The sequence below is a fragment of the Papaver somniferum genome, unplaced genomic scaffold (genome assembly GCF_003573695.1).
Source record: "Papaver somniferum cultivar HN1 unplaced genomic scaffold, ASM357369v1 unplaced-scaffold_24, whole genome shotgun sequence".
Taxonomy (NCBI): domain Eukaryota; kingdom Viridiplantae; phylum Streptophyta; class Magnoliopsida; order Ranunculales; family Papaveraceae; genus Papaver; species Papaver somniferum.
Window position 1 is genome coordinate 714,131 of NW_020634374.1, and position 72,089 is coordinate 786,219.

Consider the following 72,089-nt stretch of genomic DNA (forward strand, 5'->3'; position numbering starts at 1 on the left):
TATACTTGTACATCAGTGCTAAAAATCATACATAATTCATACACTTGTCTACAACTTTGTACACCCTTAAAATTTCTCAATAAAAGTTCCATTTTTCAGAGAAGAAGGAGTGGAGGATGGAACAAGCCGCGGAGTTGAGTGTGAAACTGACAAAGTAGTTGAGTCTGAAGCTGCGAATAAGCCGAGGTATGAAGAAAATGATCTCAGCTTACATTTTTTTTTCCAGTATGTGTATACAAATATGTACACCTTTATGATTTCTTCTGTATTTATGTACATACTTGTACACCAGTATACATATTTGTACACCCTTAAAAATTCTTTAAAAATTCTTTTGTCATAGACAAATAAAATCCCTGAAGATCAAGAAGACCAGGTGCACCTTGACGGCTAGAATGTGATGGATACAACTCAAACTACTGAATTTGATGAAGCTACGATAATCGCAGTTTAAGTCATATCTCAGCTGAATCCTGAAAGCATGTTGGTGGTTGAAGAAAATGTGCTTTTACTCACACAGGGACATGATCCAGATGTAAGACCTTATATGACAAACGAAAAAATGAATGATATTCTAGATAACTTGTCTGAAACTGTGTTCGTCAAGCTTGAAAAAGGTTGTTACAAAACGGCACCACCTGAAGTGAAGGAAAGGATGACAACCTTGATCTGCAACGATTTCTCGAGCTTTTCATTATTGAGCCAAGAGGATCCTAAAGAAGATTCATCGCAAAAATCATTATCCACTGAAGATGTACGAGAAAGGATCGTTGCTGAAGCGGTGCAGTTCATCCAAGAGAATCTAAGTGTGTTTTTCAGCAGTTAAGAAAGTAAAAGTGTGAAAAGACCCCAACAAAGACAAGAGCAGGGAAAATGAAGGAAGCAGAAATGTTGAGGACAAAAGCGGCTGGAAAGTTGTCTAAGACACCACCACAAAAGAGAGTTGCAAGGAAAAAGCTAAATCCTGATTTCATAGAGGGTAAAAACAGACTAGGTAGGATGAAATCCGATCAAAAAGGAAAGTGACAGGTACACAAAGTAGGCTATCCTGCACCACTAAAGAGAAAGGCAAATGAGTATCATCTTCCTGCACCGTTGCCAGATATTCGTCAATCCCTACTATACCACGACATGGAAAAGGACAAGACAAAAAAAAAAGGATACAAAAGTTCTTTGACTATGTAAACGTAGGGTAAGTTCACAAAATACTACCTTGCACTCTCCTCATGATTGAATCTTTTAAAAAGTTATGTGCACCACTATGTACACCATGTTAACATTTCCTTCATGATTCTGCAGCAATGCAACTTGGGAAGTATCGTGGCTAGAAAAACCGGGAGTGAGGGAAGATATTCTGATTATGGGATGTTCAACAAAGATCTGGATCAAAAGTCACTGCAGTTCACATCTATCAACGTAGAAGAGCAATTGTCAGAGATAGTTTTCGACATCCAGATGTTCAAAAATACTTGAGATGTGAAATAATGGGTCCTACTGTATGTGTAAGTTTCTCAAGCAAATCAAAATTTCATATATAATTAAGATTACTTGGATACTTTAATGTTGCGTAAATAGTTGTACACCTAAATGACATGGCATGTTCTATGTGTTTGTTTAAGTTGGATTTGTTAAATCTCTTTAGGTGTGTACATAGTTGTGCACCAATATGCTATATATGATTGATATATGGTTTGTTAAGTGTTGGCATGGATGGTTGGTTGTTAGATTTAATTAGGTGTGTATATAGTTGTACACCTATATCATATGTCATGGATATACGATCTGTTTTCAGGCCTAAATGTTTTATTTGTTAGTTTTCAGTAGGACTATACATTCTTGTACACCAGTGTGTGATATCTCATGCATAACTGGTCTTATTTGGGTGTACCCAATTCATTTTACTTTCCAACAAATTATTGATTACAGTATTATGTGAAGCATAATATCACCAGCATGGTACAAGAGCTTGTGGTTGATTTCATAAGGGACCTTCCTGAGAATCTAGAAGTTCAAGTAATCCCAATGAATCATTCTACAGAGAGTTTAAAGTAGGAAGGCACTGGTCGCTGTTGAAATTTGACTTTGAAGCTCTTGAATGGAAGTAATATAACTCCTTGCACTCAGATAATGAGAAGACATATTAAGCTGAAGCACAATAAATGGCAGAAACAGTGCAATTGGAACTGAACAAGAAGAGAGTGTTAGGGTTATGCACCTATAAAACATCACGAAATAAACGTCATTCCATGCCCAATACAAGGAATCATCCCGGACTGCCTCATATACATTTGTTACTTTATGTAACGAAGTCTCAAGAAAACAAAAGTTATAGAAATAGATGAGCAGAAGGCCGAAGACATTTGTCAGCAAATGAGATCAAAATGGTGGTCAGAATGCTGAAAAAATCGGAGGTTATGAAAATGTGTGAGATATAGAAAATGATGATCTATACAAGGAGTGGCGTGAGAGTAGAAGAATGCAACCATTCAAGAGGAAGAGGTCTTTTTAATCTTCATACAAGATCACTTTCTGAATTGCTTCAAAAACATTTTTAATGTTCGGACAAATTTTTAAATTTCAGTTTAACTTTCAGTTTAAAACTTATCACTACTATAAATACTTTGAATTAATCTTTTTATTAGTTTCAATATTGATGCTTGAATGTAGACTTGTGTCAGACTTGCAGGGTATATCACAGGTTAGGAAAAAATATTAAAAAAATGGGACATTATTGTGCACATGTACTGACAGAGTAGAAAATATTAAGGTATACATGATTGAGCACATGCAATGAAAATGAGTAGAAATTAAAAGGTGTATCAACATGTTATTAAAGTAGTGTTAGAAAAGCCATATGTACATAATGGTACACATGTAGATACATAAAGAGAAATAAGATACTATCATTGTAAGCAAAGGTGAAGGTGTACATAATGGTACACGTGTACTGGCAAATTTTCTAATTATCCCGGCCTGCATAATTGACAAAGACATTACCAAAAGTAATTATACAGACTTGAAAAGGCATCACCAAAAAATAAAAACCAAAAACATAGAATCTTTCTAAACAAAATAACGTGGTATCGTCCATTGTACAAGAAGGTGTACATAATGATACACATGTAATGACATGTAAGCACACTAAAGTGTACAAGAAAGTGTACATAATGGTACACTTTTCCTGACACTAACTATCGAGGCATACATAATCGAAAAGACATTACCAAAAGTAAGAACCAAAAACAAAGAATCTTTTGAACAAAACTAACATAGTAAATAATAATTAACAAAGGGGGCAAGTAGCTCTGTTGTGATGAACAAGAGTGAAGCACTTTGTGCACATCATAACCCTCTTTTGCTTCTCCCAAGCACTCCTGATACGCTGTGTTCTTCGTCTACCAAGTGGAGGAACATGAATTGGAACAATAACCCTATCACTAGGATCATAAGCCCCCGTCTTGTCAAAATTGAGGATGGGGAATATGATCTCCTAGTATGCTAAGATGAACCATTAGGTGGTGAAATATGGCTCAACAAATGAATAGATGTCCTCCCTTGTAGCTTGAATGGCAACACAAGCATGTGCACAAGGAAAACCATTAACTCACCACCTGTGATACGTACAAGTTTTCTGCAAAAGATCTACACAATGAGACCTGGGAGAATGGACTTTATACAATCTTTCCCAGACTCATTAACCGACCAAGTATGACCAATGTTGATGTTTTCCTTCAGTAAAGCCTCGTATATGGGAGTGAGCCTGGTGTTGAAAGTTTCTAGACCTTCTACCATTCTCTTAGCATTCTTCTTCATAATATTCAAACTAACATAATAAAAACACAAAACATAAATCAAAAAATGATCTAGAAAGAAGACAGATAAACATGTGTACGACAATGTACACATTAAGGAAATCCATATGTACCACAATGTACACATAGTTGTAGAATCACAAATAAAACATGTGTACAAAAATGTACACATTAAGCAAATCCATTGTTTGAGGGCGAAAACGGTTTCTGCTGATTTTGGTAATTTCGGGTGTGTGGGTGAGAAACGAGTTTAAATCCTAAACAATGTACTGCAAGGGAGTACTTTAGATTCGAGAGATCAATCTGTACAAATCCGGCCTGAACCAAGAAATGGTCGTTCCAGACTTGCTTCGGTCACAAAGTGAAGGAGAAGGGTTAGTTTTGGGGAGGGATGCGAAGAGAGTGTTGAGACCAGAATAGTTGATTCTGGAAGAGTAGTTGTTTCACGACTTCTATCAGAAAGTGGTAAGCTAACAGATGGAAAGCTAGAAAATGTTTCTGAGTGTTGTATGCTCCTGACCTGAACCTTTTGTTCGGTGGAAATAAGTAATGCCTATTTATACAAGTCGAAGTGAAACGTACTCTGGTCTCATTAAGATATGGAAAACGGGTGAGTAAATGGGAGGAGGTGGTAACCGGTAACGCCTGTAATTGATGTTCCATAAAATAAAACGTTTCACCATTACTCCCTGTATTTACTAACCTCCTCATCCTTATGACACTTTCTTATAACGGGCGTAGTGTACGCCGCATGATGTAAACCGCCAAACCAATACCCAATGCGCATCCCCCAGTTTGTGACATACGTTGATGTCTCGAGTGTTTTCATGAAAAACATGTAGCACGTTGTTTTTGTCTGGAAAGTTGAGCTTGGGAGACTTGCCGGCTCGGTGGTGACCTTCGACGATCGAGATTTTGTATCTTAAGAGGAAAGGTAGCCGTTGATTATTTCAACCCTTCGTTTGGTAGCCAGCGACATGAAAGCATGATCAATATGGCTTTAATATGTCCTAGTTTAGGAGCGGCCAAAAGTTAGGGTTTTGCCTTTGTTTAGGCGCGACCGAACTAGGGCCAAAGGTTGCCATGCGTTAAATGGTAACCTTGGATGGCTAAGATCTGCACCTTAGATGAAAGAGTGGCTGTTGATTGTTGCAGGCCTTCGTTTTGGTAGCCGCATAGGGAAGGACGGAATGGTATGTCGCGACAAGGTGGTTGGCATGCCATTGGCGCGGTTTGGCATGGCCAAAACTAGGGTTTTGGGCCAAAGGTTACCATGCGTTGTTTGGCGACCTAGGACGGCTAGGATTTGCATCTAGGATTGAAGGGCGGTCGTTGATCGTCGCACGCCTTCGTTTTGGTAGCCACATAGGGAAGGCCGGTATGGTATGGCGCGGCAAGGTGGTTGGCATGCCATTGGCACATGTGGCATGGTCGTCATGCCTTGGCGCGGTTTAGGCGTGGCCAAAACTAGGGTTTCGGCGTTGGGCCAAAGGTTACCATGCGTTGGTTGGTGACCTTGGACGGCTAAGATTTGCATCTAAGATGGAAGGGTGGCCGTTGATCGTCGCACGCCTTCGTTTTGGTAGCCGCATAGGGAAGGCCGGCATGGTATGGCGCGGCAAGGTGGTTGGCATGCCATTGGCACATGTGGCATGGCATGCCTTGGCGTGGCCAAAACTAGGATTTTGGGCCAAAGGTTACCATGCGTTGTTTGGCGACCTTGGACGACTAGGATTCACATCTAGGATTGAAGGGTGGTTGTTGATCGTCGCAGGCCTTCGTTTTGGTAGCCGCATAAGGAAGGCCGGCATGGTGGGGCCAAGGCAAATGGCGCAGACGGCTTGGCATAATGGGGCCAAGGGTTTGGCACGGACGGCTTGGCATGGTGGGGCCAAGGCAAGGTGCGGTTGGCTTGGCATGGTAGTGCCAAAGGTTTGGCATGCCATTGACACATGGTGCGGATAGCATGGTTGGGGCCAAGGCAAGGTGCAGTTGGCTTGGCATGGTGGGGCCAAGGGTTTGGCATGCCATTGGCGCATGGTGCGGCTAGCATGGTTGGCATGCCTTGGCGTGGTAGACGTGGATGGTATGGTTTTCTATTGGCACAGTGGTGCAGCTGGCATGTTTGGCATGCCTTGGCGCGGAGATGTGGCTGACATGGATTGTCATTGGCACGGTGGTGCGGCTGGCATGGTCGGCATGCCTTGGCGCGAAGATGTGGATGGCATGGCATGCCATTGGCACAGTGGTACGGCTGGCATGGTTGGCATGCCTTGGCGCGGAGACGTGGCTGGCATGGAATGCCATTGGCACAGTGGTGCGGCTGGTATGGTTATCATGCCTTGGCGCGGAGATGTGGATGACATGGCATGCCATTGGCACAGTGGTGCGGATGGCATGTTGGCATGCCTTGGCGCGAAGACGTGGCTGGCATGGCATGCCATTGGCACAGTGGTGCGGCTGGCATGGCATGCCATTGGCAAAGTGGTGCGGCTGACATGGTTGGCATGCCTTGGCGCGGTAGCATGAGAATTAGGGTTTGGCATAGATGATGTCAGTCAATGTTAAGGGTTCTGTCGTGGAACATGACCCATGTAAAAAAAAGTACCCCAGTAATTCTTACGTAGGCATGCTGATCGATTCAATAAATGTGCTAATGGTCATGGTGACGTCATGTTAAATATGCGGTTTTACGATTTTAACCCTAAGCCAAAAACCACCATCAACATTAAGTCCCCTGCTTAGCTCGGAACAAGAGCTTTATTGCGAGGTAAGCATAAGATGATGACGGGGAAGGACAAAATCGAAATGATAAGGCGTGGAAAGACGGTCAAGAAGGTCCGACTAACCTTTTTCGAGAGGTAGGGAGAGTTCATGGTCCTCGTGTTTGGCGGTCTTGCATAGATCCTATTTGCGGTGCAGACTGTGAAGTGGTGAGATGAAAATCGTCGGCTTAGTCTGGCCGTGCCTCATCTCGTCTGAGTTAGGGAATACTGAGATGCTGGCTTGGCGAGTTCTTGGTGTTGGTGCAGCTTGGAAGGGGAGCCGCAGGGATTGCGTTGGCTTGGACTTGGTACGACGCGAGTTTGGGAATGGACTTAGTCGATGGCTGTGCATGGACGTTGGTTGGGCGTGCACGTTGGCTCGACGTGGACGTTGGCTCGGTGCTGGCGTAGTGCGGACTCTTGGCACGGTGCTAACTCGACATGGCATGGTATGGCGCGGACTGTTAGGGCACCGTGAGGCAAGGCATGACGTGAATTATTGGGCATCGGTTCGGCTTGGAATGAAGCCGTTAGTGTTGGATTGGCTTGGAATGGAGTTGCATGCGTTGTACTCGCTAGGAATGGAGCCGCAAGCATAGACTTGGCGCGGGCGCTGGCTTGGTGTGGCATGTCCGTTGGCATCATGTGGTTCGCCATTGCAGGCCTGATTTCCTCTTTTCGTTCGTGGCTAAAACGGGAAATCCCTTCCTTAATCAAATTCCAAAAGTGTCACACCTATGAAGGCTTTGATCTCCTTTTTACATTGTATCTTTGTTCTCACGTCCTTGGGCCAGCATCAGAGTGGTAAAGCGAGTAAGCATATTCCAGGTACGTACTACAACACTTCTCTTTCGATCTCTTCTCTCTTTTTTTTGTATCGTGGAAAACCCTATCCATAGGTGTACCTTTCATGAACTTGTAGAAATATTGTTCTTCTGTGTTAGTGTAAACCCTAGCCGTAGGCGTACCTTCCATAAATTTGTAGAAATATCTTAGAGTGAACACGCGATAATGTTAGCCACCTCAATTATTATGCCAAGTAGGTATGCACGGGCAGGTGACTGACACCAATTCCTGTCCAGCGAAAACCTAGTTTTTATGGTTTCCTCCTTTCCTAAGTGTGGCCATGTGCATTGTCTCAACGGTGGGGAAGCGCCTTCTTAGACGAGTGCGTAATTTCTGCTACAAGGTACGGCTTTGGTAAGAGGCGAGTTTTTCGTGGCGACGTAGGGTTTGCTGGCCTCTATTTCTTCGCTAGGGCATGTTATGACTTGCGATTTAAAAACAAAGTTGGTTCACGCCTGAAATGGATTCTTCATTGCCGACAAAATAGCTTTCGTGCCCCTTGTAGTAACTTCTCTTCGTTTTGTTTTTTCAGTGTAGTCACTTCGATAGCGAAAGAAGCGTAGGAAATTTTGTTAGGATGTCACCTGAGGAAAGCCCTGCCGTACCAAAGGACGTTGGAAACTCCAAGCCAAACGTGGATGATGAATTCTTCACGATATTTTCTACCAGGAAAAATCATCCCAAGCATGTGCCGATTCTTCTGACCGGTCTAGAAGTGAAGGAGAGGCTTGGTCGGTTCCGCCAGGGGACGTAATACGGTTTTTCCTTCAGAGGAAAGAGTATTCCGCTTCTCCCGTTGACTTTAAAACCCCCGTGAGTCCATTGCGTTCCTTTGACAAGTAGATGCAACTCATGATAAGCCAAGACTGTGTAAGAGCTAGCTTGACCAAGGCACAAATCATTGATGCTGTCGCGGCTTCTACAACACTCCAAATTAGGAAAGATATCCCGGGTTTGGTTGCTTTCATCTCCAGATGGTGTCCAGATACCCATACGTCCATATGCAGGTGCGGTGAAATGACTATCTCCTTATAAAGTGTGGCTGTTCTGCTGAATCTTCCCATAACAGGAAACCTCAATATCAAGTTTTCAGAAGATGAAGAAGGATCGCGTGCCGCTCTGGTTGCAAAGTCGAAAGGGTTCGTTCCGAAAGAAAACGAGACAAGGTGTTTCTACAGCTGGTGGGTATCTCAATGGTTTCCTGATGAGTTGGAACCGGATCAAAAGAATAGTATGCTTCATGTCGCTGCATTTTTGGCTCTTTGGTTATCCAGAGATATTTTCTATGATGGCTCTGGTAAGAAGGAGATAAGGCCAGAACTTATCAAATGTGCCATAAAATTAGCGAAAGGCGTCGTTCTCCCTATTGGCGGCTTGTTTCTCGGTTCTCAGTACACACACTCGGACCATCTGGTTGAGGACATGCGCGCTTCAAATGGTTACATGAAAGTGGACTCGTATGTTCATGCCGCTTTCCTCCAGGCATGGTTATGGGAGCATTTCGAGAGATACGCTTCTAAACCGTTGGCCTCACTTCCCGAGTCTTGTGGTGGTTCGAGGATACTTCGCTGGTCGAATAATAGGCGCCAAAAAGCCGGTTCAAACTTGGTTGATTTCCTTGATAATTCGTACGCGGTCAACTTTCGTTCGTGGGCTCCGGTGCATGACTCCATAGTTCAGTTTAACACTTTTTCTCTTGCTCCGAACATGTCTTTGCTCTCTGAAGAAAAGAATATGAGTGCCGGAGAGGTTGTATTCATGCGAAGTTGTACGTCTGGTTATGTACCGTCTTTCTTTCGAGGATCGTGTCAGGCAGTCTCTCAGAATATTGATCGAGCAGCTCGGCATATGGGTTTCGACCAAGGGGTCCCTCTTGTTCGTCAACCGGTAGCTCCAGAGGACTCGTTACGAGCCGTTCTTGGTGCTAGTGTTCTCATGCCGGGTAAAAGTCTCCCCTTCCTGTTTTCGGAAAGAAATCCTTCGACTACCTTTAAGTATAACGCATTCTGGCAGAGTGAGTTCCTTGTCATCCAGAAATTTGTGAAAGCTGAAGTGGAGAATACCCGTGGTAAGCCTACTCCTGCAATTTTGGCGAAGCATCCGTTGCTGAGGGATCCTTCTTTAACTAAACGCAAGTCGCCCAGTCCGGGTACGAACAACCCCCAAGCGAGGAAGCGGCGATCAAAGAATCGTGCATGTGGCTTTCGGTCGATTTCGGCAGATTCGGCGGCCCTCGTGACTTTCAATTCTCCCAACATCCAGGTAGCATCACCTTCTCGCTGGCTTAACTGAATTGTGTAAATCTATATTTCATTCCTGAACATCCGTCTTGGCGCTTTGTTCAGGGTCTCAGTAGTGTGAACGCCTTCGCCAAACTTGCAAGTAGTCAGAAAATAACATTTCTCGAGACGAAGGGCGGTGATGCTGAACCTATCCATGGTGAAGGGGAATCCGAGAAGGAAAAAAGTTCGGAGTCCAGTGGAGGCGAGAATAGTTCTTCCGACAACAGTGCTGAATCTTCTTTTAGTCGGTCTGAAAGCGAATCAGTGAGTTTCCTACACGTTTTCCTTCTTCCCTCTCTCTCTTCGTTTTGGAAAATATCTAATCCGTGATATCATAGGGGGAAGCCGTTTCTGAAGATGGTCCCGAGACAGAGACTTGCGGAGATACGGCTTTGTCTTCAGTCGTGGCAGCTGCACCTGGTGACCTTGAAACAGAGGTTGATCGAGATGAAAGTGTTGTCGCGACTCAGACAATGGAGAGTACTTCAGTGTCCGTTGGCGCAATTGTAGTTAGGAATCCCTTGCTGGTTGCTGATTCAGTTCCGGGTGCTACCTTTGCTCCTCCATTCCTGGTATCTTATCCAGATCATGTGCTGGTCGGTGGCTTCAGCGTGCCATCCAAATACGAGACGTTATATACCAAGATATGTGAAAGGTATGGACACATCGCCACAACCAAAAGGGTCAGTAGTCGGTTTGCGCTGGTCAAGCGTGTGGAGGAAGCTTTATCTTCGATCGACGACATATGCAAGGTGACTGGCCATACCATTTCTGAGGACATGGTCGCAAGCTGGAAGTTACGTCTTGATGTGTGCGTAGACCATGGGTTCAATGTTCCCTGGTTTGTTGAAGGTTTCTCTGAGATCGAAAAGTTGCAGGCTACAGCGGTTGAAGGTCCTTCAGTGGATGAGGTCGCACAACAGGAGGCGGAGATCAAGAGGTTGTCCAGGGAGCTGAAGCTGAAACGGGCGGATCTGGAAAGTACGAATGAGGCTTTCTCCAAGAAAGAAGGTCTTTGTTGAATGATTTTCCTTAGCATTTTATTTTTTCTGAACCTCCTTTCCTTAGTTTTTTTTTTTGAAAGGCAAAAAAACGCCTAGTTTATGGTTCGGCTTTTTCTGGTTTTTGGATTGATAGACAAGTGTTACCTATGAGGGTTTTGGATTATTACTCGGGATGAACTGTTTTAGGATGATGCCGTTTTTGGTTATGATTGTAACCGACACAAATATCCCAAGGAAGATATGGAACCGTGAACGTTGCATGTCGGTATATGACATGGGATGAAACATAACATGGCTATCGGTTTTATCATTCCGTGAAAACTTGAAATAGTAAACCATGTATTTTGTCTAACCAAGACTTACTCGGTTTTTTGGATCTGCTAACGAAAAATGAGTCAGGTGCAAGCCCGAGTTTTGTGGGAAGCACCGCGATTGTGGAAAGTCCCTAGTCATCCCTGAATCACTTGATAATCGAGTCGTTGATCCCTGGGCAGATCCTTTGCTTTTAACCTCTGGGAAGTCCCCAGTCGCCCCTTGCGGTGTCATGACTGGTAATCGGGTCGTCTGGTAACTGAGTCGTCGATCCCTGAGCGGATCGTATCGGTCCGTCTGGTAGCTGAGTCGTCGATCCCTGAGCGGATCGTTTGCCGCTACCGTCCTGACGTCTGGGTCGAAGTATGAGATCGATGATTGAAAATTGACATTATAACCGAAAGATCAATCTCCCACTGTGGTCGCCAATTGTGTGAGGGTGAAAACGGTTTCTGCTGATTTTGGTAATTTCAGGTGTGTGGGTGAGAAACGAGTTTAAACCCTAAATAATGTACTGCAAGGGAGTACTTTAGATTCGAGAGATCAATCTGTACAAATCCGGTCTAAACCAATAAATGGCCGTTCCAGACTTGCTTCGGTCACAAAGTGAAGGAGAAGGGTTGGTTTATGAAGGGAAGCGAAGAGAGTGTTGAGACCAGAATAGTTGATTCTGGAAGAGTAGTTGTTTCACGACTTGTATCAGAAAGTGGGAAGCCAACAGATGGAAAGCTAGAAATTTTTTTTTGAGTGTTGTATGCTCCTGACCTGAACCTGTTGTTCGGTGGAAATAGGTAATGCCTATTTATACAAGTCGAAGTGAAACATACTCTGGTCTCATTAAGAAATGGAAAATGGGTGAGTAAATGGGAGGAGGTGGTAACCGGTAACGCCTGGAATTGATGTTCCATAAAATAAAGCGTTTCAACATTACTCCCTGTATTTACTAACCGCCTCATCCTTATGACACTTTCTTATAAAGGGTGTAGTGTACGCCGCACGCTGTAAACCGCAAACCAATACCCAATGAGCATCCCCCCGTTTGTGACATGCATTGATGTCTCGAGTGTTTTCATGGAAAACTTGTAGCACGTTGTTGTTGTCTGGTAAGCTGAGCTTGGGAGACTTGCTGGCTCAGTGGTGACCTTCGACGGTCGAGATTTTGTATCTTAAGAGGAAAGGTAGCCGTTGATTATTGCGACCCTTCGTTTGGTAGCCAGTAACATGAAAGCATGATCAGTATGGCTTTAATATGGCCTAGTTTAGGCGCGGCCAAAAGTTAGGGTTTTGGCTTTGTTTAGGCGCGACAAAACTAGGGCCACAGGTTGCCATGCGTTAGCTGGTAACCTTGGAAGGCTAAGATCTACACCTTAGATGAAAGAATGGTCGTTGATTGGTGCATGCCTTCGTTTTGGTAGCCGCATAAAGAAGGCCGGAATGGTATGGCGTGGCAAGGTGGTTTGGCATGCCATTGGCACATGTGGCATGGCATGTCTTGGCGTGGTTTGGCGTGGCCAAAACTAGTCTATGGGACAAAGGTTACCATGCGTTGTTTGGCGACCTTGGACGGCTAGGATTTGCATCTAGGATTGAAGGGTGTCCGTCGATCGTCACACGCCTTCGTTTTGGTATCCGCACAGGAAAGGTCAGCATGGTATGACGCGGCAAGGTGGTTGGCATGCCATTGGCACATGTAGCATGGCCGGCATGCCTTGGCGCGGTTTAGGCGTGGCCAAAACTAGGGTTTTGGCGTTGGGCCAAAGGTTACCATGCGTTGGTTGGCGACCTTGGACGGCTAAGATTTGCATCTAATATGGAAGGGTGGTCGTTGATCGTCTCACGCCTTCGTTTTGGTAGACGCATATGGAAGGCCGCCATGGTATGGTGCGACAAGGTGGTTGGCATGCCATTGGCACATGTGGCATGGCATGCCTTGGCGTCACCAAAACTAGGGTTTTGGGCCAAAGGTTACCATGCGTTGTTTGGCGACCTTGGACGGCTAGGATTCGCATCTAGGATTGAAGGGTGGCCGTTGATCGTCGCAGACTTCGTTTTGGTAGCCGCATAGGGAAGGCCGACATGGTGGGGCCAAGGCAAATGTCGCGAACGGCTTGGTATAGTGGGGCCAAGGGTTTGGCATGGACGACTTGGCATGGTGGGGCCAAGGAAAGGTGTTGAATGCCTTGGAATTCAGTGAGAATGTGGGTGCAATGAGATGGGTAATTGACAGGGAAAGGAAGAAGCTGGTGGCTGTTTGGAAGGCTTAGAAGTGAATGAGACGGGCAGTTTGTGAAGGGTGCAGTTTCCGGACTCCGTTGCAGTTGCCTGGATTGGGCCTGGCAATCACAGCTCGGTCCTAGTTGAAGTGAGTAGGAGATCCCACAAATAACCAGCGAAAGGAGAAGAAAAGATAGGCCGTAATCAGGGAAGAAACTAGGGTTCAAGCATTTCTACTAGCTTTTCAATTGTTTAGCTTAATCATTTACTTTATCATTTCTATGCCTTTTAAGAAAGCTATGTCTAGCTAAACTCTACATAAGGGTGAAGGATGAACTTGTAGGTTATTTTACTTATGTTCTCAAACAATGGTTTCAAAAATAAAAGCTTAACATAATGTTTGTGTTTCTTAAAATTGGGCTGATTGTTTAATGAGTTTTTAAGGTCTTATGCCATGTATATTTCATGGTTGACTTCTAAAACAATAATCCATTTATAAGCTTGGTGATATATGATTTATGATTATCCTATGACTATCCATGCCTTGTATAATTAGTACTTAGGGTTTCTACTTTTTAGGTTGAGAACAAACATATTCTTTGATAATTCTTCGATAAATCTTGAACATCACATCTTCCATGTACTAGCCAGGATTGCTATTATACATGAGTTAAATGAGACCTTTGTTGTAGAACATAAGAAACATTAGCCTACAACAGATTCCCGTAACCTTGACACGTTTATATCCTTGATAACAACCTTCAATAATTCGCTTTAGTTCATTTGTTTGTTTATTTTGTTCGTATAAAAATTCGGAATTCTTCATATTGAAACATCTTTGACTTGAAAGTAGTGAGTATCGATTAGAATTGTGTTTGACACTTCTCGTTGGAACGATCCCTATTTTCCGCTATCCTCGTATAGTGCACCGTATACTTGCGGTTAATAAAAGTTGGTTCTCCGACCCATCAAGTTTTTGGCGTCGATGCCGGGGAGTGGTTGCAATACTCTCTTATTGATATCATCAATTTTCTAGTCATAGTTTCTGTACATAGTGTATTTTTGTTTTTATTTTCCTTTATTTCCTTTTAAGCATTTTTTCTGATTTTGTTTAGGTACCTTAGTGAGCTTGAAAAAAAAAACGCAGTTGGAATCTCTCAAAAACCGGCAGAAAAGTAAGTACTTGAGAAGCACGCTGAATTTCTACAAGGTGAGTCATACAAACTTCTGCATCTTGTTTGCATATGCAAGATCTACTAAGTGGTTAGGATAAATAACAATTTGATCGTCTTGTTAGTGTTAACCTTTTACACATGACGGAAACATATGATGAGGGTACGAACCCTCCGCTTAAAAGTTTGAGAGACTATATGTTCCCGATTAGATTCTCTCAACTTTCTTGTATTGTTTTGACTGCCACCACGACAACTTTTGAGATTAGAGCAAGCATTATTCAAGCACTTCCTAATTTCTATGGTAAGAAGAATGAAAATCCTTACTACCACATTAGAGGTTTTGAAGAATTGTGTGGTACAATGAAATTCAAGGATTTAGCTGATGAGTATCTCAAACTTAGGTTGTTCCCCTTTTCCTTGAAGGATAAGGCAAAGTCATGGTTAAATGTATTAGCTCCTTCATCAATTAGTACTTGGTATGGCATGATTAATCTATTCTTGTATAGATTCTTTCCTAGGAATAAAACTATTGCCATTCGTCAAAAGTTGAATAGTTTTTCCCAACAAGAAGGAGAATCTCTTTATGATTATTTAGAGAGGTTCCATGATCTCTTGCTACAATGTCCACACCATGGATTTGATACTCCTAGGCTCACATTGATTCTATATGAGGGATTAGATTTCAAAACACTGACTATGGTAGAATCATTTTGTGGTGGTAATTTTCCTGGTAAGACTGCCGAAGAAGGTTATAAATTTTTGCATGAAATGGCCGAAAAAACACAAGAATGGGAGGCTAGAGAACCCATAAGATCAATTACTAGTAGCACAGGGGTTCACAGACTTGACAGTGAATTGGACTTTGGGGTCAAGTTTGCTGATATGTTACGAAGAGTTGAGTCGTTAGAAAGAAATGCTGAAATTAAGCATGTTGAATCTATTACGCATACATCTTCTATTACTAATGATTTTTCTGACCAAATTTTTTCTAGTTTGGAAGAAAGTATGAAATTGTTTATGCAGGCTACTCAAAGATTTATGGCGAACTTAGAGCAACAACTAGATCATATAACTAGCCAGTTGAATAAGCGAGACAAGGATCAGTTCCCGAGTCAAATACAGCTCAACCCCAAGGGTTCTGTTGAGGTAAGAACATCTGGTGCTAAGCCTACTCATCTCTACCCTAAGAAGTGGATAGTTTGTGGATAACCATGTTCGTGATGCTGAGGAGAATGTGCAAGATAGGAACCTTCCTACTATTACACAGGTTACTCCTGCAACACAAAAAGAAACCGGTGAAACCGAAAAAGGTAATTCTGAAATCTCTTATGTTCCTCGCGCTCATTTTCCTCAAGCATTGCTACCTCGTAAGAAAGGAGCTAGTCCTAATGACATCTTAGAAGTGTTTAAACAAGTTAACGTCAACATTCCTCTCTTAGATGCCATTAAACAAATTCCTTCTTATGATAAGTTCCTAAGAGATATGTGCATTGCGAAACGAAAATTGAATGTGCATATGAAAGATTTCCTTACTGAACATGTGAGCTCGATTATTACACAGAAAACTCTACCCAAATTCAAAGATCCAGGTTGTCCTACGATTGCTTGCACTATAGGTGAACATAGGATTGAACATGCATTGTTAGATTTAGGGGCCAGTGTGAATCTCTTGCCATATTCTGTGTATGTGAAATTAGAACTTGGTGATTTGAAACCCACTAATGTCACTCTCCAATTGGCTGATAGGTCAATTAAAATTTCTTGGGGAGTGGTAGAGGATATTCTTATACAGGTTGAAATTTTTGTTTATCCCGTTGATTTTATTGTTTTAGATACTCAACCTGATTCCAATCCTAGTGGGCAAATTCCTGTCATCTTAGGTAGACTTTTTTTGGCTACCTCGAATGCGGTTATCAACTGTCGCAATGGAATCATGGATCTTACTTTTGGAAATATGAAAACGGAGATAAATGTGTTTAGCCTTTCAAATTCGTCTGCAATTTCTGAAACGTGTGAACATGTATGCATGGTTAATGGTGCGAATGATTATACTCACATTTATAATGAGAATCTCGAAAGCATGTCTGAAAACTTTGCAGGTTATAAGGAGTTAACAAAAACTGAATCATTAGATATATTCTTATCTTATTTTACCAAGCCTGATGAACTAGTTTTTCATGGTACTAGTAGTAGTTATCAAGATGCTGATCCTGGTCAGTTAATTCACAATAAGAAATTAGAACCAAGAATTGTTTGCTTAGCTCCTTTTGCCAAGTCATGCGGTCTTGTGCTTATTGACATTGGTAATGCATTGCTCCCTCCTAATCTTAAAACCAATTGGGAGTCTCCACTGGGAAAATTGGTAAACATTATGAACTTATTGTTTATGGGAGTGGGTTATTTATGGATTCACATATCTTTTTGGGTGTTTATAGTGTTTGCAGGTTCTTATTTGCAGCTAACCTTATATGTTGGGTTGATCCCCAACTTTTCAGACTTTATATATATGCTTGGCAGGTTGCTGTGTATTATCTCCACTTCGTTGAGGTTACCTGCTGCGCGCAAGCAGGGAACAAATATCATTCGCTTCGTAGGAGTCAACTCATCAGTTTTGTTCCCTTGTACTCTATCTTCTATTTTGTTTGCCTCTTGCACATCACGTTTTAGAATATCCCACCTTAACTTTACGTTGGATGCCTCAATTACGTTGAGGATAATATAATGTTTAAGTGCGGGGGAATGGTCAAGTATATATAGATTTGTGGTAGGAATTCACTTTCGCTAGAATTTTTTTTTTTTAAAAAATGTCTTGCATGAAATGACCAGCTGTGGAGCGGGTCTATTTTTGTTTTCTTATCATATTATTACCAGCTGTGGAACGGGTCTGTTAAAAAAAAGTGGTTTATCCGAGCCTATTGCATTACATGACCAGCTGTGGAGCGGGTCTCTAAAAAAAACATGATGACCAGCAGTGGAGCGGGTCTAATTTCTATTTTGCTCGGAACTAGCAAAATATAAGTGTGGGGGAATCTGATAAGCACGCGTGTGCGACACTTTTATACTCACATTTATACTAGCTAAGTCTCGATATCTCGCTAATAACTATATTTTAGAGCTTTTACAGGAATTACAAGTGAAATCCGATCACCGGACCGAAAAATGACCAAAGTGGATGGCCCGATATCTTTATATATCAGCACCACTCAATTCACTCATGGCACTAAATGGAGTTGGAGCTTAACGGGAGCATGTGGGCTGGCAAGCCAACAACTTATGGCCGCACCACTTAAGCGATCAGATAGCCAGGAGGTTGAGCAAAGAAATCATCTCTTTGCCAAGCGTGTGAGATGCACAAGAGAGTAAATGGGTGACGTGGCCAGTTGTTATACCACATTTCTCTTTGTGTTCATCGAAACAGCATCAATTGTTCTGTGTAAAAAAAAATTATTTCTCATAGCTGCTGCTAATTCATCTTCAATGGCGAGAGATCGAGACAACAGGGAGACGGAAGATGAGAAAAATCAACATAAAGGAACTCAGCAGCAGCAGTATTGGGTATAAATGGATCTTCTCGACTGAGAAACAAAAGAAGCAACAAGAAGCAATGGATTTGAGGACTTCTAAAACATCAATTGAAATTAGGTCATCATATGGATCAATTTCGGTGGTCAATTGGGTGCCGGTTTAGTTAGTTTTAAGGAAACAGTGATATTTTGGGTGATTGCTGAAGACGCATGTTTCAGTCATGATTTCAAGCATCCAGTGTTAAACTGAGACGGAAATGGAGATGGGTTCCAGGGGTGTTAGGGGTTTACGTTAAACGGAATCAGAACTTGAAGGTGCTGTTCGATTCAATATCTGTACTCAAGATGGATGAGATTATAAATGGCGAATGAAATGAAGGGTGATACAGTGGATCTGTAATGGAAAGAATTGGTAGATTTGGGTAGAATCTGATGCGGAGAAACAAATGGGTTTGATGTTCCATAACAGCAACATGGAATTGAAGATTGAAATCAGTACATTTACAACAATGAATTTTTGGGAGTTTTAACTATCGATTGAAATGGGGTATGTGTTATGTGGCAGTGTTGGATGGATTGAGATTTTTGGAAAATTGGTAGTCTGGTCGAGTTCTAGTGATGACGGTGAAGGCTGGTTTGCACTATGAACTGTTGGTATCCAAAGGAGGAAGAGTGATCAGCAGGGGAAGGAAAGTGGCCAAGTTCAATGATGTATTGAGGTCGAATTTTGGGGCAATCCGTGGATGGCATTAGGGTCTTCTATCAACCCAGATACAATATTGATTGCAGACAAGTTGCATACAAGGTTGGGTATTGCACAACAACTTAATTACTGCATTGATTCATGGTTGTGGCTGTATGGAGCTCGGTTCGAAGCTGATTGACTGAGAAATTGGATGGAAGTGAAGAAGAAAGGTGTTGAATGCCTTGGAATTCAGTGAGAATGTGGGTGCAATGAGATGAGTAATTGACAGGGCAAGGAAGAAGTTGGTGGCTGTTTGGAAGGCTTATAAGTGGATGAGACGGGCAGTTTGTGAAGGGTGCAGTTGCCGGACTCAGTTGCAGTTGCCTGGATTGGGCCTGGCAATCACATCTCGGTCCTATTGAAGTGAGCAGCAGAGCCTACAAATAACCAGCGAAAGGAGAAGAAAAGATAGGCCGTAATCAAGGAAGAAACTAGGGTTTGAGCATTTCCACTCGCTTTTCAATTGTTTAGCTTAATCATTTACTTTATCATTTCTATGGCTTTTAAGAAAGCTATGTCTAGCTTAACTCTACATACGGGTGAATGACGAACTTGTAGGTTATTTTACTTATGTTCTCAAACAATGGTTTCAAAAATAAAAGCTTAACATAATGTTTGTGTTTCTCAAAATTGGGCTGATTGTTTTATGAGTTTTTCATGTCTTATGCCATGTATATTTCATAGTTGAGTTCTAAAACAATAATCCATTTATAACCTTGGTGATATATGATTTATGATTATCCTATGACTATCCATGCCTTGTATGATTAGTACTTAGGGTTTCTACTTTCTAGGTTGAGAACAAACATGATCTTTGATAATTCTTCGATAAATTTTGAACGTCACATCTTCCATGTACTAGCCAGGCTTGCTATTATACATGAGTTAAATGAGACCTTTGTGGTAGAACATAAATAACATTAGCCTACAACAGATTCCCGTAATCTTGACACGTTTATATCCTTGATAACAACCTTCAATAATTCGCTTTAGTTCATTTGTTTGTTTATTTTGTTCGTATAAAAATTCGGAATTCTTCATATTCAAACATATTTGACTTGAGAGTAGTGAGTATCGATTAGAATCGTGTTTGACACTCCTCGTTGGAACCATTCCTATTTGCCACTATCCTCGTATAGTGCACCGTATACTTGCGGTTAATAAAAGTTGGTTCTCCGACCCATCAAGTTTTTGGCGCCGCTGCCGGGGAGTGGTTGCAATACTCTCTTATTGATATCATCAATTTTCTAGTCATAGTTTATGTACATAGTGTATTTTTGTTTTTATTTTCCTTTAGTTCCTTTTAAGCAGTTTTTCTGATTTTGTTTAGGTACCTTTGTGAGCTTGAAAAAAAAACGCAGCTGGAATCTCTCAAAAACCGGTAGAAAAGTAAGTACTTGAGAAGCACGATGAATTTCTACAAGGTGAGTCATACAAACTTCTGCATCTTGTTTTCATATGCCAGATCTACTAAGTGGTTAGGATAGAGAACAATTTGATCGTCTTGTTAGTGTTAAGCCTTTACACATGACGGAAACAGATGATGAGGGTACGAACCCTCCGCCTAAAAGTTTGAGAGACTATATGTTCCCGATTAGAGTCTCTCAACTTTCTTGTATTGTTTTGACTGCCACCACGGCAACTTTTGAGATTAGAGCAAGCACTATTCAAGCACTTCCTAATTTCTATGGTAAGGAGAATGAAAATCCTTACTACCGATTTTGAAGAATTGTGTGGTACAATGAAATTCAAGGATTTAGCTGATGAGTATCTCAAACTTAGGTTGTTCCCCTTTTCCTTGAAGGATAAGGCAAAGTCATGGTTAAATGCATTAGCTCCTTCATCAGTTAGTACTTGGTATGGCATGATTAATCTATTCTTGTATAAATTCTTTCCTAGGCATAAAACTATTGCCATTCGTCAAAAGTTGAATAGTTTTTCACAACAAGAAGGAGAATCTCTTTATGATTATTTAGAGAGGTTCCATGATCTCTTGCTACAATGTCCACACCATGGATTTCATACTCCTAGGCTCACATTGAATCTATATGAGGGATTAGATTTCAAAACACTGAGTATGGTAGAATCATTTTGTGGTGGTAATTTTCCTGGTAAGACTGCCGAAGAAGGTTATAAATTTTTGCATGAAATGGCCGAAAAAACACAAGAATGGGAGGCTAAAGAACCCATAAGATGAATTACTAGTAGCACATGGGTTCACAGACTTGACAGTGAATTGCACTTTGGGGACAAGTTTGCTGATATGTTACGAAGAGTTGAGTCGTTAGAAAGAAATGCTGAAATTAAGCATGTTGAGTCTATTACGCATACATCTTCTATTACTAATGATTTTTCTGACCAATTTTTTTCTAGTTTGGAAGAAAGTATGAAATTGTTTATGCAGGCTACTCAAAGATTTATGGCGAACTTAGAGCAACAACTAGATCATATAACAGGCCAGTTGAATGAGCGAAACAAGGATCAGTTCCCGAGTCAAATACAGCTCAAACCCAAGGGTTCTGTTGAGGTAAGCACATATGGTGCTAAGCCTACTCATCTCTACCCTAAGAAGTGGACAGGTTGTGGATAACCATGTTCGTGATGCTGAGGAGAATGTGCAAGATAGGAACCTGCCTACTATTACACAGGTTACTCCTGCAACACAAAAAGAAACCGATGAAACCGAAAAAGGTAATTCTGAAATCTCTTATGTTTCTCGCGCTCATTTTCCTCAAGCATTGCTACCTCGTAAGAAAGGAGCTAGTCCTAATGACATCTTAGAAGTGTTTAAACAAGTTAACGTCAACATTTCACTCTTAGATGCCATTAAACAAATTCCTTCTTATGCTAAATTCCTAAGAGATATGTGCACTGTGAAACGAAAATTGAATGTACATAAGAAAGCTTTCCTTACTGAATAGGTGAGCTCGATTATTACACAGAAAACTCCACCCAAATTCAAAGATCCAGGTTGTCCTACGATTGCTTGCACTATAGGTGAACATAGGATTGAACATGCATTGTTAGATTTAGGGGCCAGTGTGAATCTCTTGCCATATTCTGTGTATGTGCAATTAGAACTTGGTGATTTGAAACCCACTAATGTCACTCTCTAATTGGATGATAGGTCAATTAAAATTCCTAGGGGAGTGGTAGAGGATATTCTTATACAGGTTGAAAGTTTTGTTTATTCCGTTGATTTTATTGTTTTAGATACTCAACCTGATTCTATCCTAGTGGGCAAATTTCTGTCATCTTAGGTAGACCTTTTTTGGCTACCTCGAATGCGGTTATCAACTGTCGCAATGGAATCATGGAGCTTACTTTTGGAAATATGAAAACGGAGATAAATGTGTTTAGCCTTTCAAATTCGTCTGCAATTTCTGAAACATGTGAACATGTATGCATGGTTATTGGTGTGAATGATTATACTCACAGTTATAATGAGAATCTCGAAAGCATGTCTGAAAACTTTGCAGGTTGTAAGGAGTTAACAAAAACTGAATCATCAGATATTTGCTCATCTTATTTTACCAAGCCTGATGAACTAGTTTTTCATGGTACTAGTGGTAGTTATCAAGATGCTGATCCTGGTGAGTTAATTCACAATAAGAAATTAGAACCAAGAATTGTTTGCTTAGCTCCTTTTGCCAAGTCCTGCGGTCTTGCGCTTATTGACATTGGTAATGCATTGCTCCTTCCTAATATAAAACCCAATTGGGAGTCTCCACTGGGAATCAAAATTGGTAAACTTTCTGAACTTATTGTTTATGGGAGTGGGTTATTTATGGATTCACATATCTTTTTGGGTGTTTATAGTGTTTGCAGGTTCTTATTTGCAGCTAACCTTATATGTTGGGTTGATCCCCAACTTTTCAGACTTTATATATATGCTTGGCAGGTTGTTGTTTATTATCTTCACTTCAGTTGAGGTTACTTGTTGTGCGCAAGCAGGGAACAAATATCATTCGCTTCGTAGGAGTCAACTCATCAGTTTTGTTCCCTTGTACTCTATCTTCTATTTTGTTTGCCTCTTGCACATCACGTTTTAGAATATCCCACCTTAACTTTACGTTGGATGCCTCAATTACGTTGAGGATAATATAATGTTTAAGTGCGGGGGAATGGTCAAGTATATATAGATTTGTGGTAGGAATTCACTTTCGCTAGAATTTTTTTTTTTTAAAAAATGTCTTGCATGAAATGACCAGCTGTGGAGCGGGTCTATTTTTGTTTTCTTATCATATTATTACCAGCTGTGGAACGGGTCTGTTAAAAAAAAGTGGTTTATCCGAGCCTATTGCATTACATGACCAGCTGTGGAGCGGGTCTCTAAAAAAAACATGATGACCAGCAGTGGAGCGGGTCTAATTTCTATTTTGCTCGGAACTAGCAAAATATAAGTGTGGGGGAATCTGATAAGCACGCGTGTGCGACACTTTTATACTCACATTTATACTAGCTAAGTCTCGATATCTCGCTAATAACTATATTTTAGAGCTTTTACAGGAATTACAAGTGAAATCCGATCACCGGACCGAAAAATGACCAAAGTGGATGGCCCGATATCTTTATATATCAGCACCACTCAATTCACTCATGGCACTAAATGGAGTTGGAGCTTAACGGGAGCATGTGGGCTGGCAAGCCAACAACTTATGGCCGCACCACTTAAGCGATCAGATAGCCAGGAGGTTGAGCAAAGAAATCATCTCTTTGCCAAGCGTGTGAGATGCACAAGAGAGTAAATGGGTGACGTGGCCAGTTGTTATACCACATTTCTCTTTGTGTTCATCGAAACAGCATCAATTGTTCTGTGTAAAAAAAAATTATTTCTCATAGCTGCTGCTAATTCATCTTCAATGGCGAGAGATCGAGACAACAGGGAGACGGAAGATGAGAAAAATCAACATAAAGGAACTCAGCAGCAGCAGTATTGGGTATAAATGGATCTTCTCGACTGAGAAACAAAAGAAGCAACAAGAAGCAATGGATTTGAGGACTTCTAAAACATCAATTGAAATTAGGTCATCATATGGATCAATTTCGGTGGTCAATTGGGTGCCGGTTTAGTTAGTTTTAAGGAAACAGTGATATTTTGGGTGATTGCTGAAGACGCATGTTTCAGTCATGATTTCAAGCATCCAGTGTTAAACTGAGACGGAAATGGAGATGGGTTCCAGGGGTGTTAGGGGTTTACGTTAAACGGAATCAGAACTTGAAGGTGCTGTTCGATTCAATATCTGTACTCAAGATGGATGAGATTATAAATGGCGAATGAAATGAAGGGTGATACAGTGGATCTGTAATGGAAAGAATTGGTAGATTTGGGTAGAATCTGATGCGGAGAAACAAATGGGTTTGATGTTCCATAACAGCAACATGGAATTGAAGATTGAAATCAGTACATTTACAACAATGAATTTTTGGGAGTTTTAACTATCGATTGAAATGGGGTATGTGTTATGTGGCAGTGTTGGATGGATTGAGATTTTTGGAAAATTGGTAGTCTGGTCGAGTTCTAGTGATGACGGTGAAGGCTGGTTTGCACTATGAACTGTTGGTATCCAAAGGAGGAAGAGTGATCAGCAGGGGAAGGAAAGTGGCCAAGTTCAATGATGTATTGAGGTCGAATTTTGGGGCAATCCGTGGATGGCATTAGGGTCTTCTATCAACCCAGATACAATATTGATTGCAGACAAGTTGCATACAAGGTTGGGTATTGCACAACAACTTAATTACTGCATTGATTCATGGTTGTGGCTGTATGGAGCTCGGTTCGAAGCTGATTGACTGAGAAATTGGATGGAAGTGAAGAAGAAAGGTGTTGAATGCCTTGGAATTCAGTGAGAATGTGGGTGCAATGAGATGAGTAATTGACAGGGCAAGGAAGAAGTTGGTGGCTGTTTGGAAGGCTTATAAGTGGATGAGACGGGCAGTTTGTGAAGGGTGCAGTTGCCGGACTCAGTTGCAGTTGCCTGGATTGGGCCTGGCAATCACATCTCGGTCCTATTGAAGTGAGCAGCAGAGCCTACAAATAACCAGCGAAAGGAGAAGAAAAGATAGGCCGTAATCAAGGAAGAAACTAGGGTTTGAGCATTTCCACTCGCTTTTCAATTGTTTAGCTTAATCATTTACTTTATCATTTCTATGGCTTTTAAGAAAGCTATGTCTAGCTTAACTCTACATACGGGTGAATGACGAACTTGTAGGTTATTTTACTTATGTTCTCAAACAATGGTTTCAAAAATAAAAGCTTAACATAATGTTTGTGTTTCTCAAAATTGGGCTGATTGTTTTATGAGTTTTTCATGTCTTATGCCATGTATATTTCATAGTTGAGTTCTAAAACAATAATCCATTTATAACCTTGGTGATATATGATTTATGATTATCCTATGACTATCCATGCCTTGTATGATTAGTACTTAGGGTTTCTACTTTCTAGGTTGAGAACAAACATGATCTTTGATAATTCTTCGATAAATTTTGAACGTCACATCTTCCATGTACTAGCCAGGCTTGCTATTATACATGAGTTAAATGAGACCTTTGTGGTAGAACATAAATAACATTAGCCTACAACAGATTCCCGTAATCTTGACACGTTTATATCCTTGATAACAACCTTCAATAATTCGCTTTAGTTCATTTGTTTGTTTATTTTGTTCGTATAAAAATTCGGAATTCTTCATATTCAAACATATTTGACTTGAGAGTAGTGAGTATCGATTAGAATCGTGTTTGACACTCCTCGTTGGAACCATTCCTATTTGCCACTATCCTCGTATAGTGCACCGTATACTTGCGGTTAATAAAAGTTGGTTCTCCGACCCATCAAGTTTTTGGCGCCGCTGCCGGGGAGTGGTTGCAATACTCTCTTATTGATATCATCAATTTTCTAGTCATAGTTTATGTACATAGTGTATTTTTGTTTTTATTTTCCTTTAGTTCCTTTTAAGCAGTTTTTCTGATTTTGTTTAGGTACCTTTGTGAGCTTGAAAAAAAAACGCAGCTGGAATCTCTCAAAAACCGGTAGAAAAGTAAGTACTTGAGAAGCACGATGAATTTCTACAAGGTGAGTCATACAAACTTCTGCATCTTGTTTTCATATGCCAGATCTACTAAGTGGTTAGGATAGAGAACAATTTGATCGTCTTGTTAGTGTTAAGCCTTTACACATGACGGAAACAGATGATGAGGGTACGAACCCTCCGCCTAAAAGTTTGAGAGACTATATGTTCCCGATTAGAGTCTCTCAACTTTCTTGTATTGTTTTGACTGCCACCACGGCAACTTTTGAGATTAGAGCAAGCACTATTCAAGCACTTCCTAATTTCTATGGTAAGGAGAATGAAAATCCTTACTACCGATTTTGAAGAATTGTGTGGTACAATGAAATTCAAGGATTTAGCTGATGAGTATCTCAAACTTAGGTTGTTCCCCTTTTCCTTGAAGGATAAGGCAAAGTCATGGTTAAATGCATTAGCTCCTTCATCAGTTAGTACTTGGTATGGCATGATTAATCTATTCTTGTATAAATTCTTTCCTAGGCATAAAACTATTGCCATTCGTCAAAAGTTGAATAGTTTTTCACAACAAGAAGGAGAATCTCTTTATGATTATTTAGAGAGGTTCCATGATCTCTTGCTACAATGTCCACACCATGGATTTCATACTCCTAGGCTCACATTGAATCTATATGAGGGATTAGATTTCAAAACACTGAGTATGGTAGAATCATTTTGTGGTGGTAATTTTCCTGGTAAGACTGCCGAAGAAGGTTATAAATTTTTGCATGAAATGGCCGAAAAAACACAAGAATGGGAGGCTAAAGAACCCATAAGATGAATTACTAGTAGCACATGGGTTCACAGACTTGACAGTGAATTGCACTTTGGGGACAAGTTTGCTGATATGTTACGAAGAGTTGAGTCGTTAGAAAGAAATGCTGAAATTAAGCATGTTGAGTCTATTACGCATACATCTTCTATTACTAATGATTTTTCTGACCAATTTTTTTCTAGTTTGGAAGAAAGTATGAAATTGTTTATGCAGGCTACTCAAAGATTTATGGCGAACTTAGAGCAACAACTAGATCATATAACAGGCCAGTTGAATGAGCGAAACAAGGATCAGTTCCCGAGTCAAATACAGCTCAAACCCAAGGGTTCTGTTGAGGTAAGCACATATGGTGCTAAGCCTACTCATCTCTACCCTAAGAAGTGGACAGGTTGTGGATAACCATGTTCGTGATGCTGAGGAGAATGTGCAAGATAGGAACCTGCCTACTATTACACAGGTTACTCCTGCAACACAAAAAGAAACCGATGAAACCGAAAAAGGTAATTCTGAAATCTCTTATGTTTCTCGCGCTCATTTTCCTCAAGCATTGCTACCTCGTAAGAAAGGAGCTAGTCCTAATGACATCTTAGAAGTGTTTAAACAAGTTAACGTCAACATTTCACTCTTAGATGCCATTAAACAAATTCCTTCTTATGCTAAATTCCTAAGAGATATGTGCACTGTGAAACGAAAATTGAATGTACATAAGAAAGCTTTCCTTACTGAATAGGTGAGCTCGATTATTACACAGAAAACTCCACCCAAATTCAAAGATCCAGGTTGTCCTACGATTGCTTGCACTATAGGTGAACATAGGATTGAACATGCATTGTTAGATTTAGGGGCCAGTGTGAATCTCTTGCCATATTCTGTGTATGTGCAATTAGAACTTGGTGATTTGAAACCCACTAATGTCACTCTCTAATTGGATGATAGGTCAATTAAAATTCCTAGGGGAGTGGTAGAGGATATTCTTATACAGGTTGAAAGTTTTGTTTATTCCGTTGATTTTATTGTTTTAGATACTCAACCTGATTCTATCCTAGTGGGCAAATTTCTGTCATCTTAGGTAGACCTTTTTTGGCTACCTCGAATGCGGTTATCAACTGTCGCAATGGAATCATGGAGCTTACTTTTGGAAATATGAAAACGGAGATAAATGTGTTTAGCCTTTCAAATTCGTCTGCAATTTCTGAAACATGTGAACATGTATGCATGGTTATTGGTGTGAATGATTATACTCACAGTTATAATGAGAATCTCGAAAGCATGTCTGAAAACTTTGCAGGTTGTAAGGAGTTAACAAAAACTGAATCATCAGATATTTGCTCATCTTATTTTACCAAGCCTGATGAACTAGTTTTTCATGGTACTAGTGGTAGTTATCAAGATGCTGATCCTGGTGAGTTAATTCACAATAAGAAATTAGAACCAAGAATTGTTTGCTTAGCTCCTTTTGCCAAGTCCTGCGGTCTTGCGCTTATTGACATTGGTAATGCATTGCTCCTTCCTAATATAAAACCCAATTGGGAGTCTCCACTGGGAATCAAAATTGGTAAACTTTCTGAACTTATTGTTTATGGGAGTGGGTTATTTATGGATTCACATATCTTTTTGGGTGTTTATAGTGTTTGCAGGTTCTTATTTGCAGCTAACCTTATATGTTGGGTTGATCCCCAACTTTTCAGACTTTATATATATGCTTGGCAGGTTGTTGTTTATTATCTTCACTTCAGTTGAGGTTACTTGTTGTGCGCAAGCAGGGAACAAATATCATTCGCTTCGTAGGAGTCAACTCATCAGTTTTGTTCCCTTGTACTCTATCTTCTATTTTGTTTGCCTCTTGCACATCACGTTTTAGAATATCCCACCTTAACTTTACGTTGGATGCCTCAATTACGTTGAGGATAATATAATGTTTAAGTGCGGGGGAATGGTCAAGTATATATAGATTTGTGGTAGGAATTCACTTTCGCTAGAATTTTTTTTTTTTAAAAAATGTCTTGCATGAAATGACCAGCTGTGGAGCGGGTCTATTTTTGTTTTCTTATCATATTATTACCAGCTGTGGAACGGGTCTGTTAAAAAAAAGTGGTTTATCCGAGCCTATTGCATTACATGACCAGCTGTGGAGCGGGTCTCTAAAAAAAACATGATGACCAGCAGTGGAGCGGGTCTAATTTCTATTTTGCTCGGAACTAGCAAAATATAAGTGTGGGGGAATCTGATAAGCACGCGTGTGCGACACTTTTATACTCACATTTATACTAGCTAAGTCTCGATATCTCGCTAATAACTATATTTTAGAGCTTTTACAGGAATTACAAGTGAAATCCGATCACCGGACCGAAAAATGACCAAAGTGGATGGCCCGATATCTTTATATATCAGCACCACTCAATTCACTCATGGCACTAAATGGAGTTGGAGCTTAACGGGAGCATGTGGGCTGGCAAGCCAACAACTTATGGCCGCACCACTTAAGCGATCAGATAGCCAGGAGGTTGAGCAAAGAAATCATCTCTTTGCCAAGCGTGTGAGATGCACAAGAGAGTAAATGGGTGACGTGGCCAGTTGTTATACCACATTTCTCTTTGTGTTCATCGAAACAGCATCAATTGTTCTGTGTAAAAAAAAATTATTTCTCATAGCTGCTGCTAATTCATCTTCAATGGCGAGAGATCGAGACAACAGGGAGACGGAAGATGAGAAAAATCAACATAAAGGAACTCAGCAGCAGCAGTATTGGGTATAAATGGATCTTCTCGACTGAGAAACAAAAGAAGCAACAAGAAGCAATGGATTTGAGGACTTCTAAAACATCAATTGAAATTAGGTCATCATATGGATCAATTTCGGTGGTCAATTGGGTGCCGGTTTAGTTAGTTTTAAGGAAACAGTGATATTTTGGGTGATTGCTGAAGACGCATGTTTCAGTCATGATTTCAAGCATCCAGTGTTAAACTGAGACGGAAATGGAGATGGGTTCCAGGGGTGTTAGGGGTTTACGTTAAACGGAATCAGAACTTGAAGGTGCTGTTCGATTCAATATCTGTACTCAAGATGGATGAGATTATAAATGGCGAATGAAATGAAGGGTGATACAGTGGATCTGTAATGGAAAGAATTGGTAGATTTGGGTAGAATCTGATGCGGAGAAACAAATGGGTTTGATGTTCCATAACAGCAACATGGAATTGAAGATTGAAATCAGTACATTTACAACAATGAATTTTTGGGAGTTTTAACTATCGATTGAAATGGGGTATGTGTTATGTGGCAGTGTTGGATGGATTGAGATTTTTGGAAAATTGGTAGTCTGGTCGAGTTCTAGTGATGACGGTGAAGGCTGGTTTGCACTATGAACTGTTGGTATCCAAAGGAGGAAGAGTGATCAGCAGGGGAAGGAAAGTGGCCAAGTTCAATGATGTATTGAGGTCGAATTTTGGGGCAATCCGTGGATGGCATTAGGGTCTTCTATCAACCCAGATACAATATTGATTGCAGACAAGTTGCATACAAGGTTGGGTATTGCACAACAACTTAATTACTGCATTGATTCATGGTTGTGGCTGTATGGAGCTCGGTTCGAAGCTGATTGACTGAGAAATTGGATGGAAGTGAAGAAGAAAGGTGTTGAATGCCTTGGAATTCAGTGAGAATGTGGGTGCAATGAGATGAGTAATTGACAGGGCAAGGAAGAAGTTGGTGGCTGTTTGGAAGGCTTATAAGTGGATGAGACGGGCAGTTTGTGAAGGGTGCAGTTGCCGGACTCAGTTGCAGTTGCCTGGATTGGGCCTGGCAATCACATCTCGGTCCTATTGAAGTGAGCAGCAGAGCCTACAAATAACCAGCGAAAGGAGAAGAAAAGATAGGCCGTAATCAAGGAAGAAACTAGGGTTTGAGCATTTCCACTCGCTTTTCAATTGTTTAGCTTAATCATTTACTTTATCATTTCTATGGCTTTTAAGAAAGCTATGTCTAGCTAACTCTACATACGGGTGAATGACGAACTTGTAGGTTATTTTACTTATGTTCTCAAACAATGGTTTCAAAAATAAAAGCTTAACATAATGTTTGTGTTTCTCAAAATTGGGCTGATTGTTTTATGAGTTTTCATGTCTTATGCCATGTATATTTCATAGTTGAGTTCTAAAACAATAATCCATTTATAACCTTGGTGATATATGATTTATGATTATCCTATGACTATCCATGCCTTGTATGATTAGTACTTAGGGTTTCTACTTTCTAGGTTGAGAACAAACATGATCTTTGATATTCTTCGATAAATTTTGAACGTCACATCTTCCATGTACTAGCCAGGCTTGCTATTATACATGAGTTAAATGACCTTTGTGGTAGAACATAAATAACATTAGCCTACAACAGATTCCCGTAATCTTGACACGTTTATATCCTTGATAACAACCTTCAATAATTCGCTTTAGTTCATTTGTTTGTTTATTTTGTTCGTAAAAATTCGGAATTCTTCATATTCAAACATATTGACTTGAGAGTAGTGAGTATCGATTAGAATCGTGTTTGACACTCCTTGGAACCATCCTATTTGCCACTATCCTCGTATAGTGCACCGTATACTTGCGGTTAATAAAAGTTGGTTCTCCGACCCATCAAGTTTTTGGCGCCGCTGCCGGGGAGTGGTTGCAATACTCTCTTATTGATATCATCAATTTTCTAGTCATAGTTTATGTACATAGTGTATTTTGTTTTTATTTTCCTTTAGTTCCTTTTAAGCAGTTTTTCTGATTTTGTTTAGGTACCTTGTGAGCTTGAAAAAAAAAACGCAGCTGGAATCTCTCAAAAACCGGTAGAAAAGTAAGTACTTGAGAAGCACGATGAATTTCTACAAGGTGAGTCATACAAACTTCTGCATCTTGTTTTCATATGCCAGATCTACTAAGTGGTTAGGATAGAGAACAATTTGATCGTCTTGTTAGTGTTAACCCTTTACACATGACGGAAACAGATGATGAGGGTACGAACCCTCCGCCTAAAAGTTTGAGAGACTATATGTTCCCGATTAGAGTCTCTCAACTTTCTTGTTGTTTTGCCTGCCACCACGGCAACTTTTGAGATTAGAGCAAGCACTATTCAAGCACTTCCTAATTTCTATGGTAAGGAGAATGAAAATCCTTACTACCGATTTTGAAGAATTGTGTGGTACAATGAAATTCAAGGATTTAGCTGATGAGTATCTCAAACTTAGGTTGTTCCCCTTTTCCTTGAAGGATAAGGCAAAGTCATGGTTAAATGCATTATCCTCCATCATCAGTTAGTACTTGGATGGCATGATTAATCTATTCTTGTATAAATTCTTTCCTAGGCATAAAACTATTGCCATTCGTCAAAAGTTGAATAGTTTTTCACAACAAGAAGGAGAATCTCTTTATGATTATTTAGAGGGTTCCATGATCTCTTGCTACAATGTCCACACCATGGATTTCATACTCCTAGGCTCACATTGAATTATATGAGGGATTAGATTTCAAAACACTGACTATGGTAGAATCATTTTGTGGTGGTAATTTTCCTGGTAAGACTGCCGAAGAAGGTTATAAATTTTTGCATGAAATGGCGAAAAAACAAAGAATGGGAGGCTAAAGAACCATAAGATAAATACTAGTAGCACATGGGTTCACAGACTTGACAGTGAATTGACTTTGGGGACAAGTTTGCTGATATGTTACGAAGAGTTGAGTCGTTAGAAAGAAATGCTGAAATTAAGCATGTTGAGTCTATTACGCATACATCTTCTATTACTAATGATTTTTCTGACCAATTTTTCTAGTTTGGAAGAAAGTATGAAAATTATGTTTATGCAGGCTACTCAAAGATTTATGGCGAACTTAGAGCAACAACTAGATCATATACAGCAGTTGAATGAGCGAACAAGGATCAGTTCCCGAGTCAAATACAGCTCAACCCCAAGGGTTCTGTTGAGGTAACACATATGGTGCTAAGCCTACTCATCATGACGGGTTGTGGATAACCATGTTCGTGATGCTGAGGAGAATGTGCAAGATAGGAACCTGCCTACTATTACACAGGTTACTCCTGCAACACAAAAAGAAACCGATGAAACCGAAAAAGGTAATTCTGAAATCTCTTATGTTTCCTCGCGCTCTTTTCCTCAAGCATTGCTACCTCGTAGAAAGGAGCTAGTCCTAATGACATCTTAGAAGTGTTTAAACAAGTTAACGTCAACATTCCACTCTTAATGCCATTAAACAAATTCCTTCTTATGCTAATTCCTAAGAGATATGTGCACTGTGAAACGAAAATTGAATGTACATAAGAAAGCTTTCCTTACTGAATAGGTGAGCTCGATTATTACACAGAAAACTCCACCCAAATTCAAAGATCCAGGTTGTCCTACGATTGCTTGCACTATAGGTGAACATAGGATTGAACATGCATTGTTAGATTTAGGGGCCAGTGTGAATCTCTTGCCATATTCTGTGTATGTGCAATTAGAACATGGTGATTTGAAACCCACTAATGTCACTCTCAATTGGATGATAGGTCAATTAAAATTCCTAGGGGAGTGGTAGAGGATTCTTATACAGGTTGAAAGTTTTGTTTTTCCGTTGATTTTATTGTTTTAGATACTCAACCTGATTCTAATCCTAGTGGGAAATTCTGTCATCTTAGGTAGACCTTTTTTGGCTACCTCGAATGCGGTTATCAACTGTCGCAATGGAATCATGGAGCTTACTTTTGGAAATATGAAAACGGAGATAAATGTGTTTAGCCTTTCAAATTCGTCTGCAATTTCTGAAACATGTGAACATGTATGCATGGTTATTGGTGTGAATGATTATACTCACAGTTATAATGAGAATCTCGAAAGCATGTCTGAAAACTTTGCAGGTTGTAAGGAGTTAACAAAAACTGAATCATCAGATATTTGCTCATCTTATTTTACCAAGCCTGATGAACTAGTTTTTCATGGTACTAGTAGTAGTTATCAAGATGCTGATCCTGGTGAGTTAATTCACAATAAGAAATTAGAACCAAGAATTGTTTGCTTAGATCCTTTTGCCAAGTCCTGCGGTCTTGTGCTTATTGACATTGGTAATGCATTGCTCCTCCTAATCTAAAACCCAATTGGGAGTCTCCACTGGGAATCAAAATTGGTAAACATTCTGAACTTATTGTTTATGGGAGTGGGTTATTTATGGATTCACATATCTTTTTGGGTGTTTATAGTGTTTGCAGGTTCTTATTTGCAGCTAACCTTATATGTTGGGTTGATCCCCAACTTTTCAGACTTTATATATATGCTTGGCAGGTTGTTGTTTATTATCTTCACTTCAGTTGAGGTTACTTGTTGTGCGCAAGCAGGGAACAAATATCATTCGCTTCGTAGGAGTCAACTCATCAGTTTTGTTTCCTTGTACTCTATCTTCTATTTTTGTTTGCCTCTTGCATATCACGTTTTAGAATTTCCCACCTTAACTTTACGTTGGATGACTCAATTACATTGACGACAATGTAATGTTTAAGTGCGGGGGAATGGTCAAGTATATATAGATTTGTGGTAGGAATTCAATTTCGGTAGAATTTTTCAAAAAAAAAAAAAAGATAAAAAAAGATGTCTTGCGTGAAATAACCAGCTGTGGAGCGGGTCTATTTTTGTTTTCTTATCATATTATTACCAGCTGTGGAGCAGGTCTGTTCAAAAAATAAAAGTGGTTTATTCGAGCCTATTGCATTTCATGACCAGCTGTGGAGCGGATCTATTTTTGTTTTATTATCATATTATGACCAGCTGTGGAGCGAGTCTCTAAAGAAAACATGATGACCAGCTGTGGAGCGGGTCTTAAATTTTGTGTATGATCAGCTGTGGAGCGGGTCTAATTTCTGTTTTGCGCGGGACTAGCAAAATGTAAGTGTGGGGGAATCTGATAAGCACGCTAGTGCGACACTTTTATACCCACATTTATACTAGGTAGGTCTCGATATCTCGCTAATAACTATATTTTAGAGCTTTTACAGGAATTACAAGTGAAATCCGATCACCGGACCGAAAAATGACCAAAGTGGATGGCCTGGTATCTTTATATATCAGCACCCCTCAATTCACTCATGGCACTAAATGGAGTTGGAGCTTAACCGGAGCTTGTGGGCTGGCAAGCCAACAACTTATGGCCGCACCACTTAAGCGATCAGATAGCCAGGAGGTTGAGCAGAGAAATCTCTTTGCCAAGCGTGTGAGCTGCACAAGAGAGTAAATGGGTGACGTGGCTAGTTGCTATACCACATTTCTCTTTGTGGCCATCGAAACAGCATCAATTGTTCTGTGTAAAAAAAAGAATTTTATTTCTCATAGTTGCTGCTAATTCATCTTCAATGACGAGAGATCGAGACAACAGGGAGAGGGAAGATGAGAAAAATCAACATAAAGGAACTCAGCAGCAACAGTATTGGGTATAAATGGAGCTTCTCGACTGAGAAACAAAAGAAGCAACAAGAAGCAATGGATTTGAGGACTTCTACAACATCAATTGAAATTAGGTCATCATATGGATCAATTTCGGTGGTCAATTGGGTGCCGATTTAGTTGGTTTTAAGGCAAACAGTGATATTTTGGGTGATTGCTGAAGTCGCATGTTTCAGTCATGATTTCAAGCAGCCAGTGTTAAACTGAGACGGAAATGGAGATGGATTCCAGGGGTGTTAGTGGTTAACGTTAAACAGAATCAGAACTTGAAGGTGTTGTTCGATTCAATATATGGACTCAAGATGGCTGAGATTATAAATGGCGAATGAAATGAAGGGTGATACAGTGGATCTGTAATGGAAAGAATTGGTAGATTTGGGTAGAATCTGATGCGGAGAAACAAATGGGTTTGATGTTCCATAACAACAACATGGAATTGAAGATTGAAATCAGTACATTTACAACAATGAATTTTTGGGAGTTTTAACTATCGATTGAAATGGGGTTTGTGTTCTGTGGCAGTGTTGAATGGATTGAGATTTTTGAAAAATTGGTAGTCTGGTCGAGTTCTAGTGATGACGGTGAAAGCTGGTTTGCACTATGAACTGTTGGTATACAAAGGAGGAAGAATGATCAGCAGGGGAAGGAAAGTGGCCAAGTTCAATGATGTATTGAAGTCGAATTTTGGGGCAATCCGTGGCTGGCATTAGGGTCTTCTATCAACCCAGATACAATATTGATTGCAGACAAGTTCCAGATAGGGTTAGCTATTGCACGACAGCTGGATTACTGCATCGATTCATTGCTGTGGCTGTATGAAGCTTCGAAGCTGATTGACTGAGAGATTAGATGGAAGTGAAGAAGAAAGGTGTTGAATGCCTTGGAATTAAGTGAGAATGTGGGTGCAATGAGATGGGTAATTGATAGGGCAAGGAAGAAGCTAGTGGCTGTTTGGAAGGCTTAGAAGTGGATGAGACGGGAAGTTTGTGAAGGGTGCAGTTGCCGGACTCAGTTGCGGTTGCCTGGATTGGGCCTGGCAATCACAGCTCGGTCTTAGTTGAAGTGAGCAGCAGAGCCTACAAATATCCAGCGAAAGGAGAAGAAAAGATAGGCCGTAATCAGGGAAGAAACTAGGGTTTGAGCATTTCTACTCGTTTTTCAATTGTTTAGCTTAATCATTTACTTTATCATTTCTATGGATTTTAAGAAAGCTATGTCTAGCTAAAATCTACATAAGGGTGAAGGATGAACTTATAGGTTATTTTACTTATGTTCTCAAACAATGGTTTCAAAAATAAAAGCTTAACATAATGTTTGTGTTTCTCAAAATTTGGTTGATTGTTTTATGAGTTTTTCATGTCTTATGCCATGTATATTTCATAGTTGAGTTCTAAAACAATAATCCATTTATAACCTTGGTGATATCTGATTTATGATTATCTATGACTATCCATGCCTTGTATGATTAGTACTTAGGGTTTCTACTTTCTAGGTTGAGAACAAACATGATCTTTGATAATTCTTCGATAAATTTTGAACGTCACATCTTCCATGTACTAGCCAGGCTTGCTATTATACATGAGTTAAATGAGACCTTTGTGGTAGAACATAAATAACATTAGCCTACAACAGATTCCCGTAATCTTGACACGTTTATATCCTTGATAACAACCTTCAATAATTCGCTTTAGTTCATTTGTTTGTTTATTTTGTTCGTATAAAAATTCGGAATTCTTCATATTCAAACATATTTGACTTGAGAGTAGTGAGTATCGATTAGAATCGTGTTTGACACTCCTCGTTGGAACCATTCCTATTTGCCACTATCCTCGTATAGTGCACCGTATACTTGCGGTTAATAAAAGTTGGTTCTCCGACCCATCAAGTTTTTGGCGCCGCTGCCGGGGAGTGGTTGCAATACTCTCTTATTGATATCATCAATTTTCTAGTCATAGTTTATGTACATAGTGTATTTTTGTTTTTATTTTCCTTTAGTTCCTTTTAAGCAGTTTTTCTGATTTGTTTAGGTACCTTTGTGAGCTTGAAAAAAAAACGCAGCTGGAATCTCTCAAAAACCGGTAGAAAAGTAAGTACTTGAGAAGCACGATGAATTTCTACAAGGTGAGTCATACAAACTTCTGCATCTTGTTTTCATATGCCAGATCTACTAAGTGGTTAGGATAGAGAACAATTTGATCGTCTTGTTAGTGTTAAGCCTTTACACATGACGGAAACAGATGATGAGGGTACGAACCCTCCGCCTAAAAGTTTGAGAGACTATATGTTCCCGATTAGAGTCTCTCAACTTTCTTGTATTGTTTTGACTGCCACCACGGCAACTTTTGAGATTAGAGCAAGCACTATTCAAGCACTTCCTAATTTCTATGGTAAGGAGAATGAAAATCCTTACTACCGATTTTGAAGAATTGTGTGGTACAATGAAATTCAAGGATTTAGCTGATGAGTATCTCAAACTTAGGTTGTTCCCCTTTTCCTTGAAGGATAAGGCAAAGTCATGGTTAAATGCATTAGCTCCTTCATCAATTAATACTTGGGATGGCATGATTAATCTATTCTTGTATAAATTCTTTCCTAGGCATATAACTATTGTCATTCGTCAAAAGTTGAATAGTTTTTCCCAACAAGAAGGAGAATCTCTTTATGATTATTTAGAGGGGTTCCATGATCTCTTGCTACAATGTCCACACCATGGATTTGATACTCCTAGGCTCACATTGATTCTATATGAGGGATTAGATTTTAAAACACTGACTATGGTAGAATCATTTTGTGGTGGTAATTTTCCTGGTAAGACTGCCAAAGAAGGTTATAAATGTTTGCATGAAATGGCAGAAAAAACACAAGAATGGGAGGCTAGAGAACCCATAAGATCAATGACTAGTAGCACAGGGGTTCACAGACTTGACAGTGAATTGGACTTTGGGGACAAGTTTGCTGATATGTTACGAAGAGTTGAGTCGTTAGAAAGAAATGCTGAAATTCAGCATGTTGAGTCTATTACGCATACATCTTCTATTACTAATGATTTTTCTGACCAAAATTTTTCTAGTTTGGAAGAAAGTATGAAATTGTTTATGCAGGCTACTCAAAGATTTAGGTCGAACTTAGAGCAACAACTTGATCATATTACTAGCTAGTTGAATGAGCGAGACAAGGATCAGTTCCCGAGTCAAATACAGCTCAACCCCAAGGGTTCTGTTGAGGTAAGCACATCTGGTGCTAAGCCTACTCATCATGTCCAAGCCTTCTCTACCCTAAGAAGTGGACGGATTGTGGATAACCATGTTCGTGATGCTGGGGAGAATGTGGAAGATAGGAACCTGCCTACTATTACACAGGTTACTCCTGCAACACAAAAATAAACCGATGAAACCGAAAAAGGTAATTCTGAAATCTCTTATGTGCCTCGCGCTCCTTTTCCTCAAGCATTGCTACCTCGTAAGAAAGGAGCTAGTCCAAATGACATCTTAGAAGTGTTTAAACAAGTTAACGTTCAACATTCCACTCTTAGATTCCATTAAACAAATTCCTTCTTATGCTAAGTTCCTAAGAAATATGTGCACTGTGAAACGAAAATTGAATGTGCATAAGAAAGCTTTCCTTACTGAACAGGTGAGATCGATTATTACACAGAAAACTCCACCCAAATTCAAAGATCTAGGTTTTCCTACGATTGCTTGCACTATAGGTGAACATAGGATTGAACATGCATTGTTAGATTTAGGGGCCAGTGTGAATCTCTTGCCATATTCTGTGTATGTGAAATTAGAACTTGGTGATTTTAAACCCACTAATGTCACTCTTCAATTGGCTGATAGGTCAATTAAAATTCCTAGGGGAGTGGTAGAGGATATTCTTATACAGGTTGAAAGTTTTGTTTATTCCGTTGATTTTATTGTTTTAGATACTCAACCTGTTTCCAATCCCACTGGGAAGATTCCTGTCATCTTAGGTAGACCTTTTTAGACTACCTCGAATGCGGTTATCAACTGTCACAATGGAATCATGGAGCTTACTTTTGGAAATATGAAAATGGAGATAAATGTGTTTAGCCTTTCAAATTCGTCTGCGATTTCTGAAACGTGTGAACATGTAAGCATGGTTAATGGTGTGAATGATTATACTCACAGTTATAATGAGAATCTCGAAAGCATGTCTGAAAACTTTGCAGGTTGTAAGGAGTTAACAAAAACTGAATCATCAGATATTTGCTCATCTTATTTTGCCAAGCCTGATGAACTAGTTTTTCATGGTACTAGTAGTAGTTATCAAGATGCTGATACTGGTCAGTTAATTCACAATAAGAAATTAGAACCAAGAATTGTTTGCTTAGCTCCTTTAGCCAAGTCATGCGGTCTTGTGCTTATTGAAATTGGTAATGCATTGCTCCCTCCCAATCTAAAACCCAATTGGGAGTCTCCACTGGGAATCAAAATTGGTAAACATTCTGAACTTATTATTTATGAGAGTGGGTTATTTATGGATTCACATATCTTTTTGGGTGTTTATAGTGTTTGCAGGTTCTTATTTGCAGCTAACCTTATATGTTGGGCTGATCCCCAACTTTTCAGACTTTATATATATGCTTGGCGGGTTGCTGTGTATTATCTTCACTTCGTTGAGGTTACTTGCTGCGCGCAAGCAGGGAACAAATATCATTCGCTTCGTAGGAGTCAACTCATCAGTTTTGTTCCCTTTTACTCTATCTTCTATTTTTGTTTGCCTCTTGCATATCATGTTTTAGAATTTCCCACCTTAACTTTACGTTGGATGCCTCAATTACATTGAGGATAATGTAATGTTTAAGTGCGGAGGAATGGTCAAGTATATATAGATTTGTGGTAGGAATTCACTTTCGCTAGAATTTTTTTTTTTTAAAAAAAAAGATAAAAAAAGATGTCTTGCGTGAAATGACCAGCTTTGGAGCGGGTCTATTTTTGTTTTCTTATCATACTATTACCATCTGTGGAGCGGGTCTGTTCAAAAAAAAAAGTGGTTTATTCGAGCCTATTCCATTTCATGACCAGCTGTGGAGCGGGTCTCTAAAAAAAACATGATGACCAGATGTGGAGCGGGTCTAATTTCTGTTTTGCTCGGGACTACCAAAATGTAAGTGTGGGGGAATCTGATAAGCACGCGAGTGCGACACTTTTATAGCCACATTTATACTAGCGAGGTCTCGATATCTCGCCAATAGCTATATTTTAGAGCTTTTACAGGAATTACAAGTGAAATCCGATCACCGGACCGAAAAATGACCAAAGTGGATGGCCCAGTATCTTTATATATCAACACCACTCAATTCACTCATGGCACTAAATGGAGTTGGAGCTTAACCGGATCTTGTGGGCTGGCAAGCCAACAACTTATGGACGCACCACTTAAGCGATCAGATAGCCAGGAGGTTGAGCAAAGAAATCATCTCTTTGCCAAGCGTGTGAGCTGCACAAGAGAGTAAATGGGTGACGTGGCTAGTTGCTATACCACATTTCTCTTTGTGTTCATCGAAACATCATCAATTGTTCTGTGTAAAAAAAATTTAATTCTCATAGCTGCTGCTAATTCATCTTCAATGGCGAGAGATCGAGACAACATGGAGAGGGAAGATGAGAAAAAATAAACATAAAGGAACTCAGCAGCAGCAGTATTGGGTATAAATGGAGCTTCTCGACTGAGAAACAAAAGAAGCAACAAGAAGCAATGGATTTGAGGACTTCTAAAACATCAATTGAAATTAGGTCATCATATGGATCAATTTCGGTGGTCAATTGGGTGCCGATCTAGTTAGTTTTAAGGCAAACAATGATATTTTGGGTGATTGCTGAAGAAGCATGTTTCAGTTATGATTTCAAGCAGCCAGTGTTAAACTGAGACGGAAATGGAGATGGGTTCCAGGGGTGTTAGAGGTTAACGTTAAACGGAATCAGAACTTGAAGGTGCTGTTCGATTCAATATCTGGACTCAAGATGGATGAGATTATAAATGGCGAATGAAATGAAGGGTGATACAGTGGATCTGTAATGGAAAGAATTGGTAGATTTGGGTAGAATCTGATGTGGAGAAACAAATGGGTTTGATGTTCCATAACAACAACATGGAATTGAAGATTGAAATCAGTACATTTACAACAATGAATTTTTGGGAGTTTTAACTATTGATTGAAATGGGGTATGTGTTCTGTGGCAGTGTTGGATGGATTGAGATTTTTGGAAAATTGGCAGTCTGGTCGAGTTCTAGTGATGACGTTGAAGGCTGGTTTGCACTATGAACTCTTGGTATCCAAAGGAGGAAGAGTGATCAGCAGGGGAAGGAAAGTGGCCAAGTTCAATGATGTATTGAGGTCGAATTTTGGGGCAATCCGTGGATGGCATTAGGGTCTTCTATCAACCCAGATACAATATTGATTGCAGACAAGTTGCATACAAGGTTGGGTATTGCACGACAACTTGATTACTGCATCGATTCATGGTTGTGGATGTATGGAGCTCGGTTCGAAGCTGATTGACTGAGAGATTAGATAGAAGTGAAGAAGAAAGTTGTTGAATGACTTGGAATTCAGTGAGAATGTGGGTGCAATGACATGGGTAATTGACAGGGCAAGGAAGAAGCTGGTGGCTGTTTGGAAGGCTTAGAAGTGGATGAGACGGGCAGTTTGTGAAGGGTGCAGTTGCCGGACTCAGTTGCAGTTGCCTGGATTGGGCCTGGCAATCACAGCTCGGTCCTAGTTGAAGTGCGCAGCAGAGCCTACAAATAACCAGCGAAAGGAGAAGAAAAGATAGGCCGTAATCAAGGAAGAAACTAGGGTTTGAGCATTTCCACTCGCTTTTCAATTGTTTAGCTTAATCATTTACTTTATCATTTCTATGGCTTTTAAGAAATCTATGTCTAGCTAAACTCTACATAAGGGTGAATGATGAACTTGTAGGTTATTTTACTTATGTTCTCAAACAATGGTTTCAAAAATAAAAGCTTAACATAATGTTTGTGTTTCTCAAAATTGGGTTGTTTGTTTTATGAGATTTTCATGTCTTATGCCATGTATATTTCATAGTTGAGTTCTAAAACAATAACCCATTTATAAGCTTGGTGATATATGATTTATGATTATCCTATGACTATCCATGCCTTGTATGATCAGTACTTAGGGTTTATACTTTCTAGGTTGAGAACAAACATATTCTTTGATAATTCTTCGATAAATCTTGAACGTCACATCTTCCATGTACTAGCCAGGCTTGCTATTATACATGAGATATATGATACCTTTGTGGTAGAACATAAGAAACATTAGCCTACAACAGATTCCCGTAACCTTGACACGTTTATATCCTTGATAACAACCTTCAATAATTCGCTTTAGTTCATTTGTTTGTTTATTTTGTTCGTATAAAAATTCGGAATTCTTCATATTGAAACATATTGACTTGAAAGTAGTGAGTATCGATTAGAATCGTGTTTGACACTCCTTCTTGGAACCATCCCTATTTGCCACTATCCTCGTATAGTGCACCGTATACTTGCGGTTAATAAAAGTTGGTTCTCCGACCCATCAAGTTTTTGGCGCCGCTGCCGGGGAGTGGTTGCAATACTCTCTTATTGATATCATCAATTTTCTAGTCATAGTTTCTGTACATAGTGTATTTTTGTTTTTATTTTCCTTTAGTTCCTTTAAGCAGTTTTTCTGATTTTGTTTAGGTACCTTAGTGAGCTTGAAAAAAAAAACGCAGCTGGAATCTCTCAAAAACCGGCAGAAAAGTAAGTACTTGAGAAGCACGCTGAATTTCTACAAGGTGAGTCATACAAACTTCTGCATCTTGTTTGCATATGCCAGATCTACTAAGTGGTTAGGATAGAGAACAATTTGATCATCTTGTTAGTGTTAACCCTTTACACATGACGAAAACAGATGATGAGGGTACGAACCCTCCGCCTAAAAGTTTGAGAGCCTATATGTTCCCGATTAGAGTCTCTCAACTTTCTTGTATTGTTTTGCCTGCCACCACGGCAACTTTTGAGATTAGAGCAAGCACTATTCAAGCACTTCCTAATTTCTTTGGTAAGGAGAATGAAAATCCTTACTACCGATTTTGAAGAATTGTGTGGTACAATGAAATTCAAGGATTTAGCTGATGAGTATCTCAAACTTAGGTTGTTCCCCTTTTCCTTGAAGGATAAGGCAAAGTCATGGTTAAATGCATTAGATCCTCCATCAATTAGTACTTGGGATGGCATGATTAATCTATTCTTGTATAAATTCTTTCCTAGGCATAAAACTATTGCCATTCGTCAAAAGTTGAATAGTTTTTCACAACAAGAAGGAGAATCTCTTTATGATTATTTAGAGGGGTTCCATGATCTCTTGCTACAATGTCCACACCATGGATTTGATACTCCTAGGCTCACATTGAATTTATATGAGGGATTAGATTTCAAAACACTGACTATGGTAGAATCATTTTGTGGTGGTAATTTTCCTGGTAAGACTGCCGAAGAAGGTTATAAATTTTTGCATGAAATGGCAGAAAAAACAAAAGAATGGGAGGCTAGAGAAACCATAAGATAAATGACTAGTAGCACAGGGGTTCACAGACTTGACAGTGAATTGGACTTTGGGGACAAGTTTGCTGATATGTTACCAAGAGTTGAGTCGTTAGAAAGAAACATTGAAATTAAGCATGTTGAGTCTATTACGCATACATCTTCTATTGCTAATGATTTTTCTGACCAAAATTTTTCTAGTTTGGAAGAAAGTATGAAATTATTTATGCAGGCTACTCAAAGATTTATGGCGAACTTAGAGCAACAACTAGATCATATTACTAGCTAGTTGAATGAGCGAGACAAGGATCAGTTCCCGAGTCAAATACAACTCAACCCCAAGGGTTCTGTTGAGGTAAACACATCTGGTGCTAAGCCTACTCATCATGACGGGTTGTGGATAACCATGTTCGTGATGCTGAGGAGAATGTGCAAGATAGGAACCTGCCTACTATTACACAGGTTACTCCTGCAACACAAAAAGAAACCGATGAAACCGAAAAAGGTAATTCTGAAATCTCTTATGTTCCTCGCGCTCCTTTTCCTCAAGCATTGCTACCTCGTTAGAAAGGAGCTAGTCCTAATGACATCTTAGAAGTGTTTAAACAAGTTAACGTCAACATTCCACTCTTAAATTCCATTAAACAAATTCCTTCTTATGCTAAGTTCCTAAGAGATATGTGCACTGTGAAACGAAAATTGAATGTACATAAGAAAGCTTTCCTTACTGAATAGGTGAGCTCGATTATTACACAGAAAACTCCACCCAAATTCAAAGATCCAGGTTGTCCTACGATTGCTTGCATTATAGGTGAACATAGGATTGAACATGCATTGTTAGATTTAGGGGCCAGTGTGAATCTCTTGCTATATTCTGTGTATGTGCAATTAGAACATGGTGATTTGAAACCCACTAATGTCACTCTCCAATTGGCTGATAGGTCAATTAAAATTCCTAGGGGAGTGGTAGAGGCTATTCTTATACAGTTTGAAAGTTTTGTTTATCCCAATTATTTTATTGTTTTAGATACTCAACCTGTTTCTAATCCTAGTGGGAAGATTCCTGTCATCTTAGGTAGACCTTTTTTGGCTACCACGAATGCGGTTATCAACTGTCGCAATGGAATCATGGAGCTTACTTTTGGAAATATGAAAATGGAGATAAATGTGTTTAGCCTTTCAAATTCGTCTGCAATTTCTGAAATGTGTGAACATGTATGCATGGTTAATGGTGTGAATGATTATACTCACAGTTATAATGAGAATCTCGAAAGCATGTCTGAAAACTTTGCAGGTTGTAAGGAGTTAACAAAAACTGAATCATTAGATATTTGCTCATCTTATTTTGCCAAGCCTGATGAACTAGTTTTTCATGGTACTAGTAGTAGTTATCAAGATGCTGATACTGGTCAGTTAATTCACAATAAGAAATTAGAACCAAGAATTGTTTGCTTAGATCCTTTTGCCAAGTCCTGCGGTCTTGTGCTTATTGACATTGGTAATGCATTGATCCCTCCTAATCTAAAACCCAATTGGGAGTCTCCACTGGGAATCAAAATTGGTAAACATTCTGAATTTATTATTTATGGGAGTGGGTTATTTATGGATTCACATATCTTTTTGGGTGTTTATAGTGTTTGCAGGTTCTTATTTGCAGCTAACCTTATATGTTAGGTTGATCCCCAACTTTTCAGACTTTATATATATGCTTGGCGGGTTGCTGTGTATTATCTTCACTTCGGTTGAGGTTACTTGATGCGCGCAAGCAGGGAACAAATATCATTCGCTTCGTAGGAGTCAACTCATCAGTTTTGTTCCCTTGTACTTTATCTTCTATTTTTGTTTGCCTCTTGCATATCACGTTTTAGAATTTCCCACCTTAACTTTACGTTGGATGACTCAATTACATTGAGGAAAATGTAATGTTTAAGTGCGGGGGAATGGTCAAATATATATAGATTTGTGGTAGGAATTCACTTTCGTTAGAATTTTTCAAAAAAATAAAAAAATATAAAAAAAGATGTCTTGGCGAGTTAGGGAATACTGAGATGCTGACTTGGCGAGTTCTTGGTGTTGGTGCAGCTTGGAAGGGGATCCGCAGGCATTGCGTTGGCTTGGACCTTGTACGTCGCGAGTGTGGGAATGGGCTTGGTCGATGGCTGTGCATGGAAGTTGGATGGGCGTGCACGTTGGCTCGGCGTGGATGTTGGCTCGGTGCTGGCGTGGTGCGGACTCTTGGCACGGTGCTAACTCGGCATGGCATAGTATGGCGCGGACTGTTAGGGCACCGTGAGGCAAGGCATGACGTGGATTATTGGCACCATTCGGCTTGTAATGAAGCCGTTAGTGTTGGATTGGCTTGGAATGGAGTTGCATGCGTTGTACTGGATAGGAATGGAGCCGCATGCATAGACTTGGCGCGGGCGCTGGCTTGGTGTGGCGTGTCCGTTGGCATCATGTGGTTTACCATTGCGGGCCCGTTTTCCTCTTTTCGTTCGTGGCTAAAACGGGAAATCCCTTCCTTAATCAAATTCCAAAAGTGTTACACCTATGAAAAGGTTTGCTCTCCTTTTTTGTTTTGTATCTTTGTTCTCACGTCCTTGGGCTAGCAGCAGAGCGGTAAAGTTGGCAAGCATATTCCAGGTACGTACTCCAGCGCTCCTCTTTCGATCTCTTCTCTATTTTTTTTATATCGTGGCAAACCCTAGCCATAGGTGTACCTTTCATAAACTTGTAGAAATATTGTTCTTTTGTGTTGGTGTAAACCCTAGCCCTAGGCGTACCTTCCATAAATTTGTAGAAATATCTTAGAGTGAACACCGCGATAATGTTAGCCACCTTAATTATTATGCCAAGTAGGAATGCACGGGCAGGTGACTGACACCAATTCTTGTCCAGCGAAAACCTAGTTTTTAGGGTTTCCTCCTTTTCCTAGGTGTGGTCGTGTGCATTGTCTCCAAGGTGGGGGAGCCCTTTCTTAGCCGGGTGCTTACTTTCTGCTACAAGGTACGACTTTGGTAAGAGGAGAGTTTTTCGTGGTGACGTAGGGTTTGTTGCCCTCCATTTCTTCGGTAATGCATGTTATGACTTGTGATTTAAAAACAAAGTTGGCTCGCGCCTGAAATAGATTCTTCATTGCCGACAAAATAGCTTTCGTGCCCCTTGTAGTAACTTCTCTTCGTTTTTTTTTCAGTGTAGTCACTTCGATAGCGAAAGCAGCGTATGAAATTTTGTTAGGATGTCACCTGAGGAAAGCCATGCCGTACCAAAGGACGTTGGAAACTCCAAGCCAAATGTGGATGATGAATTCTTCACGATATTTTATGTTAGGAGAAATCATCCCAAGCATGTGCCGATTCTTCTGACTGGTCTAGAGAGTGAAGGAGGGGCTCGGTCGGTTCCGCCAGGGGATGTAATACGGTTTTGCCTTCAAAGGAAAGATTATTCCTCTTCTCCCGTTGAATTTAAAACCCCCGTGAGTCCATTGCGTTCCTTTGACAAGTGGATGCAATTCATGATAAGCCAAGACTGCGTAAGAGCTAGCTTGACCAAGGCACAAATCATTGATGCTGTCGCGGCTTCTGCAACACTCCAAATTAGGAAAGATATCCCGGGTTTGGTTGCTTTCATCTCCAGATGGTGTCCAGATACCCATACGGCCATATGCAGGTGGAGTGAAATGACTATCTCCTTAGAAAGTGTGGTCGTTCTGCTGAATCTTCCCATAACAGGAAACATCAATATCAAGTTGTCAGAAGATGAAGAAGGATCGCGTGCCGCTCTGGTTGCAAAGTCGAAAGGGTTCGTTCGGAAAGAAAACGAGACAAGGTGTTTCTACAGCTGGTGGGTATCTCAATGGTTTCCTGATGAGTTGGAACCGGATCAAAACAATAGTATGCTTCATGTCGCTGCATTCTTGGCTCTTTGGTTATCCAGAGATATTTTCAATGATGGCTCTGGTAAGAAGGAGATAAGGCCAGAACTTATCAATTTTTCATAAAATTAGCGAAAGGCGTCGTTTTCCCTATTGGAGGCTTGTTTCTCGGTTCTCTGTACACACTCTTGGATCATCTGGTTGCGGACATGCGCGCTTCAAATGGTTACATGAAAGTGACTCGTATGTTCATGCCGCTTTCCTCCAGGCAAGGCTATGGGAGCATTTCGAGAGATACACTCTAAACCGGTGGCCTCACTTCCCGAGTCTTGTGGTGGTTCGAGGATACTTCGTTGGTCGAATAGGCGCCCAAAAGCCGGTTCAAACCTGGTCAACTTTCGTCCGTAGGCTCCGGTGCATGACTCCATAGTTCAGGTTAACACTTTTGCTCCTGCTCCGAACATGTCTTTGCTCTCTGACGAAAAGAATATGAGTGTTAGAGAGGTTGTATTCATGCGAAGTTGTACGTCTGGTTATGTACCGTCTTTCTTTCGAGGATCGTGTCAGGCAGTCTCTCACAATATTGATCGAACAGCTCGGCATATGGGTTTCGACCACCGGTCCCTCTTGTTCGTCAGCCGGTAGCTCCAGAGGACTCGTTACGAGCCGTTCTTGATTCTAGTGTTCTCATGTCGGGTAAAAGTCTCCCCTTCCTATTTTCGGAAAGAAATCCTTCGACTACCTCCAAGTATAACGCATTCTGGCAGAGTGAGTTCCTTGTCATCCAGAAATTTGTGAAAGCTGCAGTGGAGAATACCCGTGGTAAGCTTACTCCTGCGATTTTGGCGAAGCATCCGTTGTTGAGGGATCCTTATTTAACTAAACGCAAGTCGCCCAGCCCAGGTACGGACAACCTCCAAGCGAGGGAGCGGCGATCAAAGAATTGTGCAGGTGGCTTTCGGTCGATTTCGGAAGATCCGGCGGCCCTCGTGACTTTCAATTCTCCCAACATCCGGGTAGGCATCACCTTCTCGCTGGCTTAACTGAATTGTGTAAATCTTTATTTCATTCCTAAACATCCGTCTTGGCGTTTTGTTCAGGGTCTCAGAAGTGTGAACGCCTTCGCCAAACTTGCAAGTAGTCAGAAAACAACGTTTCTCGAGACGAAGGGAGGTGATGCTGAACCTATCCATGGTGAAGAGGAATCCGAGAAGGAAAAAAGTTCGGAGTCCAGTGGCGGCGAGAATAGTTCTTCCGACAGCAGTGTTGAATCTTCTTTTATTCGGTTTGAAAGCGAATCAGTGATTTTCCTACACGTTTTCCTTCTTCCCTCTCTCTCTTCTTTTTGGAAAATATATAATTTGTGATATCATAGGGGGAAGCCGTTTCTGAAGATGGTCCTGAGACAGAGACTTGCGGAGATACGACTTTGTCTTCAGTCGTGGCAACTGCACCTGGTGACCTTGAAACAGAGGTTGATCGAGATGAAAGTGTTTTCGCGACTAAGATAATGGAGAGTACTCCAGTGTCCGCTGGCGCAATTGTAGTTAGGAATCCCTTGCTGGTTGCTGATTCAGTTCCGGGTGCTACCTTTGCTCCTTCATTCCTGGTTCCTTATCCAGATCATGTGTTGGTCGGTGGATTCAGCATGCCAATCAAATACGATATGTTATATACCAAGATATGGGAAAGGTATGGACACATCGCCACAACCAAAAGGGTCACTAGTCGGTCTGTGCTGGTCAAGCGTGTGAAGGAATCTCTATCTTCGATCGACAACATGTGCAAGGTGACTGGCCATACCGTTTCTGAGGACGTGGTCGCTAGCTGGAAATTCCATCGTGATGTGTGCGTAGACCATGGGTTCAACGTTCCCTGGTTTGTTGAAGGTTTCTCTGAGATACAAAAGTTGCAGGCTACGGCGGTTGAAGGTCCTTCAGTGGATGAGGTCGCACAACAAGAGGCGGAGATCAAGAGGTTATCCAGGGAGCTGAAGCTGAAACGGGCGGATCTCGAAAGTACGAATGAGGCTTTCTCCAAGAAGAGCAGGCCATTGTTGAGTGATTTTCCTTAGCGTTTTATTTTTTCTGAACCTCCTTTCCTTAGTTTTTTTTTTTGAAAGGCAAAGAAACGCCTAGTTTATGGTTCGACTTTTTCTGGTTTTTGGATTGGTAGACAAGTGTTACCTATGAGGGTTTTGGATTATTATTCGAGATGAATTGTTTTAGGATGATGCCGTTTTTGGTTATGATTGTAACTGACACAAATATCCCAGGGAAGATATGGAACCGTGAACGTTGTGTGTCGGTAGATGACATGGGATGAAACATAACATGGCTATCGGTTTTATCATTCCCGTGAAAACTTGAAATAGTAAATCATGTATTTTTTCTAGGAAAGAATTATTCGGTTTTTTGGATCTACTAACGAAAAATGAGTCAGGTGCAAGTCCGAGTTTTGTGGGAAGCACCGCGATTGTGGAAAGTCCCCAATCGTCCCTGAGTCACTTGATAATCGAGTCGTCGATCCCTGGGCAGATCGTTTGCTTTTAACCTATGGGAAGTCCCCAGTCGCCCCTTGTTGTGTCATGAATGGTAATCGGGTCGTCTGGTAACTGAGTCGTCGATCCCCGAGCGGATCGTATCGGGCCGTCTGGTAGCTGAGTCGTCGATCCCTGAGCGGATCGTTTGCCGCTATCGTCCTGACGTCTGGGTCGAAGTATGAGATCGATGATTGAAAATTAACATTGTAACCGAAAGATCAATCTCCCACTGTGGTCGCCAATTGTTTGAGGGTGAAAACGGTTTCTGTTGATTTTGGTAATTTCGGGTGTGTGGGTGAGAAACGAGTTTAAACCCTAAATAATGTACTGCAAGGGAGTACTTTAGATTCGAGAGTTCAATTTGTACAAATCCGGCCTAAACTAAGAAATGGCCGTTCCAGAATTGCTTCGGTCACAAAGTGAAGGAGAAGGGTTGGTTTTGGGGAGGGAAGCGAAGAGAGTGTTGAGACCAGAATAGTTGATTCTGGAAGAGTAGTTGTTTCACGACTTGTATCAGAAAGTGGGAAGCTAACATATGGAAAGCTAGCAAATATTTTCTGAGTGTTGTATGCTCATGACCTGAATTTGTTGTTCGGTGGAAATATGTAATGCCTATTTATACAAGTCGAAGTAAAACGTACTCTGGTCTCATTAAGAAATGGAAAACGGGTGAGTAAATGGGAGGAGGTGGTAACCGATAATGCCTGGAATTGATGTTCCATAAAAGAAAGCGTTTCACCATTACTCCCTGTATTTACTAACCGCCTCATCCTTATGACACTTTCTTATAACGGGCGTAGTGTACGCCGCACGTTGTAAACCGCCAATCCAATACCCAATGAGCATCCCCCAGTTGTTGACATGCGTTGATGTCTTGAGTGTTTTCATGGAAACATCTAACACTTTGTTGTTGTCTGGCAAGTTAAGCTTTGGAGACTTGCCGGCTCGGTGGTGACCTTCGACGGTCGAGATTTTGTATCTTAAGAGGAAAGGTAGCCGTTGATTATTGCAACCCTTTGTTTGGTAGCCAGTGACATGAAAGCATGATCAGTATGTCTTTAATATGGCCTAGTTTAGGCGCGGCCGAAAGTTAGGGTGTTGGCTTTTTTTAGGCGCGACCAAACTAGGGCCAAAGGTTGCCATGCGTTAGCTGGTAACCTTGGACGGCTAAGATCTGCACCTTAGATGAAAGAGTGGTCGTTGATTGTTGTAGGCCTTCGTTTTGGTAGCCGCATAGGGAAGGACGGAATGGTAAGGCGCGGCAAGGTGGTCGGCATGCCATTGTGGTGTAGAATGTTAGTACTAGAAATCACACAATGTATAAAACTTCTCAAAGGAAGAGTTTTCTTTTGTTCAAAATCTGCCCTTTCTTCCTTACAGACGTGGCCATATATAGGCCTTATGGAATATGTCAATATCTCTTATGATTAATGCTAATAAAGAGGAAATCCTACTAAATATAATATCATGACAATACTTGCAAGATATCTCTTATTTCCTAACAAAATAACAAATAGGAAAATATTCATACATGGCTAACAGATATTCTTTCGTCGATCCCTTCCTTCCAAGTAGGATTTTGCCATATCTTGCACTACATCATTCTCCCCGGGAAAGAGGAAATTCGCACTCGAATTAGGCAGGTTAGAAAAATCATCATCAGACAAGTCGCCGTGGTAGGGAATGAGATGACGTACATTGAACACATCAGCAGTATGAATATGATTGGGAAGTCGCAGACGGTAAGCATTAGGATTGATCTTCTCAATAATTTCAAAAGGACCAATCTTGCGAGGACCCAATTTGTTGTATGTACCCGTAGAGAAACGTTCCTTAATAAGTACATCCCAAACGAAATCACCTACCTCAAATTCAACGTGACGACGATGCTTATCGGCGGCCGTTTTGTACTTCGTAGAGGACGCCACCAAGTTTTGAGCAGCATCGGCATGTATCTGCTGTAAGTGATGCACCAACTCATCAGCAGTGGCATGCACTCGTTGTAAATCTGGCACAGGCGCAAGATCAAGGGGTGAACGCGGATTAGATCCACAGACCACTTGGAAAGGGCTAAACCCGGTGCTCTTATGAATGGCTCTGTTGAAGGAAAATTCTGCTTGAAACAAATGCCTGTCCCATTGTTTAGTGTGAGAACCCACCAGGCTGCGAAGTATATTCCCAAGAGATCGGTTAACAACCTCTGTCTGCCCATCCGTTTGAGGGTGATAAGCACTGCTGAATTTCAACTCCGTACGCAATAATTTCCAAAGACACTTCCAGAAATGACTAAGAAATTTAGAATCACGGTCCGATACAATGGATTCTGGGAGACCATGAAGACGATACACGTGTTGGAAAAACAAAAATGCCACATGAACCGCATCCGTAGTTTTTTTGCAAGCTATAAAGTGCGCCATTTTGGAAAATCTGTCAACTACGACAAAAACATAATCCATTCCATGTTGAGTGCGAGGCAAACCCACAACAAAGTCCATACTAATATCAGTCCAAGGCTTAGACGGAATTGGTAATGGCATATAAAGACCAGCATTTGTCGAAGAACCTTTAGATACCTGACAGATATGACAACGAGAAACGAAACGTTGTACCTCTTTAAACAAGCGCGGCCAAAAGTATGATGCTGAAACCAACTGGAAGGTCTTGTCACGACCAAAGTGACCCTCGTTATGCAGTTCTTGAACGATACGAAACGCCATCTACAGTCAGGAATGCAAAGTCGAGTTCCCTTGAAGAGAAAACCATCCAACAGCGTGAACTGGGCACCGTTGCCAGCATGCACAGCGTCCAGAATTGAGCCAAAATAGGGGTCAGTCTTGTACAAATCAGAAAACGACTCCAAACCTAAGACCTCCGTCCGTAGTGACGTTAGCAGACTTCGTCGACGACTAAGACCATCAGCCACACGGTTCTGAGTGCCAGCCTTGTGTTTGAGGACAAATGTGAAATCCTGCAGATAATTAGCCCATTTAACTTGTCGTGCATTCATCTTGTCTTGATTTCCTATGTGCTTGAGAGTATCATGGTCAGTAAACAATACAAATTCAGAATGAATCAAATAATGACGCCAGTGCTTTAGGGTTTGGATGATGGCATAAAACTCTAGTTCATACGTGCTGTAATTTCGCTTAGCTCCATTTAATTTCTCACTAAAAAATGCGATCGGTTTACTGGTTTGGCTGAGGACTGCACCTATACCAACCTTAGAGGCGTCTGTATGAACCTCAAATGGTAAAGAAAAATTTGGTAAAGACAATATGGGGGCAGAACAAAGCTTCTCCTTCAGCAAGATGAAGCTTGCTGTAGCTGCGTCTGTCCAAGCAAACTTGTCATTCTTCATGCAGTCGGTGATTGCTGCTTCAATAGTGCTAAAGTGGGGAATAAACCTTCTATAAAAGGACGCGAACCCATGAAAACTCCTGGCCTCATGGATTGTTTGCGGACAAGGCCAAGTACGCACAGCATCAACCTTCGATTCATCCACGGAAATACCATCCTTGGATATGACGTATCCAAGAAACAAAATGCGATCTGTACCGAAGATACACTTCTTTGTAGCGGCAAAGAAATTTTGCTGGCGTAAGACTACTAAGACCTCACGAAGATGACGCAAGTGCATATCCAAGTTAGTACTATAAACCAAAATGTCATCGAAATAGACGACCACAAACTTACCCAAAAATGGTTTTAATACTTCATTCATGACACGCATAAACGTACTTGGAGCATTGGAGAGACCAAACGGCATCACCAACCATTCATAAATTCCTTCCCTAGTTTTAAAAGCGGTCTTCCACTCATCTCCAAGCCGTATACGAATCTGATGGTAGCCACTACGCAAATCCAATTTGCTAAAAATCGTAGCACCATGAAGCTGGTCCAGGATATCATCCAGACGAGGGATGGGAAAATGATACTTCACCGTAATCTTATTAATAGCACGACTGTCCACACACATGCGCCATGAACCGTCCTTCTTAGGAATGAGAAACGCCGGAACTGCACAAGGACTAAGACTCTCCCTGATGAGACCCTTGGCTAATAACTCCCCTACCTGACGTTGTAGTTCCTCGTGTTCTCTTGGGCTCATACGGTAATGAGATCGATTAGGAAAAACCGATCCTGGTACTAAGTCTATCCGGTGCTGAATAGCTCGAGATGGAGGCAACCCCTCCGGAAGGTCAACAGGAAAAATGTCTGCAAAGTCCGATAATACTCCCTGGATACATGATGGAACCTCCACAGCCGTCGCAGATGCAGGAGAAAGACCACACAAGATGAACACAATACCCTCATATATCATCTCGGTCTCAAACGTACGCCAAGACAGAAAATTGGAAGCCAGATTAGAGAGTAGTTTGTGCACAGTCTCCTTGGCAGGGACTAACGTGATGCGAGTCGATTTGAACAAGAATGAATATGTGTTTAGTTTACCATCGTGAATTACCTCCCTGTCGTATTTCCAAGGTCGTCCCAATAGCAGATGACAAGCATCCATAACCACGACATCACACCACAAAGCATCTTCGTATACAGAACCAATGGAAAACTTCACAAGACAACGTTTGGAAATAGTTACCTCCGAACCTTTACTCAGCCAGTGAAGAGAGTACGGACTAAGATGTTTCTCTGTTGATAACTTGAGCTTTCTCACAGCTTCTTCAGACACCACGTTCTCACAGCTTCCTGAGTCAATGATCATTCGACATACTTTGCCTTCTATGGTGCACGTTGTCTGGAAGATGTTCTTTCTGAGCCATGACTCGTCAGCGTCAACCTTCGGCGTCAGGAACGATGGTCGAGAAATCATCAAGCAGTCACCTTGGTCCCCTGGAAGAAATACTTCATCGAACTCAGTTGATGTCTCCTCCGCATCAGGAAAGACATCATCAGCAGCAGTAGTCTCTACGAGTAAAGCTTTGCCAGGTCGACCAGCCTTACGACAATCGTTTGCCAAGTGACCAGGCTCACCACATCGGTAGCATTTAGGACCAAGCCTCTGAGACGTACTAACATTCTGTTGAGCGGAAGCAATCTGTGAAGGAGCAATAGTAGGACGACCAACAGCTGCTCTAATTGACTTACGGTATAATTGCTTTTCCAAACGCAGAGCTCGTTGGTGAACCTCAGACACAGAAAAATAATCAAACATATTTACTGTGTCCTGGAAAGTCTCACGCAGACCACCTATATAGCGGGAGACAAGCTGATCATCGGTGTCTGTAATACCTGACCGAGTGACCAAATCATAGAACTCTTTCGTATATTCATCAATGGATCGAAAACCCTGACGAAGATTTTGTAAACGAATATACAGTTCTCTGGTATAGTTAAATGGAAAAAAGGCTGAACGCATACACTTTTCAAGCCTTGCCCAGGAAGAAATAGGAGTTTTACCTTTTTGAATCCGGGAAGCTTTCAGTTGACGCCACCAAACAGCAGCCCTACCCCGAAAGCGTGTAGCCACAAGCGGAACCACTCGATCATCAAGAACCCTCTTAAATTCCAGAACTTCCTCCACGGTAGAAAACCAGTCGATACAATCCTCTGGTGTCAACCCGCTACCATGAAACTCAGGAATTTCGATGCGGAATGATGATTCCCAACTCCTAGATTCACGCTCACGCCCAGCAAAAGGGTTATCATTATCATTATCGTCATCATATGAATTGGACTCATCAGTAGGAGGATGACGGCGCTCATGTCGTTGTAACAGGGTTGCTACCTGACCGGCGAGCTGCTCAACCGTGCGTGATAGTTCATCGTATCTCGTTCTCTCCATCACCTCATCAATCATAGCTTCGCGAGGACCACCCTGACCTCTACCACGAACCATGTTGGAAGGATCGATACCCAGTTTCTGAATACCAAACGGTGTAGAATGTTAGTACTAGAAATCACACAATGTATAAAACTTCTCAAAGGAAGAGTTTTCTTTTGTTCAAAATCTTCCCTTTCTTCCTTACAGACGTGGCCATATATAGGCCTTATGGAATATGTTAATATCTCTTATGATTAATGCTAATAAAGAGGAAATCCTACTAAATATAATATCATGCCAATACTTGCAAGATATCTCTTATTTCCTAACAAAATAACAAATAGGAAAATATTCATACATGGCTAACGGATATTCTTTCGTCGATCCCTTCCTTCCAAGTAGGATTCTGCCATATCTTGCACTACATCACATTGGCACATGTGGCATGGCATGTCTCGGCGCGGTTTGGCGTGGCCAAAACTAGGGTTTTGGGCCAAAGGTTACCATGCGTTGTTTGGAGACCTTTGACGGTTAGGATTTGCATTTAGGATTGAAGGGTGGTCGTTGATCGTCGCACGCCTTCGTTTTGGTAGCTGCATAGGGAAGGCCGACATGGTATGGCACGGCATGGTGGTTGGCATGCCATTGGCACATGTGGTATGGCCGGCGTTCCTTGGCGCGGTTTGGGCGTGGTCAAAACTAGGGTTTTGGCGTTGGGCCAAAGGTTACCATGCGTTGGTTGGCGACCTTGGACGGCTAAGATTTGCATCTAAGATGGAAGGGTAGCCATTGATCGTCGCACGCCTTCGTTTTGGTAGCCGCATAGGGAAGGTCGGCATGGTATGGCGCGGTAAGGTGGTTGGCATGCCATTGGCACATGTGGCATGGCGTGGCCAAAATTAGGGTTTTGGGCCAACGGTTACCATGCGTTGTTTGGCGACCTTGGACGACTAAGATTCGCATCTAGGATTGAAGGGTGATCGTTGATCGTCGCACACCTTCATTTTGGTAGCCGCATAGGGAAGGCCGGAATGGTGGGTCCAAGGCAAATGGCGCGGACGGCTTGGCATAAAGGGGCCAAGGGTTTGGCACGGACGACTTGGCATGGTGGGGCCAAGGCAAGGTGCGATTGGCTTGGCATGGTGGGACCAAGGCAAGGTGTGGTTGGCTTGGCATGGTGGGGCCAAGGCTTTGGCATGCCATTGGCGCATGGTGCGGCTAGCATGGTTGGGGCCAAGGCAAGGTGCGGTTGGCTTGGCATGGTGGGGCCAAGGCTTTGGCATGCCATTGGCGCATGGTGCGGCTAGCATGGTTGGCATGCCTTGGCGTGGTAGACGTGGCTGGCATGGTTTGCTATTGGCACAGTGGTGCGGCTGGCATGTTTGGCATGCCTTGGCGCGGAGATGTCGCTGGCATGCCTTGGCGCGAAGATGTGGCTGGCATGGCATGCCATTGGCACAGTGGTGCGGCTGGCATGGTTGGCATGCCTTGGCGCGGAGACGTGGCTGGCATGGCATGCCATTGGCACAGTGGTGCGGATGACATGGTTAGCATGCCTTGGCGCGAAGACGTGGCTGACATGGCATGCCATTGGCGCGGAGGTGCGGCTGGCATAGTTGGCATGCCTTGGCGCGGTAGCATGAGAATTAGGGTTTGGCATAGATGATGTCAGTCAATGTTAAGGGTTCTGCCGTGGAACATGACCCATGTAAAAAAAAGGTACCCCAATAATTCTTACGTAGGCATGCTGATCGATTCAATAAATGTGCTAATGGTCATAGTGACGTCATGTTAGATGTGCGGTTTTACGATTTTAACCCTAAGCTAAAAACCACCATCGACAATGTGTTCGACAATCTAGACATTAAAAAAACAAATGAATGAAACACTAAGCATCGTACTCACCGTATCGCATCGAGAAGAGTATAATAAGGTCACTTTTTGAGAGCAAGAATCCAGTTGTAAAATGACTCGGCAATAGTTGAAGAGTGGGTACCATATTTGCATACATAGAAAATGCATTTGCCAATTTCTCCTTTGGAATAGTCCAGAGATAATTGGCAACATGTCCACATCCAAGCAACTTTGTTAAACAAATTAATAACAGCCTTTGAATTCGCGTCACCTGATCCAATAGGAAGATTGCACTTGATGTGATAAAAGCAATAGCTGTGATATGAATCAGGAAACACTTTTGGAATGCCTAGTAAAAGGCCTTCTCCACGATCACTAAGAAAAACAATCGGACGACCATCCACCACCTGTTTAAGATTATCCAAAAACCAAAACCAATTTTCTTTGTTCTCAGCAGAAACAAGAGCATACGCATATGGGTAAAAACCTTTGTTTGACAAAGGTTGCATCCATTAAAGCACCTCTAAATCTACCAGTAAGGAAAGTAGCGTCCAAGTAAATCACGGGCCTAAGATACTTATAGCTATGCTTGCAAGCACCAAAAAATATGAAAAGCCACTGAAATCTTCTAGTTGTATGATCAAACTCAAAATTCAGATAGCTATCACAATTAGTTTCCTCAATGGCTTTGACATACCAAACTAAATCATTGCACGACTTCTCGTCATCGCCAAACTGTTGTTCAAAAACAGGTTCTCTCCCTCTACGAGCATGGTGATACTTAATATTGGACCCATAAGTATTTTAAAAAAGTGAAATGATCTGATTGGGTTTTAAATTAGGATCTCCCTGTATATTTTCAGCAATCAAATGCTTGACTAATTTGTTTGTCACTGGAGGACTCTTCAACTTCAAACCGACACCACAGCTGTAAAAAACAAAACAAAATAAATAATGTCCACCAAAATGTACACCTAAAGAAATTTTACATATACAAGGTGCACAATCATTTACACCTTAACTATGGACATACACATGAAAAGCCTACATACATAAGGTGCAAATCTATGTACACCAATATGAAAAACTTATATAATGTGGACTAATATGAACACCACTCACCTGTGAAAAATATTAGCATCTTTCATATAGAACCGAGAAATGTCACTATTCATAGGCCCAAAGTGAATCCTCCATGAACATCCATCTTCTTTACACATTGCAGTATACCGAGTTTTTTTATTTTTCAGAATACTAATCTTATAACCAGTAGCCATTTTGTACTTATCCACAACAATTCTAACAACTTCAACACCACTTATAAACTCTCTACCTATCTTGTCAAAAATATGAACCATTCATTGGAACAAGAGGTTTTCCTTTATCTGCATCATGATCTACCACCCTTACAAGCTTAGGACTTTCAGTTACACAAGAATTTGCAGTACTAGAACCAGAACTAGTACTACAACCAAATTTAGAACGAGAACTAGTCTTCTAAATCACATCAACATTCAAATAAAAATCTTCATTGTTAATATATATAGTAATAGCAACTACACCTTGCAGTTGTATATCACCAAGTACAAAAACTATTTGAGCATTATCCATATAGCTCAAACGCATAGTCTCAGGAGACAAAGACCTCCACAGCTTGCATGCAAAATGCTTCAACTCATCTACGGTGCTCTGCATACATACACGAAAAGATGCCGAATGCTCACCATGATTCAAAATCGCATAAACTACTTTCTCAGACATAGTTGATATACTTGCATATCCCAACAGACATATATAAGAAATTAGAAAAATATAAAGTGTACAAAAGAATACACATGCTATAAAAAAGATATCACTCACTCTATCAATTAATCAACATCAACAAAATTCAGAGCGTTATATATACACACAGAGCATTATAAAAACACACATGAACATCAAGACATCTAACTAACATATAAAAAAGATCTAAAAATCACCAACACAAAGAGATTTGAAAATAAAACAAGAATCTGAAGCAACTAACAAAGAGATTTAAAAATCAAAAGGATTTGAATAACAATTTAAGACATGAGAAAGATAATAACATTTGAAGCTTCAAATCACATTTACAGATTTAAATAGCCTACAACGTGAACATCATGCAGAAAACTACACATTATATGTAATCAAAAAATAAAATAGAAATCAAGTACTTGATCAATTAATCGAAGATTAGAACACGTAGATGATTTCATAAAAAACAAAAATCAAAATCAAAAACAGTATATCAAAAGTGTTTCAGGATAATCAAAACCTAAGAAATAACAAAATCAAAAAAAAAGATCATAATCCATATTCAAATCTTTAGTATATAATCATACATCGGTTCGATTTCATATCATTCAACAAAAAACAAAAATCAAAATAAAAAACAGTAAATCAAAAGTGTTTCAGGATAATCAAAAGTTAAGAAATAACAAAAGAAAAGAAAAAAAAGATCATAATCAACAACATGTAACAGATCGTATTCATATCATGCATTCATAAAACTCAAAATCAGTAAGAAATCAATCAATTAACAAATGAGAGAACCAGTAAGAGAACAAGCAATTACAGATGCAAAACTTACATAAGATTGAAATCTGTTGCAGAAACGATTGAAATCCGATTAATTGCCCCCAAAATATCTCTGTCTCGCGCTATCGCTCTCTAATATTTTTCTGAATCAAAATCTCAGATCAAAAAGAAAATCAATTCAAAAACCTAAATTTAAATACCGAATTGTTGGAAGGTCAGTTCTGGAATATTTAAAAATCAGAAACCGCTGGATGGACACGAATTTGGACTAGTCAAGATTTGGACGAAACTGTAAAACACGGGGATATTTGGAATAGAGCGTCCTGAGCTTTGGAGGGATAGACTAGAGCGTACAAAGCGCACTAAAAATAGGATTAAACATTAATTTACACGTCTAGTCTAAAATGACGATCTAACTGACGGGTTACCTCGAGCTTTTCTTCCTGTGAAATAAAAATTCAGCCGGTAATCGTCATCTGGTGTTACAATTTCTTGTTATGTATAAGTATGGCTGCTGCTGCTGCTGCAATTATAGGGTTCATGTTTTGATCTTAAAAAGTTCTACCAAAGGCCGTGAAGTTGTGATGTTAAGCCGGTGAGTCATCTTATTTTTAGGTCCGTCTGTGACCAAGAGCCTTTTTTTTTCCTTTTTCATGACGTGTATATATGCAGTAATTATTAACTAATGTATGACGTGTATATTTTTTTTCCATGACATGTGTATATCGGTATTAATTAGTTGGTTATATATGGACTGAACTATCGAGGGAAAAAGGGAAAGTAAAGATATTCTTTCCATTGAAAAGGTAAACACAGATCTCCTAAATATAATTAGATTATACTTATCTAGGAAATCAAAAAGATTTCGTTTTGATCTTATAAATCTCTGTAATAAAAAAAGGTTGTGTTTGTCTCCTTGATCAAAGAGTCAAAGAGTGGACAAGATTGGCCGAAAAGGGTCATCCGGCGGTCGGGATCATTCAGATGGAGTTTGACTTGGACGGCTGGGAATAATTTGGTAATGTTTCGGGACTGAGTGTGGGTCAACAGATACAATACAGAACGAAATCGTCTTTTACGATTCAAGGTTCAAAGTATACAAAAAACGCTCTCTCTTCCCTTTTTTTTCCTCAAAGCGCTTGACCTGATTATTGTTTGATTTCCGAAGTTTGTTTGTTTTATGGTATAGGTTTAGGAAAATTTAGTTTTTTTTTCCTTCCAAATTGAGGGTTTTCTGAATTCTATGGTTTTCACTCCTCCGTCTCAGCCATTAAAGGTTGTTGTAGATGCAACTGTAATTATAAAATCAACTCTTCTTCCATATGATTCCTTCCGAAGTAACTATATTGGAGATATGCATATATATGTATATTATTGGAGATACACATATATTTATATTTATGGTTACATAATAAGTTAAGTGAGGAATAATATTATTTTGTGTAAATATGTTAATCGATATGTATTAGGATATCTATCTATTTAGCTTTCGAAGAACAGAATTGTAATCCAAGATTTTGATAATAACAAAACTTCAATTCTCTACCTTGTCGTTTCATGGCATCTGAGCCAGATTCGAAATAAACCTAAAATTGATTTGATTTCAAATTATACGGGTATGATGATTTCTCCGGTGAAATTGAATAGTGATAATTATGAACAAGATAAACAAATCGTTGTTAATACGGCACTTATGAATATTGATGCAAATTCAACTGGAAGCTATCTTTCTTCACAAGATCGACTACCACTTGCTAATACACTCACTGATACACAGTGGGAAGCTATTGTGAATATGTTTAATTCTTCAAATAAGGAGGGCTCGAATGAAAAAAATTCTAGGAAATGGATACTTGATACAGAGGCTTCGAGACATATGACAGGGAGTAAAGATTTCTTTTTCAAAACATATCAAATAGGTTTTTCTTCCGTAAAACTTCCAAACGGCGCGTACACAGCTGCTTCATGTGAAGGAACTGTGGTGTTTGAAAAAATATGAGATTATATCGTGTTTTACATGTCCCTGATCTTCACTGCAATTTGATTTCATTAGCGTGTTTAATTAAAGATTTGAAATGTATTGTCACTTTGACTGATAAGTTGTGTGTGATACAGGACCGCACTACGAGGACGTTGATTGGTGTTGGTGAGGAACGAGATGGGGTTTATATCTTTCACAGTGGAGCGCAGATTATGGCACATCGAGTTACTACTGGTGAAAATTATTACTTATGGCATAAGCGTTTAGGTCATCCTTCTAATAAGATTATTTCTTTGCTTCCTGGTATGAATAAAGTTGATTGTCAGAAGTTTCTCAATGAACCATGTGATACTTGTTTTAAGGCTAAACAAACACGTGCTAGTTTTCCTATAAGTGAGAATAAAGCAAATGACATCTTCAGTTTAGTTCATTGTGATGTATAGGGTCTGTATCGTACATCGTCTTCTTGTGGTGCACATTATTTTCTTACTATTGTTGATGATAATTCTCGTTGTGTCTGGGTTTATTTGATGGCACATAAAACTGAGGTGGTGAAAAAATTTCAGAGTTTTTGTGCAATGGCTAAGATACAATTTGATAGACATGTTAAGAAAGTTCGCAGTGATAACGGTACTGAATTTCGTCCATTGCTTCCATTTTTTTCTGAACAAGGAATAGAATTTCAAACTTCATGCGTAGATACTCCACAGCAAAATGGGCGAGTGGAACGAAAACATCGTCATATATTGAATGTAGCACGTGCTTTGCGATTTCAAGCAAATTTACCTCTTCGGTTTTGGGGTGAGTGCATTCTAACCGCTGCTCATATTATTAATCGCACGCCTACTACCTTGCTCGATGTGAAAACTCCTTATGAAATGTTACATAGAAAGCCACCTATTTATACTCATATTCGAGTATTTGGATGTTTGTGCTATGCAAGTATTGTCCCTCGTGATCGTAACAAGTATTTTCCGCACTCGTCAACGTTCTCAGGTACGCCTTATCCAGGGCTTTGATTCGTTTTTATTTTGGACTATTGAGATACTCCTTTGTATAGTTATTGATAAGATTTGTAAAATTGTTGCAATTTAGGGTCATAGATTTTGGCAAAGTTAGGATTTTCTGGGTTTTGCAAACTCTGGGGTTTTTCTTCGGCCATTAACAGTTCTAATAAGAATATCTTCAAATTTTAGGATGCCGATTATTGTGGTGTAATAAGATATCTAGCTACGAATTCTAAGCATGTTATGTTGCACAGTTGAAACTTGAAGGGACGGGTGTGCTGAAACCATCTCCAAAGGAGAGGCTTGTTTCCAATTCAAGGTCAGTTTTCTTCTTTAGATTAGTTTATTAATTAAACTTATCATTAATAGCATATAGTTTAGTACCCGAACATGGGCAACAAAAGATAATCCATTAACATAATTCCCAGGGCATAGGGAGGTTTTATTCATATGTTATGGAAACATAGTGATTGTATAAAATCTTATATGATGTCGTTTGGGGTTTTAGAATGTCTTGACATAACCCATGGTTTTCTGGGAAGAAAAGAAAACTTATTGAACTTGGAGTTTATTTTTCATTCTATGGAGGTTGATTTTGTGATGCTTAGTAGTGTTCTTACGTAATACATTGTGCACCCTGGACGATTACAATCGATCGGTGAAGTTATAAATTTGTTTTGCAAGATGCGCTAGGTTCTAATTTCTTCTAAATATGATAGATGTTGTTCTATTATGTCTCCTAGCTTCTTTTCCATGGACTATACTTCCATAATTCATTCTAGCACGTAAATTATGCTAAGTATAATGTTTATATGTGTAACCAACAAAGCTCATGCAATTAAGAAGGAATTTGCAGGAAAGCTAATGTGAGTTCTAATACAGTCCTGAGATATGTTTCTCTTTACTTTATATTTACTTATAAGTTTTGGTCACTGAGCTATGTTTTGATTCCATGGTAAACAGGCCAGACAACAGTTATGCTGCTAAATATGTCTCAGATGACTGTCCGTATTACTCGCCAAGGTTTTTGATCATTCAATTCTATGTATAAGCACTTTCATGTGTAGACATTGTTGGTTCAGCGTGCGTTGGCTTATAAAGATCTTACTCTCATATTTGTTTTCTAATGCATAGGAAAAACACCGACTAAGATGGACTATAGCCTCTTTAATTACTTGATCCTCGACATGCTTGGCAAAAGATGATCAAGGCAAGGATTTAAGTTTCTAAAGACCTGGCAGTGGAAGTATGACAGCCGTAAACCAATGAAGTGTATGGCATGGATATGCACTTGATGGATGTAAAGGTAAGAAAAACGTCCTTCATAACTTGGGATTTGTTATATTATAGTCGATATGTTATTACTATGCTGGAATTAGGTGTCTCACATGTCATAGAAACCTCAGATCAATGCAAAGATACCAAAGGATCTCATAGGAATATTCGAGAGCTAGTTGGTCGGAGGAGACATATAATCTATTGAAAGATTTACTCTATTGGATACAAAGGGAACTATAAAATTGTTGACCTCAAACATGTTATGTGGTTCAAGAAATTCAATAAAGTAAAGTGTTTGACAACGATAGCCCAGGATTTCCAGAACACAAGTTCGACTCCATAGACTTCGAAAATACATCGAGAAAGGTGGACGACACCACATTCTATTTAACTAAGGATTGCATTACCTTCCAGTCATTTATGTAATGTAAGATATGCGTGACTGACAGAATTTTTGTTTGTAGATGTTATAGGAAAATTGACGTCATAGCAGTTGGAATTTTTTTGGGATGCTATAGGAAAATTGAAGTTTGTCTCAGGTGTTACCATGGTAGCGTTTCTATAGCCAGGTTAGGACTAGCGAATTGGCAAAGAAGGAAATAACAACCCAAGATGCAAATTAAGTCAATTTCTAGAGACAATGTACTAAATAGTAAATAGTCAATTAAAAACTTTCGTTTTTTGGTTTTAATACCAGTAACCCAGATAAACACACTAACCCTTATAGATTTTGGTTTTTCTGTAATACATGATTTATTTTCCTTATTTTAAGTTTTGATTTGTTTTTGTGATTTTATTGACGGAGAAGTATGTATGTAACATTGACATTCAGAACCCAAGTAAACTTCAACAATTACGAAAGAATGGTATCTGTTATTGGCGAAACTCTTATTCCTATCAAGAAGGGCCCCTCAATACGCTGCTTTGAGCTTCGAGGTGGTATTACAACTTCGTTTTGCTTCATGTGATCTAATTTATGTTTTCTCTTGGATTTCAAGGTTCGTGTTTTTTGTCCCTATTTGCTCTTGATACGTGAGTTTATGTCGCTTTGCTATCATTAAAGACACCTCTCAATTCAAAGTCTGATTTTCATTTACTTGCGACAGAAAAAAATATCATATGGTTCAGTCATTCTAAGGTTAAAATTTTAAGTAAACTCTATTAATCGAATTTTGTTTTTAGGTTTCTATACAAAAGATTATACTTTGACGTCTAGGTCTCAGTTAGTCTTGCTTCCCAATCGTGATATTCTTAATTGTAAAAGTTTGGGCATTCAATTGAAGGATATAAAGGTTATAGTTTTGCAGCCAAATTGAATTTTTGACTATCATCTGATGGGATTGTTATCCTACAGTTTGGTCTTTGCTGCTAACCTAAACTTGAGTTCGATAGCTTCAGTTTGTTGTTACGTGTAAATTGATTAAGACATGCAGATAATTGATTAGACATATTATTTCTATTCGTATCAAGTGATACCAATGAACTAATATCTATCTATACTTTTAGTCTTACACTGGGTGACTGGTGTTGTGCTTATTACTTGCCAGATTTAAAATATTAACCTTTTATGAGTTGACATATTAACTTTTAAGATATTAACCTTTTATGAGTTGACATTAATGTGAATCCAGGTGAAGCAAGTCAATGATCATTTCAAGGAACCACATCAATTATTAGAGGGTTAGTTCTTTCACGGGGACTGTTGATGTTATCCATTGTCGGAACCGCATCAGTCGTGCCCAAAATGGTGAGTTTCGTGGTCCATATATTTGTTTTACTATTCAGCGATTTTGAATGCATGATTAGACTATCTTAGAATTGTTAGAATTTGAATTTATATTCGAATTTTCGTTGTTTCTTGAGTGATTTTTGAACAACAAATATGGCAAGGCAAGCATGTGCTGGGGTTTTTTGGGTTTAGTAAGCTCTAGGTTTTTTTCCTCCTCGGTCTTAGCTATTTGCATTTTAACAAGAGGTTAAGTTGTAAATGCTAAGCGTGTTGCATATTTGGAAGATATTATTGTGCTGAAAATAGATTAGGAAATGCATCTTTTTTCTCGACCTTATCTGATTCCTGTAAGGTTGACCTCCAAGGAACGTCGATGATAAGTTTGTGACTGTAGTGAACAAACAGAGCTGGCTAATCATTCTTTGTTAACACGTTTGAGGTCCAGGGATCTTCGACGATAAAGCAAGTCATCTCATATGCATCTTCGTTCTTGGTAACCGAAAATGTGTTTGCATATATTGACTACAATTTCAACCATAAAAGAGATTGGCAAAGTACCTCAACAAATAAAATTCAATTTATTTTGCCTAATAACACATTTCTTGAGAAATAGGTTAGCTCATTGTAAGATTTTGATTTGGCTTTTGAGGTTTGGTCACACGATTAGAAGCTGATTAATTTTGATCAGTTTAGTTTAGAATTTTATTTTTTTAAAGCCTGGAAAAGTACAGTTGAGCATGTGGTTCCTGTGCAAGGCGTACACTTTTTTTACTTTCTGACTACATTTTTCTTACTGACAATTGGGTGTTGGTGTATTGACCGTGTAGTCCGTGTCTATTGCACAAGATTACTAATGCAAGAATCATAGCATCTGCGCAATAGTGAGGCAACTTCAAAGTCTAAGGACATGTACTGCCCTAAACTGTAAGAGGGATACAAAGGATACAAGTCTATTGAGGATGGCAGACTCACATCAAAAGATAAACAAATCTACTAATTTATGTACAAAATTGTATTGTATATATAACAGCCTTTCGTCTTAGATCATTTTAAATGTGATACAGTAGAAGGAAAAAGGTGTTTACATTAGTTTGCGGACGGGATGTTGGAATTTATGTGTATATTTGTTGATTGATTTTCCTATACTGGTGGTAGAAGTGACTTGGAGATCTGTTAGCAAAACGTTCACAATTGATGGCGAAGATTGATATAATATGAAATTCAGTCTTAGTAATCTTACAGATCTGCATGTATACAGTCTTTCTTTCTTTTTTAGTAAGGTGTAAATCTTAAAATGGGTTTTAGTATAAAAAAAAAGAACAAAATTCTTAAAATGGGCTTAATGAAATATTTATGCAATCTACTAAAATGGGTTTGATAATTGACAACACGTATCCGGTCTCTATAGGTCGTCTTATCACGGAAAATGACAAATTCTAACCGATACCAATGGCTTAATGAACATAGGTGTGCATGTAGAAAGAAAGCTTTTTATACCTATACATTGTTTTCTATCAAACAGATACCAATATTGTTCTCTCTAGAGGAGAATATCATGAAAGTTGATTGCCTTTGCGTCGTACCTGAAGTTTCCCTTATATGCTTTACATACCAGTATATTCAGACATCATTAACCGTGACAGTATTTTAAGTTGATTATTTTTTACCATTTTCTATGTTGTGCAACAACCAATCAATCCCATTATTTAATCACATTTATGAATTTGTTAGATAAGAATGAGCTCAATCAATCCCAGGCCTAGCACAAGATGATGAGGAAGTTGAGGCTTTAGCAGCAATGGAAGCAATCAAAAGCTTCAGCTGTGGAAAAACTGCATTTGGAGGGCGACTGTCTGAATGTAGTGGATGCAATAAATGGAAGTGTAGGCAAAGTCAGATGGACTAATAATAATATTATTCAAGATTGCAGAAGTTTATTAGTAGGTTTTAGAGATTGTAAATGTACTTTTATACACAGGGAATCAAATGAGGTAGCAAATAGCTTAGCCAAGAGAGCTAGGACTTCCAGAATTGATCAACACTGGAGTGAAAATTTTCGTTCTTGGTTAAAATCTCTAATTAGAGAAGAACCACTTACATTAAAGTTATTTAATTAAATTTCTTTCTCATTAAAAAAAAGACCATGGATGTTGAGGAGGCGTGATAATGGGGTTTGTGCTACTTTTAACTGTTGTATCCATCAAGTAGAGGTACGGCCAGGTCAGGCATGTTTCTGGTCGGCCTAGCCTAGCCTACGGCCTGGCCATAATCAGCCTGCTTATTAAAATGGCCAAGCCGGCCTGTTTAATAAGTTAATTACCTTTGCGTCATACCTGAAGTATTCAGACATCATTAACCATGAAAGTATTCTGAGTTGATTATTTTTTAACACTTTCGTTGTTGTACAACAACCTAATGCAATGTCATTTATTTCTTTGGGTTATTTAATCATATTTATGGTTTGTTAGATATGAAGCTTGAAGTGCGGAATGTTTGTGACATTATGGTAATGGGACCATGGATGTTGAGGAGGCATGATAATGGGGTTTGTGATACTTTTAACTGTTGTATCCATCAAGTAGAGGTACGGCCAGGCCAGGCCTGTTTCTGGTCGGCCTAGCATAGCCTACGGCCTGGCCAGAATCAGCCTGCTTATTAAAATGGCCAGGCCGGCCTGTTTAATAAGTTGATTACCTTTGCGTCATACCTGAAGTATTCGTACATCATTAACCGTGATAGTATTCTGAGTTGATTATTTTTTACCACTTTGTTTGTTGTACAACAACCTAATGCAATTTTGGGGCTATTTAATCACATTTATGATTTGTTAGATATGAAGCTTGAAGTGTGGAATGTTTGTGACATTATGGTAATGGGACCATGGATGTTGAGGAGGCATGATAATGGGGTTGGTGCTACTTTTAACTGTTGTATCCATCAAGTAGAGGTACGTCCAGGCCTGGCCTGTTTCTGGTCGGCCTAGCCAGAATCAGCCTGCTTATTAAAATGGCCAGGCCGGCCTGTTTAATAAGTTGATTACCTTTGCGTCATACCTGAAGTATTCAGACATCATGAACCGTGACAGTATTCTGAGTTGACTATTTTTTACCACTTTCTCTGTTGTACAACAACCTAATGCATTGCCATTTATTTTTTTGGGTTATTTAATCACATTTATGATTTGTTAGATAAGAAGCTTGAAGTGTGAAATGTTTGTGACATTACGGTAATGGGACCATGGATGCTGAGGAGCCGTGATAATGGGGTTTATGCTACTTTTAACTGTTGTATCCATCAAGTAGAGGTATTAAACAGGCCGGCCAGGCCGGCCAGGCCAGGCCTGGTATGTTTCTGGACGGCTTGGCCAGAATCAGCCTGCTTATTAAAATGGCCAGGTCGGCCTGTTTAATAAGTTGATTGCCTTTGCGTTATACCTGAAGTATTCAGACATCATTAACCGTGACAATATTCTGAGTTGATTATTTTTACCACTTTCTCTGTTGTACAACAACCTAATGTAATGGCATTTTTTTTTGGTTATTTTATTACATCTCTGAATTTGTTAGATAAGAAGCTTGAAGTATGAAATGTTTGTGACATTATGGTAATGGGACCATGGATGATGAGGAGGCGTGATAATGGTGTTGAAATGTGCGATTAAGTCGGCGATAAAAAAAGAAGGTTGGATGTGATGAATTCTAACGGCTTCTATGTGGAAAATTGAGGGATTTAAGGTTATTATGTTAGTGAGATGTGCAGTGGTTCTAAAACATAATTATATAACTCTCCTCCCTCAAATAGTGATTATTGCTCTATTGTTACACACTTGCATAAGAGCCTGTCTTTTTTTCAGTGTCAGACATGAAATGCTACATTATATGTTCTGAAACATGCATCGAGTAGTATAATAGGATTTCTATTCATTGATAACATTGTTGATGTTACTACTGATAAACTATCAAGTAATGACAAGACAAAAAGATCTTTATAAGTGAAATTAATTTGGGAATGCATTGGAAGAATGAGCAATGGAAGTCAATTCTAATGTTCAAGAGGAGTGCATACCTTCCCTTGAACTATGTACTGCTATTTCCATAAGGTGAACCGAGTTGGAAATTTGATATGAAAAACTGGATACTAAATCTTGATTGACTCTCAAATAATTGCACAATTTTCACTTTTTCCAACAGATAGGTGAGTATTCTACTATCATAAAAGCAAAAAACTATTGAAAGAGTTTTTAGTAAATGCTTGGGCATGAAGTGAGCAGAATTGTCTATACTCATGGATATGCTGCCAACAGATTGTTATGTTACTATAACAAAAATGGTAGGCGATTGGATGGAACCCAATAAAATAGGTAAGGCCTGTCATGCCATAGTCGTTCATTGGTGTTCCCAGACATATAATTGAGATATATCAAGATTAATTGCTATCATATGATTGGATTACACCCAGATATCGGCCAGACAATGAATTTGAATCCTAATTGGGTGGAGACTAAAGACAAGCTCCTACAACATCAATATGCTTCTGATCGTCCTAATCTGATATTCCGTGTCTTTGAGTTAAAGAGAGAACATTTAATGACAGAAACCATAACGAAAAAAGTGTTTTAAAGTGGTTTCACACGTGTTTGCAATTTAATTTCAAAGCGCAGGTGGCCTTATATGGATGTTTTTTTATTTTGGATGACTCTGAAGAAATTCGAATCATGGAGCATGTTAAACATTTTGTTTGTGTCGATTTTCTATATGGAAAATGGATTCATTGTATTCAATTTGTTAGGAAATACATGGTTCACGCTGTCAATGGGTACCCATTACCCGAAACTGGAACCGAACCCGGTAGATTCAGGTCCGGTTTCGGGTCCTAAAATTTGTCTCATCAAAAACTTAAGACCCAACGGGTAACTACTCGATTGAATCTGAATCTTAATGGGTCCAAACAGGTAATACCCGTCCGGTACCCGATCATTTGTCCTTTTAGCAACTTTATAAGTAACTTCTTAGTTTTGGCTTTGATTTTTTTTTTCATTTTTCATTTTTTTTTTACATTTAATATTTATTTAGTGCATTAAATATAATTTAGATTAAATATATTTAGTACATTTAATATAAAAAATAATAACAATTTTTTTAAAAATAATTTAGATTCAAGTCAAAAGAGAAAGATATTGAGTTTTTGATTTTTTTTGGTTGTTTTCTTAATCCCCAAAGGGTACCCAGAATCGACGGGTACCCGGAATTTTTAACGAGCCATGTTCAAGATCCACAAATTTAAGATACTAACCCGGAACTGTTTGGAACCGGACCCGATTTTTGTAAGTATGCAGTGACAACCATAGGTTCATGAAATAAGGACTTTATGTGCATGAAACATGGAAAATGTAATGGAGGTTATCCGAAGACATATGTCGATAATACAAGTATGAATGAAAGTGGATATTTTATCGTCAGCGTAATGATAGGAGGGAGGTAATTGTTCATAAAAAATACAGAGAAATCAATATAAATATTATTCCGTACAACCCATATTTGTCTAAAAATATAGTGACCACATTAATGATGAAATCGGTAGGAGGAGTAAGAGCCGGAAAATACGTACATACATCTAAAAAGTCGTGATGGCGCGTAACTTTAGATTTCAGTGAATATGACGAGGCACAATAATACATTGACGCAACATACATTGGACCACCAGAGGTTGTACGGCCACTCGTTGGACTAAGAAGAGCCTAACGTTGTTTGATTGACTATCCACCTTCACGGGCAACAAAGAATTGTGTAGATGCCGTAAGTCAAAGGATAAAGTTTGAAAAGTTTCAGAAGACTATAACAATAACATTGATGGAGTACTTTAATATTAACCTCACTTTTAAAGAATATCCTTATCAAGAATTACCTGACGGACCTCAACACTTTGTGCGAACAAAG

General features: G+C 39.9%; 1 protein-coding gene, 1 long non-coding RNA gene and 3 other non-coding genes across 5 annotated transcripts; 2 read left to right on the forward strand and 3 right to left on the reverse strand.

Annotated features, from left to right (window-relative positions):
* Positions 1–20,594: 20,594 nt before the first annotated feature.
* LOC113341122 lies at positions 20,595–20,698 on the reverse strand. Its single transcript, XR_003355792.1, has one exon. It is a non-coding gene; the product is annotated as a small nucleolar RNA R71 (small nucleolar RNA).
* A 5,550-nt stretch (positions 20,699–26,248) lies between these two features.
* LOC113341123 lies at positions 26,249–26,352 on the reverse strand. Its single transcript, XR_003355793.1, has one exon. It is a non-coding gene; the product is annotated as a small nucleolar RNA R71 (small nucleolar RNA).
* A 7,327-nt stretch (positions 26,353–33,679) lies between these two features.
* Positions 33,680–35,846, forward strand: LOC113340831. Its single transcript, XR_003355662.1, has 2 exons — positions 33,680–34,436; positions 34,547–35,846. It is a non-coding gene; the product is annotated as an uncharacterized LOC113340831 (long non-coding RNA).
* A 7,447-nt stretch (positions 35,847–43,293) lies between these two features.
* On the reverse strand, positions 43,294–43,397 carry LOC113341105. The gene has a single exon (XR_003355778.1). It is a non-coding gene; the product is annotated as a small nucleolar RNA R71 (small nucleolar RNA).
* A 4,615-nt stretch (positions 43,398–48,012) lies between these two features.
* LOC113341069 lies at positions 48,013–49,637 on the forward strand. The gene is made up of 3 exons (XM_026586101.1): positions 48,013–48,440; positions 48,525–48,709; positions 48,800–49,637. Exons 1-3 carry the CDS (start codon positions 48,114–48,116, stop codon positions 48,933–48,935), a joined length of 648 nt encoding a protein of 215 aa, XP_026441886.1. The 5' UTR covers positions 48,013–48,113; the 3' UTR covers positions 48,936–49,637.
* Positions 49,638–72,089: the final 22,452 nt, after the last annotated feature.

What these genes read in the sequence shown, in the direction of transcription:
- LOC113341069 (XM_026586101.1), top strand. Translation starts at nt 48,114, where the DNA reads ATGTCGGGTAAAAGTCTCCCCTTCCTATTTTCGGAAAGAAATCCTTCG. An exon ending in TCAATTCTCCCAACATCCGG is followed by an intron (nt 48,441 to 48,524) that starts GTAGGCATCACC and finishes CGTTTTGTTCAG; the next exon opens with GGTCTCAGAAGTGTGAACGC. An exon ending in GTTGAATCTTCTTTTATTCG is followed by an intron (nt 48,710 to 48,799) that starts GTTTGAAAGCGA and finishes GTGATATCATAG; the next exon opens with GGGGAAGCCGTTTCTGAAGA.